At 43.5% G+C, this 72089-nt stretch overlaps 2 long non-coding RNA genes across 3 annotated transcripts; both read left to right on the top strand.

Moving 5' to 3' along the window:
• The first annotated feature begins 38974 nt into the window (after window positions 1–38974).
• LOC142476429 (uncharacterized) lies at window positions 38975–52188 on the top strand. Its single transcript, XR_012791670.1, has 7 exons — window positions 38975–39360; window positions 40805–40908; window positions 42144–42254; window positions 48061–48180; window positions 49201–49296; window positions 50741–50844; window positions 52077–52188. It is a non-coding gene; the product is annotated as an uncharacterized LOC142476429 (long non-coding RNA).
• A 2312-nt stretch (window positions 52189–54500) lies between these two features.
• LOC142476428 (uncharacterized) lies at window positions 54501–69577 on the top strand. 2 transcript variants are annotated; one of them, XR_012791669.1, is made up of 8 exons: window positions 54501–54706; window positions 55734–55829; window positions 57273–57384; window positions 60960–61079; window positions 62066–62163; window positions 63728–63838; window positions 67151–67260; window positions 68632–69577. It is a non-coding gene; the product is annotated as an uncharacterized LOC142476428 (long non-coding RNA). The 2 variants fall into 2 exon arrangements; XR_012791668.1 differs by lacking the exon at window positions 54501–54706 and having other exon boundaries at window positions 55435–55829.
• The last annotated feature ends 2512 nt before the right edge of the window (window positions 69578–72089 follow it).

Raw genomic sequence — 72089 nt, 5'->3', positions numbered from 1 at the left:
GTAATTGATTTGTACAGCACCGACATTGTTTATTGCACTAAATCACGACGGCACGCCGAGATCTACCCCAGCTGCCGCCAGTAACAACCGCGCGCCGCCGCGTTTCCCCCACGCACCCCCCCTCCACTTCGCGCGCAATTTACCTCCCTTCCCGACACCGTACCCGGCTCCTGCTCTGCCCCTCTGCTTCCCCGCACCCCCGCTTACCTTCATTTGATCTCCAGGGGTGTCGGGGAAGCCTGGGGAAGCCGGGGAAGACGGGGAAGCCGGGCGCGCATGTTACTGTGACGTCACAGTGCGCCGCCACGCGCCGCGGCTACCCGCTTCCCAGCCGCATGGAGCCGGCGGCTTTTGCTTCAATAAGCAATGTCGCTACTGTATGTGGCTAGCTAGCAAACAAATTGGTCTTGCAGTATATTACTGCAGATCTGTCAGGTTGGCCAGAATCACTGCGGATATCAGAAAATAATAAAATTTTATTAATTCTACATAGATAATTAAAAACACATATACATGATTAAAAATCCCTTTTTGTGGCTGATATGTAAATAGGATGAGGATTATTTGGATCTATTGCCATATATCATCATATCATGACTCTCAGAGTAATAACAGCAGGTCTGTAATTGATTTGTATGTGGCTAGCTAGCAAACAAATTGGTCTTGCAGTATATTACTGCAGATCTGTCAGGTTGGCCAGAATCACTGCGGATATCAGAAAATAATAAAATTTTATTAATTCTACATAGATAATTAAAAACACATATACATGATTAAAAATCCCTTTTTGTGGTTGATATGTAAATAGGATGAGGATTATTTGGATCTATTGCCATATATCATCATATCATGACTCTCAGAGTAATAACAGCAGGTCTGTAATTGATTTGTATGTGGCTAGCTAGCAAACAAATTGGTCTTGCAGTATATTACTGCAGATCTGTCAGGTTGGCCAGAATCACTGCGGATATCAGAAAATAATAAAATGTTATTAATTCTACATAGATAATTAAAAACACATATACATGATTAAAAATCCCTTTTTGTGGCTGATATGTAAATAGGATGAGGATTATTTGGATCTATTGCCATATATCATCATATCATGACTCTCAGAGTAATAACAGCAGGTCTGTAATTGATTTGTATGTGGCTAGCTAGCAAACAAATTGGTCTTGCAGTATATTACTGCAGATCTGTCAGGTTGGCCAGAATCACTGCGGATATCAGAAAATAATAAAATTTTATTAATTCTACATAGATAATTAAAAACACATATACATTATTAAAAATCCCTTTTTGTGGCTGATATGTAAATAGGATGAGGATTATTTGAATCTATTGCCATATATCATCATATCATGACTCTCAGAGTAATAACAGCAGGTCTGTAATTGATTTGCATGTGGCTAGCTAGCAAACAAATTGGTCTTGCAGTATATTACTGCAGATCTGTCAGGTTGGCCAGAATCACTGCGGATATCAGAAAATAATAACATTTTATTAATTCTACATAGATAATTAAAAACACATATACATTATTAAAAATCCCTTTTTGTGGCTGATATGTAAATAGGATGAGGATTATTTGGATCTCTTGCCATATATCATCATATCATGACTCTCAGAGTAATAACAGCAGGTCTGTAATTGATTTGTATGTGGCTAGCTAGCAAACAAATGTTGGCAAAAATCACAGTTTGAGATCATATCATAACTCACAGAGTAATAACAGCAGGTCTGTAAATGTTTTGTATGTTATTAACTCGCAGATAGATACTTGCAAAATTCACCATTCAAACCACAATCACTGTCTAACATATATACTGGTATTGCTGCTCTGAATAGATAATTTACAGGGCAACTCTTCTGATCAAATCTTTTTTGATCAACTGATAAACATTTACAGTATTTACAATCTTTATCAGAACTCTTATAGAGACAATAAAAAGTGGATATATATACACACACACACACACACACACACACACACACACACACACACACACACACACACACACATTACAGTATGTGGGTGTGTATGTGTGTATATTATCTCTAGGGGTAGTTGCTCTGGGCTATTTCATACACAAGAGCCCCACAAACAGGGGTGGTTGAGCCTTTCAGGTACAGACACATCTCAAATAAACACTGATACCTTATGAATATTTCTCTATTAAACAGAAAGTAATCAGCAGCTTTGTGCTTTTTCAGTAACAGACCCTCTTTAATCACAGAAGATTCCCAGAGATAAAAAAATAAAGCAACTTACTGTATTTGAGACACACACCACTCGGTTAAACACTTTGAATTAAAGCCCAGGCCCATCTGACATCACATGATCAGTGACCAATTAGAGAATTTGTAGCAGACAAAAAAACTACAGTGCCCATGAAGCTTTGCTGCAAACTCATCCTGGAGTTCAAGAGTTTACAATGATTGATGTCTTACAACTGGGAGTGAGACAAATTGTAACAAAAACTAAATGTATCTATTCTGCTTATTGTAATGTCAGTGTGTGTGTCTGAGGTCCAGGGATATGTCATTTAATTGTGTGTGTGTGTGTGTGTGTGTGTGTGTGTGTATGTGTGTGTGTCATCTTAAATCAATCTATTCTTAACAAATAAAAATATTTTACATGTACTAATTCTCTAATTTCTTTTAATTCACTATGAATTGACTGAATTATTTTAGTATTTTTCTCTCCGCTCTTAATTATTGCTTAATTATATATTTTTTCATGTTTGTGGTTCTGAATCCACACATTAGGAAGTATAGACAGTTGCTTTCTTTCTTTCTTGCTTTCTTGCTCTCTTGCACTCTTGCACTCTTGCACTCTTGCACTCTTGCACTCTTGCACTCTTGCACTCTTGCACTCTTGCACTCTTGCACTCTTGCACTCTTGCACTCTTGCACTCTTGTGGAGAGGGAGTGGCTCAGTGAGTAAAAGACACTGAGTGGCACTGAGAGTTTGAAGCCTGGGGCCTGGTTCAATTCCTGGTGTCAGATCCTTGTGACCTTGGGCAAGTCACTTTATCTCCCTGTGCCTCAGGCACCAAAAACATAGATTGTAAGCTCCATGGGGCAGGGACCTATATTATATTATTATAAATTATATTATTATATTATTGAGCATTTCCCATTTTAAATGCAAAATTACTAACTAATATGTTTTTCTCCTTGTGCTATGAAATGCCTTATTTGAATCCAAAACTCATTGTATGAGGATAGACGCCATTGATTTTTCTTTCATTATTGCACATATGAATGTACAGCTGCAGCAGCAGCGGCCTTTATTCGAACACTTCACGCTGTGTATACTTCAGAATACCCATGTAGTGGCACGTGATCTCTTCCAACCTTCCCGCCTTATCACCCACTATCACTGCTTACTGAATAGCAGTAGGCATTAAGTGCTTGATAAGTGGCTTATGAACGCTTACTGCATAGGCGTGTGTGTGTGTCTGTGTCTATCTGAGGTACTGAGATACAGTAGGTCATTTAATTGTGTGTGTGTGCATGTACAAACTAAAAAAAAGTAACAGTGTTATTATAGCAATTACCAGTGTTACAAATATAGAAGTGCAAATAGCTAAAATGTAAGGAATCTACCGTTTTTTTTAAAAAAGTGGGGGACTATTCCATTGTGCATTTCACTTAATGTGACTTATTACCTTGCAATTAGATTTCTAGATATCTCTTGTATTTTCTAGGGTTACTCTTTGGGAGTATGTGTGAGAGCAAGAGACGGGTTGAGTGAAAGAAATAGAGTGGGAGTCAGGGTGAAAAAATGGAGAGAAGGGAAAGTGAGAGAGAAGGGAATGTGAGATAGAAGGGAAAATGAGAGAGAAGGGAGAGGGAGAGAGAAGGGAGAGGGAGAGAGAGCAGAGGTAAAGAGTGGTGTTTAAAGCGGGGGCAGTTTTAGTCGGGGAAGTAAGGCAAGGGTCATATCGAGAGAGATAAAGGGGGAGTGAGTGATAAAGGGAGAGAGAAAGGGGGAGAGAATGAGCTCTTAAAACAGGACTGCTTTAATGTTTTTAAAGCCTAAGAAATCAGATCAACATACACTGAAAATGAAGGATTTTTTAAAACCGATCGAATTGGCAGAACCAGACTGAAACAGCTTCGTACAAAGCCTTTTTAGATACAGATTGGACATGCGAGAAGGGCTTGCAGCATAGCAAACCATGCCAATTCGCATCTACTGTAGAGTGCTCTTTCGAAGTGATTTGTCTCACTTCAGAGTTTCTAGACTAGACCGCAAAATCCTTTACGGTGTACAGGAAAAAAGAGACATAAAATACCAAGTCTATTTCAAAACAATGAATGCAACTTAAAGACTCAACATATCTGGCTGATGAATGCAAGGGTTAAACCTGGGAATACTATATTTTCAGTGTGACATGACCCTATTAAGATGCATTTCTCAAGGTTTACAAGTTACTGTATGGTTATTTTGCTGTTTAAAGTTTTTCTACCTTTTTTTGTTTAATTTCTTGAAATTACCTATGTACTGGTAGGAAGATAAATGTTTGAACAGGGGTTCTCAACTCCAGTACTCAAGCCTGTCCAACAGGTCAGGTTTTCAGGATATCCCACCTTAAGCACATGTGGTTCCATCAGGGGCTCAGTTTTCAACCAAGCCTCTGATTGAGCCAAGATATATGACACATATTACTAATGCAGGAATAAGTCATCAGAAATAGGCCCCTTGTTCAAAACAATATAACCATTTTCTCCTGGGATGTTGGAAGCATTAATATGCCTGATGACGCCATATGCTGGGCACAATGACCGAGATAGCAGCTGAGAGAAAGAGCAGAGAATGTAATAGTGTTTAAAATTGTTTCCCAATAGCTCAGATATAGCGATCAGTGAAAGAACAGTGTCCCATCAGCCGTGGCTGGACTGGATGTCTTGCTCACAAGTGCTATGTAATGTGGAAAAATGTTGCACACCAAAAATCAAAATAAATCTGAGATACTAATACCAGTGGGAGTCCGAGTGAAAAAATGGAGAGAAGGGAGAGTGAGAGAGAAGGGAGCGAGAAGGGAGTGGGAGAGGGAGAAGAGGTAGAGAGAGGTGATTAAAGATTGATTAGTTTGAGTCAGGGGAAGTGAGGCAAGGGTCATATAGAAGGAGATAAAGGGGGAGTGAGTGATAAAGGGAGAGAGAAAAGTTGAGAGATAAAGGGGGAGAGAATGAGCACTAAAAACAGGACTGCTATAACGTCTTGAAAGCCTAAGAAATCAGATCAACATACATAGACCTGAAAATGGAGGATTTTTTAAACCGATCGAATTGGCAGAACCAGACTGAAACAGCTTCTTATCAGCCGTCTACCACTGAGATGTATATTCTTTCAGTGGTAGAGAATGTATCATACCCTCCATTAGCAGTGTCTGATTACAATGGCTGCAGTGAAAGAAGTTAGGGTTAGGGTATCCTGAAAACCTGGCCTGTTTGCGGCTCTCGAGGACTGGAACTGTGCAGGCCTGGCTTACAGCATAGCAAAGTAGGCCAATTCACATAAAGAGAGCTATTTAGAAGTGGTTTGCCTCACTTCAGAGTTACTAGAATAGGCCACAAAATCCTTTGCGGTGTACAGGAAAAAAGAGGCATAACATACCAAGGCTGCCATCTTTTAATATTACAAGGTTACTAGATGCTCTGCAGAATTTTATAAATGCAGTAATTAATTGAAGCCAACTAAAGTGTCACTAATTTTAAATATCTTGGCATTTGGTTTCACTCCCATTTAAAATTTGAGTTGCATATTGATAATCTGACATCCAAAATCATTGCCAAACTGGGTGTACTTTATAGGAACAAATCCTCCCTAGGCCAAGGTGCATGATGGGTTAACTTTTGTATCTTACAGACATGCTTAAATGTAGTTAGTACTGCATTGCTGTGAACAGGACACATAGTGGAAAGTTACCTTAATTAAGAGAAACTCTCCAGAGTTGTATGGGAGTCTCCTGGGCCCTCCCCTAGGTCATGCTTATAGTGCCAGCAACGCGACTGGCGAAGTGACGGGTGACGTCACCTGCGAAAGTTATAATTTAACTTTCGGGGATGTCGCTGGCGACATGGGCATTGATTGGTTCAGAGGCTGTCACATGTGGCGACAGCCTCTGAAAAATCTGATTTCCCCAGCTCCAAATTTTGAGTCGCCAGCGTTACTCCCGTCGCGTCGCACTTACTATAAGCGCTGCCTAACTGGGATGTATACTGAATGCCTGGATGTGTTCTCTGACACATTTGTACAGCAGAGAAATGTGCCAGACTCTCAACTGTGGCAAAGCTGATAGTATACTCAGGACTGCGTGCAGTAAAAATTGATCACATAATAGCAACTATTGGGAGTCCCCTGGTTGTTGATGACATCATGAGCGCTATCCTGAGTGTCATAGAATGCTGAAATATATCCAAAGCTATGTATCCAATAAATTGAGCAGAAAGAGATAGGGGAAACTGTCCAAGCATTGCTGGAGTCAGAGGTAATATGGACCGCAGCCAGTTTGTTCAACTATCTGGGCTGTGGAAATACCAGATGGGTAGTGTAGGGTGGCTGTGCACTGTAGAACCCTAAACACAGTAGTGCCACTGTTGGTCGCTGTCATCGCTGACGTAGTTACTTTGGTGGAACATATGCTGTGAAGTATGTATATACAATTATACCAAGGTACAAAAATAGGAGAATGAGAAAAGGAACATAGAGTAGTACGTCTTTGGCTAAGAGAAGAAGAAACCACTTGATTGTCTCTCTCTCTCTCTCTCTCTTTTTATATATATATAAAAATATAAAAAAGTGTAAAATGGGGGGGTTTGCGAGGTGTGAAATAGGCCTTGCAACACTACCATTTGAGTAAAAGTTGTGCCCTAAAAAAAATGTCATGGTAGGTGTGCTATGGGGTAGGGAGGGGGGCCTGATCCTTGCATTTGTCCTGGGCCCCAAGATTTCTGCTGGCGGCCCTACTGACAAGGGATTCCTCAAATTGGGCCCAGCAGAAGCTACTTCCCAAGCAAGCAATTGCCTTTTTATATTATTTGTTCTGCTTTTTACTATTATCAGTATATATATGTAACATCGCCAAAAGAAGGGTCGTGCGGTCACTGCTGTATTTCATCTCCTGTCTGCACCGCTGATAAGAGGCATAGAGGAATTTGTGAGGGCGGACCCTCGCTCTCGCAGAGGGGAGGGGTTTGATGTCTGTCTGTCTGTGTGTGTGTGTGTGTGTGAGAGGGAGAGAGAGAGTGTGTGTGTAAGAGGGAGAGTGTGTGTGTGTGTGTGTGTGTGTGTGTGTGTGTGTGTGTGTGTGTGTGTGTGTGTGTGTGTGTGTGTGTGTGTGTGTGTGTGTGTGTGTGTCACCCACCCTGTTTCCCTCTGTCTCACTTTCTGTCGCCCTCTGTCTCACTTTCTGTCACCCTCTGTCTCACTTTCTGTCACCCTCTGTTTCCCCCTGTCACCCTCTGTCTCACCCTGTCACCCTCTGTCTCACCCTGTCACCCTGTGTCACACCATGTCACCCATTTTCTCCCTGTCAACCTCTGTATCTCTCGGTATCACCCTGTCATTCTCTGTCTCACCCTGTCACCCTCTGCCTCACCCTGTCACCCTCTGCCTCACCCTATCTCACACACTCTCTGTGTCTCACACACTCTCTGTGTCTCACACACTCTCTGTGTCTCACACACTCTCTGTGTCACACACACACGCACACTCTCTCTGTGTCACACACACACTCTTAACAAGGACTAATTGTAGTATAATGTAATACAATAAATAAACATGTCAAAAACGAATGTTGTTCTTACTAGGAATTTATTCAATTTTTTTTAAAGCGGGCCTGGGGCGGGGCTAGGTGATGAGTAGATTTTTTTGTTCAGCGAGTAGATTTTTGGGTGATTTGTCAACCACAATATATATATATATGTAAGGGGGCCACTCCCGGCTTCCCTGATGTTCCTTTGCCCCTTGCCTTACCCCTGTGGCAGTGGGGGAAGGGGATGGCGACTTTTCCCAGTTGGCGCTGCTATCTGTGCCGGCGCCGTCGGGGGCCCTGATGCTCGAGCATGCGCAGATAGCCACAGCGGCCATGTTGTGTTTGGTGCGAGGTTCGCGCAATACGCAGAGGTTGGCAAGGGTAGTGGTGGCCATTACAAGTGTACAGGAGATCTGGTAGGTTGCGCAGGTGCAGTTATGTGTAGCGGTGGCCACTACAGCTTTGCACAGGTGCAGTAGAGACCGCGCACACAGTCCCCATAGGAAAGAGGTTCTGAGTGGACTACATCCCCCAGCAGCCTCTGGTGAATGCCCTATGTTCCCTGTCACCTGCAACCAACCAGCCACTGAGACTTGCAGATTCTCTGCAGCAGGGAATTTGATACATTGTTTTGTGCAGTCAGGAAGCAGACTGGGAAGCACGTGAGTGAGTGAGACTTAGGGGACAAAGGGGGAAAGAAGGTGGGCAGAGAGCTGCGAGATTCTGCCCTAGGCCAGAAATCCCCAGGCTAGAGTTGAGGCCCTGACTTCCCACTAGTGAGGGTGGGTGGTCACAGGGACAGGCCCTAGTACAGGAACCTGTCACTTTAGAGAGAGAGAGAAGTGAAGGAAGCAGAGACTGTCGCAGCACCATTACAGAGGTTTAGGATCAGACCTCTTCAAGCACAGCAGCAACCAACCGGGTGGGATCGCCCTGGAAGGTAACCCTGACGTATCTTCACCGTCGGATCCTTTGCGAAGTCTGTTTGCAGGTCCTAGCGCTGGAGCGCTCGGCAGGTAACATCCATAAGTGCACCAACTATAAATCAGTACATAGTGGCTGTGCAGTCACACACACACATACCTTATTTTGGGGGTGGGGTTGTGGTGTGGGGAGTTGGACATGGTGTGGGTACACGGTGAGGGGTTGCATCCTGCGAGACACGTGAGTTACTGTGTCTCCTAGAAGAGAGACACTTAATGTATGACATGCATAGTTATGTTACTGTTAGAAAAGTCACTGTTCTTTTATATGCTGTGTGCGTGATATTATATTATTGTCCTGTGAGGAACAACTCCCGCTCTGCTTGGAGCCATCACAGGTGGAGGCGCTGCACCATATAGTATTGTTCAGGAGGATACACCCCAGGCTCTCATTGGCGGAGGCTCAGGCCTCCTGTGAGCCTCACAGGTAAAGCACCACACTGGTAATACATATAGCTCCCCTCACATGCACCCTATCTGCGATTGGGTGGGGGAATATGGGTTACATATATATATTATATATATATAGTACCGACACACTTTATTCGAGTGTGGCCGGTACCGCAAGCCGGGAGATTTCCCGGCTTGCTAGTGGCCGCCCCTCGGCGTGCCGCGCGTCATAGACGCGCGGTCACGCGTCTTCGGGAGCGTGCGCCCCCTGCACGCGCGTCCAGGGGCTCCCCGAGGGAGCCCTGGTGTCCCGCGATCGCGGGACAGCGGCAGGGGGTTCCGGGGGACCCGGCAGCGGTAGGGAGAGCGCCCCGATCGGAGGGCGCTCTTCCGCTGCTTCGGCGCGCGCCCGTCACTCTCGGGCGCGCGCCAGGCTACTGCTGCGGCCAAGAACGGGCAAATGCTCGAATAAACTTGGCCGCAGCAGTATATATATATATATATATATATATATATATACTTATTATTAGGCTATAACTGCAGCACTGATTATTGTGCTACCTAGTTCTTGTTGGTTCTTAATAGATTGCTATGAGGGATATTGTTATATGCACTTATGATATAATACACCTCATTTAGCAATCAGGACGCCACACTCCATATATTTTAGCACCCTCCCCATCAGTTACATATGTTGCTGGTACCATGGTTTTTTACCTCACTACTTCTTATTGGGACTCACACTGGTACTGTCATTTAGCGCATGAATATTTATTTTGTTCTAACAAAATTAACACAGTATAGGAAAATATGCATTTGTCAGAGGGAAAGGCCAATAATCTGGAGTCAGGTCACCCTATATTAAAAATAAACACAGGCCTGTCTGATACTCCCTGATATTATAAAGTAAAGAGGCCACTCTATAATAAATATTTACACAGGCCTTTTTAAGTCTGTCCCTAATAATCTGTAATCAGGAGGTCATTATAAGTGTTAAAACAGTAGTGGTACTGTGATATTAAAGTGACAATCCCATACAAGTTTAATTCAGCCCAAATCCACACAATAATGTTAATAAATGCATTATAAATATCACATGACCATATGTATACTGACTTAGTTCATGGCTGTGTTATTACATCATTACATGTGTAATTAAATCCGTGACATTCTCAGGCTCCCCCCTTCTGTGACAATCATACAGCCGGGCCGTTACATTGCAACACACTAATCCCGCCCCTAGTGACATCACCTGATCAGTAACCAGTCAGAGAAGCTAGCAGGCAAAGAACTACATTTCCCACAATGCACCTCGTGGAGTGTGGCTAGCAGCTACACCTTCTCTCACTAGTTTGTCTCCTGCGAGCTTCCGTACACAGCGTCTTGTTAGAGTGGGGCGTGGACATGTGTAAACTTCAATGGTGGGAAAATGAGACAGTTTTAGCTGCTAGCTGAGCAGTGGTACAGCGCTCTGTAGAAGGCGCTCTCAGTCGGGTGAGTGATTTTTCAATGTGTGTGTTTATTTCATTTCTCATTTTACTTTCACTTTAAGTACTGCATGCTTATTTTTTTCTTTGGGCATTTAGAGATTTAAGTGCTATGTGAGCCGATTCCTCCATTGAAGGAGGAGCTATGAGGCCAACCTATCACAGCTACTGTACCATCTTCAGTTGCTTTCAGTATACTGATTAATCCACGGCACAGAATATGCAACTTCAAATACATCTATCAACTGTCTATATGTTAAGCCCCCGGACAAGCATTTGCTTGTTAGTTATACACTAGTTTCATACAAGCACTTCACACAGGGGGCTTCAACTTAGGTAGTACTTGACCGGCCGGTCTGAGTGTTCTCATTTCCATATATTTCTTGCCTCTACACTTTATTTACATACTTTGTACTTATTACTGCAGTGTAGCATTTTTCCCCACACCTTAAGGTTCAGTTTATAACAGCTTTGTAGGTCACCACTGCTCCTCATTTTAACCATTTATGTGTATGTGATTAATAAACCTTTATTGATACAATTTGTGTATGTTAGAGTGCTATTCAGGGGATTCTTTTTTTCTGTGTTAGTTTTCATATATATATGTGTGTGTGTGTGTGTGTGTGTGTGTGTGTGTGTGTGTGTGTGTGTGTATATATGTATATATTTATGTATATATATTTGTGTGTGTGTGACCTTGGGCAAGTCACTTCATATCCTCTGTGCCTCAGGCACCAATGTCATAGATTGTAAGCTCTATGGGGCAGGGACTTGTGTCTGCAAAATGTCTCTGTATAGCGCTACGTAAAACTAGCAGCGCTTTAAAAGAACATGCTGTTATTATTATTATATATAAATGTGTATGTATTTATTTATATAGCACTATTAATGTATATAGCGTTTCACAGTAGTAATACATGTGAAAATCCTATAAATAACAAATACAAATATCAGGTCATGGGAATAAGTGATTTGGACATAAAAGTAACATTTCGGAAGTGTGGACAACTAATACATCTTGTAGATTGCCTTTACAGTGTGATGTCATTGATTCAGTAGATTGTGTGCAGACCAGGACTGCAGTACAGTGTCACTCACATGGATGACTTGCGTGGTAGAAGCTCAAGAACAAGGATGTCAAACTCCAGTCCTCGAGGGCAGCAAACAGGCCAGGTTTTCAGGATATCCCTACTGAAAACCTGGCCTGTTTGGGACCCTCGAGGACTGGAGTTTGACATGCATGCTCTAGAAGGAGCACAGCTGTGGGTGGGAGGTGGATTTGCTTTGCATCAAATGGTTTGGAGCAAGGTTTATTGTATGTATTATCATAATAACAATGCAATGCTTAACTTTTATTTTAGGAGGGATGACTGCAGAACAGAAGTGAATATTGAAGCCATGTGTTCCTTTTCTTGCAAAAGAGAAAATTTGAAGGACAGTTGAACAGAATGAAAATTACTACACAGAGACAGATAAGCAATGTGTATATTTCTCATTTACCATTTAGTATTTGTCGTTTTATTGACTCCACACAATCCGGCTGCTACGGGTTTCACATTGAACATTTTCATCTCTACTCTACCCCTTCCTGTGATCTGAACCATGCAAGTTTTCATTGATTCAATACATCATGAGTAGAGTGTGGCTACAGTATGAAGTAAAGACCCAAGGACCACATCTACTACCATTCATAACAAGAACATGTGCAGTAGCGCACAGCTGCAGTTCTATGTGATTGTTATGAAAGGTTGAGGTGGTTCAATTCTATGAATCTGGAGTGGGATGGATCCTGTTTGCATCACATGGTTTCATCTAGGCCAGTAGATTATATAACTCTCAGTACAGGTTACACATGGCATCAGTATTAGTGATGTAAAGAGGAGGAAAGCTTCAATGTGGAGAACAAAGCCAAGTAATGTTGAAGTTACTCCTTTTACCATTTACTTGGTCAGTCTGTACTGTCTACTCCCCACACAGCTGCTAAGGGTCTTCCATTTTAAATACTTTCACCTCCTATTCTGCACTGCTTTGCTGCCCATTATTTAGAGATGCGTTCCAGTCATGTTTACCACTCTGAATCTCTCTGCAGTCATTGATTCAGCACATCATGGGTAGAGCATGGCTACAGATACAGAAAGCTTTTATTATTTTACCGGCTGATCATCCATAATATTGCATTAAAACATAGAATATCACTTAATTTCCAAAAGATTCAGTGATGCTGATAATGCAGAATCTCACAACATTTCCCATCATAATGCCATAATGCACCAGAGGAAGAAATAATCCTTGCTATATCTGTACATTGTGTGACGTATTACCTCCATGACCATTGAGAGCAAGTACATCTTCTGTATAGAGCGGCTGTGTTATGATGCAGTTATTGATCATCATTGACATAATCACAAGAATCTTATGCAAAGGGAAATTGTCCGCAGCGAAGTGAGATGTGTGCCTGTTTTAAGTCCTCCAGCTTAACGCCCCTACACCTCCCACTACACAGACATACTTACTTATGCATACACTGACATCTGGCATACCTACACACACCCCAGGGCCACTTCCTTCCCCTGATGTCAGGGAGAGGATTGGCATGCAGAGTGCAGTAAGTCTCCACGTTACTCTGGCCAACAGTCTTGGCCTACCCCCAGCATCTGTCACCCACAACATCTGTTCCCTCCTTGTAAAGTGCTGAACTATCTCACCTGGGTCAGTGCTATAGCTGATCACAGTGCCCGATCATGATGTCACTGTGACAGGCAGCAGTGCAGATTGACCGGTCAATCAATGCAGTGCCGCACCATAGGCACTAAATGAGATTTCCGTGCCCCCTGTCAGGTTACTCCCTGGGCAGTGACCCTGCTCACCCCCTCCCCTAGTTCCACCTCTGACCACAATTATCTCTCTTGGAGAGTGTAGCAAATTGGTGTTGGTGGAATCTCACCTCTGCCATGCATGGTCACAATCTGGGCACAGGACCCAAATAGTGGGCAATGTGGCACTTCTTACAGTAGAGAATAAGTAACTATATTCTTTACTTGTGTATTAAGGACCTTATTTGCATTAAAATTCAGTCCCCATGGGACCAAGACTTTCTGGCTTACTGAACAAAGTGGAATTGTTTCGTAGAGGGTGGAGAATTGTATTTTATCTGAAATTACCCCCTCTGCACAAAATACAAACAATTATACACATACATGTACCTTGTGGAAGTTGTTGCCCTCTATCTTCCTGTGGTCTCTCCCTGTTTCTCACCGTGCCTCCTCCCATTTCCTTGCACCTCTGCGTCTCCGCATATATCCCTATACTCAGAGCCGGCTCCGGTCAGTGACATGGGATGCCCAAATATGAGCATATCCATACATGGGCATCCATGCCACTGACCGGAGCCCACTCTGTTGCGGATATGGAGAGAGACTGGGAGATTTACATCCCCTTATAATTCATATGGTGCATAGTACCGGCACGTATTGTTTTACCGTTACTGTGTACCTTCCTACTTTCACACTGGTACAGTATGTGCTGCAGTGGGACTGAGAGGGATATATTGGTAACACATAGTTATTGTTGGGGGAATTCAATCCATTTTGAAAATAGTAATGCAATGTTTTATACTTTTTTTTTTGCAGTAATGAAGAATGAAAAAGTTCTGTTAAAATTGAATTGGAGGTGAACTGGAATCATCATCAACTCTGCACCAGTGTGAATTGATGTTCTTTAATGTTCTGATAAGGTACATGCAACATCTCTTCCTCAACCCCTACACCACTCTCTGCCTCTTGCCTCTCTCTCTCCACCTCCCTGCTAAGCGTATTAACCCATCTAATGTAATCCACATTCCATGTCTCACTTTACTCTTCACTTCTCACGTGCCCTCTGGAATGTCTGCTCTCTGACTAACAAGGTCTATTTGTACATGACCTCTTCTGCTCTCATCATCCACCACTTCTCATTCCCCTCACCCCTGTCCTACTCGATACCTCAGCTTAATTGAACTCTCTCCTCTGACATCTACCCTTATCTCTAACCTCTCCTCACTTTCTGCTTAAACTAACTATCTTGTTAACTTTTACAATGCTATCATCTCCTCCTCCTCCCTCCTCCCTCCTCCATTATATATTTATATGCCCCTTCTAGGCTCTGACACACTCATCCCTCTAAGGCCATGATTATCATGGGCACATGCTTGGTCATCCACAGTGCGTGCGAGCGATGCAGAGCCGCCTCGGACCTCAGTGCAGGGATTGCTGCATACCCCAGCATCTGTCACCCACAAACAATACACACACTAATACTCCCCACAATACACACTATAATACCTCCTCAATACTAATCTCTCCAATAATATTATAGCTCCAAACACAATATACACAACACCCTTACACAAGATACACAATCTAGTACTCTCCTCTGCACCTCTACACACAATATAATACTCCCACACACACAATATACACACTACCCTCCTACCCCCATAAAATACAACCAATAATACACACACACTTTGTGGATGTTGGGACCAGCTCCCGGCATGCACCAGTGAAAGAGAGAGGCCAGCAGAAGCTCGGAAGAACTCCCTCTCTCCATCCGTGCCTCCCTCCGTTTCCCATCTTCTCCCTGTCTCTCTCCCTCCCTTTCCTTGCATCTCCCTGCGTCTTTACGTATACCCAGTCAGTGACGGCTCTGGTCACGTGATGCCTTAATATGGGCTTATCCATATATGTTCATCCACGTCACTAATGTGATGCCCGCACTGTTGCGGAGCTGGTACTTACGACGCGCACTTATTGTTTTATCAGTACTGCGTACCTGACTCTACCGGCCTACTTTCAACACTAGTACAATAAGTGCTTCACTACGAGTGAGTGGGGAATATTGGCATCACACAGTCACTGTTGAATATGCCATTCAATCCATTTTGAAAATAGTAATGCAATGTGGTTTTGTTTTGTTTGCTTTTTGCAGTAATGAAGAATGGATAAGTTATATTAAAATTAAATTGGAGGGGAACTGGATTCAGCATTTCATCATGAACTCTGCACTTGTGAGAATTTACCTTCTTGAATGCCCTGAGAGGTACACTACCGACACACTTTATTGAAGTGTGGTCGGTACCGCAAGCCGGGAAATCTCCCGGCTTGCTAGTGGCCGCCCCTCGGCGTGCCGCGCGTCATAGACGCGCGGTCACGCGTCATCGGGAGCGTGCGCCCCCTGCACGCGTGTCCAGGGGCTCCCCGAGGGAGCCCTGGTGTCCCGCGATCGCGGGACAGCGGCAGGGGGTTCCGGGGGACCCGGCGGACCCGGCAGCGGTAGGGAGAGCGCCCCGATCGGAGGGCGCTCTTCCGCTGCTCCGGCGTGCGCCCGTCACACTCGGGCGCGCGCCAGGCTACTGCTGCGGCACAGAACGGGCAAATGCTCGAATAAACTGTGCCGCAGCAGTACACGCAACTTTAAGACTATAATCTGCTGTGCAAGCTTTCGTGCTATACCTCTCCCTCAGGTTTTGATTTATACATTTGCTCCCTCAAGTCATGTCCTCTAATATTTGAAAGCTCTCTCCTAGCATTTTCTCTCTACCACAGAACGTCATCCCAATGTAACCTCTCTCTTGTTCTCTCTGCTTGCTGTTTCCTCACTTTTCTGTTAAACTTTTCTAATTTCTCTAACTTCCACACTCCTGCTTTTATCCACATGTTCTCCTCTTTCCTTCCCCTACCTTTGCATGTGTCTACACACTGCACCATTTGTACAGACCTCTATTGCAGCTATTTCTGCACTGCTCAATGAAAAGCACTCATGTACATCCTATTCTCTGCGCCCCCTCTCTCTCTGCGCCCCCTCTCTCTCTGCGCCCCCTCTCTCTCTGCGCCCCCTCTCTCTCTGCGCCCCCTCTCTCTCTGCGCCCCCTCTCTCTCTGCGCCCCCTCTCTCTCTGCGCCCCCTCTCTCTCTGCGCCTATCTGTCTCATTCTCTCTACGTCCCTCTCTCTCTACATAGAGCTATCTCTGTCTCTCTCTACACCTATCTCTGTGTCTCCTTCTATGTTTGCTGATGTGTGGGATATCTCTTATAATCTTGAACCTGCTCATATACACATCGGGTCTCCCTGCCTCTGCCTCCCTGCTAAGAGTGTTAACCTATCTAATGTAATCCACATTCCTTTCCTTACTTTTCTCTTCCCTTCTCCTATGCCCTCTGGAATGTCCGTTCTCTGACTAACAAGGCTCTAGTTGTACATGACCTCTTCTGCTCTCATCATTCACAATCAGTCATTCCCCTCACCCCATCTTACCTGTCCCACTGATTTTCCTCTGCTTAATTAAACTCTCCTCTGACATCTACTCTAACCTCTCTGCTCTCTCTCTATCTTTCTGCTTTAACTGACAATCTTATTAACTCTTACAATGCTATCCTCTATATGCCCCTTCAAGCTCTGACACACACGTCCCTCTAACCCACACCCTTGGCTAAATTCCCAAACATGTTCATCACACTTCCACTCACTGTTCTTAATGCCTATGAAGGAAATCTCACACTTGATGTTTGATTTTTCTACAGTAAAAATGTCTCCAGTCCTGTATAAAGCTGCTCTCTGGGGCCAAACCACACTACTTTTTTTTCCACATTCATCAACACACAAATTTAATTTACGCTGTCTTTTTTCCCCTGTATTTGACTCCCTCCACTAACCTTCTTCTCACACTTGCCATCCTTCCTTCACTTCTCCTCAAGCATTTGACTACTTCAGAGGCAAGGTGGATGCCACCCACAAGGAGATTCCTTCTGTCCCTTCCCCCTTCTCTCCTTCTACCTAATTCTCCTTCTGCATTTGACTCCTTTTCTTCTCTTACAGAGCTGGAAGCTAATCATCTTCTCTTCTCCCTCTACCACATGCCCTCTAGATCGTATCCCCTCACACCTTACTGCATCTCTTAGTCCCCACTCTCACCCACATCTTCAAGTCCTCCCTATTCTCTGGCTCTTTACCCTCTTACTTTAAGCCTGTAGTGGTCACCCTTTTCTCAGAAACAACCTACACCCTATGTGCCTTACTAACTACCGCCCTATATCCCTCCTGCTGTTTGTCTCCTAATTGCTAGAATGTCAACATTCTTAAATCACATGCCCTCCTGGATCCTTTACAACCTGCCTTTCGTACAGCTCGTTCTACAGACTGTGCTTAAAGCAAATTCCCAAGGTCACTTTTCCCTACTAATCCTACTTGATCTATCTGCTGCGTTTGATGCTCTCAATCACTCTCCTCCTTCATATTCTAAACTCTCTCTTGGTATCCGTAACACAGTTCTATCCTGGTTTTCATCATAACTTTCCTGTCACACATTCTCCATCTCTGTTGCTAACATGTCTTCGTCTTCTATTGATCTGTCTGTGGGTATACATCAGGGCTCTGTTCTGAGATCTCTCTTTCTCTCTACATACTATCATTTGGTGACCTCATCAACTCTTTGTGACAATCCTATAAATAACAAATACAAATATCAGGTCATGGGAATAAGTGATTTGGACATAAAAGTAACATTTCGGAAGTGTGGACAACTAATACATCTTGTAGATTGCCTTTACAGTGTGATGTCATTGATTCAGTAGATTGTGTGCAGACCAGGACTGCAGTACAGTGTCACTCACATGGATGACTTGCGTGGTAGAAGCTCAAGAACAAGGATGTCAAACTCCAGTCCTCGAGGGCAGCAAACAGGCCAGGTTTTCAGGATATCCCTACTGAAAACCTGGCCTGTTTGGGACCCTCGAGGACTGGAGTTTGACATGCATGCTCTAGAAGGAGCACAGCTGTGGGTGGGAGGTGGATTTGCTTTGCATCAAATGGTTTGGAGCAAGGTTTATTGTATGTATTATCATAATAACAATGCAATGCTTAACTTTTATTTCAGGAGGGATGACTGCAGAACAGAAGTGAATATTGAAGCCATGTGTTCCTTTTCTTGCAAAAGAGAAAATTTGAAGGACAGTTGAAGAGAAGGAAAATTACTACACAGAGACAGATAAGCAATGTGTATATTTCTCATTTACCATTTAGTATTTGTCGTTTTATTGACTCCACACAATCCGGCTGCTACGGGTTTCACATTGAATATTTTCATCTCTACTCTACCCCTTCCTGTGATCTGAACCATGCAAGTTTTCGTTGATTCAATACATCATGAGTAGAGGGTGGCTACAGTATGAAGTAAAGACCCAAGGACCACATCTACTACCATTCATAACAAGAACATGTGCAGTAGCGCACAGCTGCAGTTCTATGTGATTGTTATGAAAGGTTGAGGTGGTTCAATTCTATGAATCTGGAGTGGGATGGATCCTGTTTGCATCATATGGTTTCATCTAGGCCAGTAGATTATATAACTCTCAGTACAGGTTACACATGGCATCAGTATTAGTGATTTAAAGAGGAGGAAAGCTTCAATGTGGAGAACAAAGCCAAGTAATGTTGAAGTTATTCCTTTTACCATTTACTTGGTCAGTCTGTACTGTCTACTCCCCACACAGCTGCTAAGGATCTTCCATTTTAAATACTTTCACCTCCTATTCTGCACTGCTTTGCTGCCCATTATTCAGAGATGCGTTCCAGTCATGTTTACCACTCTGAATCTCTCTGCAGTCATTGGTTCAGCACATCATGGGTAGAGCATGGCTACAGATACAGCAAGCTATTATTATTTTACCGGCTGATCATCCATAATATTGCATTAAAACATAGAATATCACTTAATTTCCAAAAGATTCAGTGATGCTGATAATGCAGAATCTCACAACATTTCCCATCATAATGCCATAATGCACCAGTGGGAGAAATAATCCTTGCTATATCTGTACATTGTGTGACGTATTACCTCCATGACCATTGAGAGCAAGTACATCTTCTGTATAGAGCGGCTGTGTTATGATGCAGTTATTGATCATCATTGACATAATCACAAGAATCTTATGCAAAGGGAAATTGTCCGCAGCGAAGTGAGATTTCAGCCCCCAAACGTCTGTAATATTAATGCAATGTCTTACTTTTGTTGCAGTGAACACTGAAGAGACGGATCTACTACAACACTGTACAGGATGAGCATACGCTACAAGCAGCAAAATGATCTTGCAGTTGACAGTATGTTGTTCTGGTAATGTGCACAATTATTATTTATGGGCTACACACCACAGTGCTGGACATATTCTGTTAACTTCAACTCTACTCCTAACATGGAGATGTCTTCCTGGTGTTACTGATTCAGTACATCATATGCACAGTGTGGTTATGATATGATGGATTGATTTAATGAACCCACCAACCAATGATGACATCTGCATCATCTTCTGTAAAGTGCAGCTACAGCATGATATTATCAGCATTTGGTGCGGTATAATCAGAGGTATCTATGTGCTTTTGTGCCTGTTTTAAGTCCTCCAGCTTAACGCCCCTACACCTCCCACTACACAGGCATACTTACTTATGCATACACTGACATCTGGCATACCTACACACACCCCAGGGCCACTTCCTTCCCCTGATGTCAGGGAGAGGATGGGCATGCAGAGTGCAGTAAGTCTCCACGTTACTCTGGCCAACAGTCTTGGCCTACCTCCAGCATCTGTCACCCACAACATCTGTTCCCTCCTTGTAAAGTGCTGAACTATCTCACCTGGGTCAGTGCTATAGCTGATCACAGTGCCCGATCAGGATGTCACTGTGACAGGCAGCAGTGCAGATTGACCGGTCAATCAATGCAGTGCCGCAACATATGCACTAAATGAGATTTCCGTGCCCCCAGTCAGGTTACTCCCTGGGCAGTGACCCTGCTCACACCCTCCCCTAGTTCCACCTCTGATCACAATTATCTCTCTTGGAGAGTGTAGCAAATTGGAGTTGGGGGAATCTCACCTCTGCCATGCATGGTCACAATCTGGGCACAGGACCCAAATAGTGGGCAATGTGGCACTTCTTACAGTAGAGAATAAGTAACTTTATTCTTTACTTGTGTATTAAGGACCTTATTTGCATTAAATTCAGTCCACATGGGACCAAGACTTTCTGGCTTACTGAACAAAGTGGAATTGTTTCGTAGAGGGTGGAGAATTGTATTTTATCTGAAATTACCCCCTCTGCACAAAATACAAACAATTATACCCATACAAGTACCTTGTGGAAGTTGTTGCCCTCTATCTTCCTGTGGTCTCTCCCTGTTTCTCACCGTGCCTCCTCCCATTTCCTTGCACCTCTGCGTCTCCGCATATATCCCTATACTCAGAGCCGGCTCCGGTCAGTGACATGGGATGCCCAAATATGAGCATACCCATATATGGGCATCCATGCCACTGACCGGAGCCCGCTCTGTTGCGGATATGGAGAGAGACTGGGAGATTTACATCCCCTTATAATTCATATGGTGCATAGTACCGGCACGTATTGTTTTACCGGTACTGTGTACCTTCCTACTTTCACACTGGTACAGTATATGCTGCAGTGGGACTGAGAGGGATATATTGGTAACACATAGTCATTGTTGGGGGAATTCAATCCATTTTGAAAATAGTAATGAAATGTTTTTTACTTTTCTTTTTTTTCAGTAATGAAGAATGAAACATTTCTGTTAAAATTGAATTGGAGGTGAACTGGATTCATCATCAACTCTGCACCAGTGTGAATTGATGTTCTTTAATGTTCTGATAAGGTACATGCAACATCTCTTCCTCAACCCCTGCACCACTCTCTGCCTCTTGCCTCTCTCTCTCCACCTCCCTGCTAAGCGTATTAACCCATCTAATGTAATCCACATTCCATGTCTCACTTTACTCTTCACTTCTCACGTGCCCTCTGGAATGACTGCTCTCTGACTAACAAGGTCTATTTGTACATGACCTCTTCTGCTCTCATCCACCACCTCTCATTCCCCTCACCCCTGTCCTACTCGATACCTCAGCTTAATTGAACTCTCTCCTCTGACATCTACCCTTATCTCTAACCTCTCCTCACTTTCTGCTTAAACTAACTATCTTGTTAACTTTTACAATGCTATCATCTCCTCCTCCCTCCTCCTCCTTCCTCCTCCCTCCTCCATTATATATATATACCCCTTCTAGGCTCTGACACACTCATCCCTCTAAGGCCATGATTATCATGGGCACATGCTTGGTCGTCCACAGTGCGTGCGAGCGATGCAGAGCCGCCTCGGACCTCAGTGCAGGGATTGCTGCATACCCCCAGCATCTGTCACCCACAAACAATACACACACTAATACTCCCCACAATACACACTATAATACCTCCTCAATACTAATCTCCCCAATAATATTATAGCTCCAAACACAATATACACAACACCCTTACACAAGATACACAATCTAGTACTCTCCTCTGCACCTCTACACACAATATAATACTCCCACACACACAATATACACACTACCCTCCTACCCCCATAAAATACAACCAATAATACACACACACTTTGTGGATGTTGGGACCAGCTCCCGGCATGCACCAGTGAAAGAGAGAGGCCTGCAGAAGCTCGGAAGAACTCCCTCCATCCGTGCCTTCCTCCGTTTCACATCTTCTCCCTGTCTCTCTCCCTCCCTTTCCTTGCATCTCCCTGCGTCTTTACGTATACCCAGTCAGTGACGGCTCTGGTCACGTGATGCCTTAATATGGGCTTATCCATATATGTTCATCCACGTCACTAATGTGATGCCCGCACTGTTGCGGAGCTGGTACTTACGACGGGCACTTATTGTTTTATCAGTACTGCGTACCTGACTCTACCGGCCTACTTTCAACACTAGTACAATATGTGCTTCACTACGAGTGAGTGGGGAATATTGGCATCACACAGTCACTGTTGAATATGCCATTCAATCCATTTTGAAAATAGTAATGCAATGTGGTTTTGTTTTGTTTGCTTTTTGCAGTAATGAAGAATGGAAAAGTTATATTAAAATTAAATTGGAGGGGGACTAGATTCAGCATTTCATCATGAACTCTGCACTTGTGAGAATTTAACTTCTTGAATACCCTGACAGGTACACGCAACATTAAGACTATAATCTGCTGTGCAAGCTTTCGTGCTATACCTCCCCCTCAGGTTTTGATTTATACATTTGCTCCCTCAATTCATGTCCTCTAATATTTGAAAGCTCTCTCCTAGCATTTTCTCTTTACCACAGAACGTCATCCCAATGTAACCTCTCTCTTGTTCTTTCTGCTTGCTGTTTCCTCACTCCTCTGTTAAACTTTTCTAATTTCTCTAACTTCCACACTCCTGCTTTTATCCACATGTTCTCCTCTTTCCTTCCCCTACCTTTGCATGTGTCTACACACTGCACCATTTGTACAGACCTCTATTGCAGCTATTTCTGCACTGCTCAATGAAAAGCACTCTTTAATATCCTATTCTCTGTGCCCCCTCTCTCTGCGCCCCCTCTTTTGGCGCCTCCTCTCTCTGCGCCCCCTCTCTCTGCGCCTATCTGTCTCATTCTCTCTACGTCCCTCTCTCTCTACATAGAGCTATCTCTGTCTCTCTCTACACCTATCTCTGTGTCTCCTTCTATGTTTGCTGATGTGTGGGATATCTCTTATAATCTTGAACCTGCTCATATACACATCGGGCCTCCCTGCCTCTGCCTCCCTGCTAAGAGTGTTAACCTATCTAATGTAATCCACATTCCTTTCCTTACTTTTCTCTTCCCTTCTCCTATGCCATCTGGAATGTCCGTTCTCTGACTAACAAGGCTCTAGTTGTACATGACCTCTTCTGCTCTCATCATTCACAATCAGTCATTCCCCTCACCCCATCTTACCTGTCCCACTGATTTGCCTCTGCTTAATTAAACTCTCCTCTGACATCTACTCTAACCTCTCTGCTCTCTCTCTCTTTCCGCTTAAACTAACAATCTTATTAACTCTTACAATGCTATCCTCCTATCTATATGCCCCCTCTAGGCTCTGACACACTTGTCCCTCTAGCCCACACCCTTGGCTAAATTCCCAAACATGTTCATCACACTTCCACTCGCTGTTCTTAATGCCTATGAAGGAAATCACACAATTGATATTTGATTTTTCTACAGTAAAAATGTCTCCAGTCCTGTATAAAGCTGCTCTCTGGGGCCAAACCACACTACTTTTTTTTCACATTCATCAACACTCAAATTTAATTTACGCTGTCTTTTTTTCCCTGTATTTGACTCCCTCCACTAACCTTCTCCTCACACTTGCCATCCTTCCTTCACTTCTCCTCAAGCATTTGACTACTTCAGAGGCAAGGTGGATGCCACCCACAAGGAGATTCCTTCTGTCCCTTCCCCCTTCTCTCCTTCTACCTAATTCTCCTTCTGCATTTGACTCCTTTTCTTCTCTTACAGAGCTGGAAGCTAATCATCTTCTCTTCTCCCTCTACCACATGCCCTCTAGATCGTATCCCCTCACACCTTACTGCATCTCTTAGTCCCCACTCTCACCCACATCTTCAATTCCTCCCTATTCTCTGGCTCTTTACCCTCTTACTTTAAGCCTGTAGTGGTCACCCTTTTCTCAGAAACAACCTACACCCTATGTGCCTTACTAACTACCGCCCTGTATCCCTCCTGCTGTTTGTCTCCTAATTGCTAGAATGTCAACATTCTTAAATCACATGCCCTCCTGGATCCTTTACAACCTGCCTTTCGTACAGCTCGTTCTACAGACTGTGCTTAAAGCAAATTCCCAAGGTCACTTTTCCCTACTAATCCTACTTGATCTATCTGCTGCGTTTGATGCTCTCAATCACTCTCCTCCTTCATATTCTAAACTCTCTCTTGGTATCCGTAACACAGTTCTATCCTGGTTTTCATCATAACTTTCCTGTCACACATTCTCCATCTCTGTTGCTAACATGTCTTCGTCTTCTATTGATCTGTCTGTGGGTATACATCAGGGCTCTGTTCTGAGATCTCTCTTTCTCTCTACATACTATCATTTGGTGACCTCATCAACTCTTTGTGACAATCCTATAAATAACAAATACAAATATCAGGTCATGGGAATAAGTGATTTGGACATAAAAGTAACATTTCGGAAGTGTGGACAACTAATACATCTTGTAGATTGCCTTTACAGTGTGATGTCATTGATTCAGTAGATTGTGTGCAGACCAGGACTGCAGTACAGTGTCACTCACATGGATGACTTGCGTGGTAGAAGCTCAAGAACAAGGATGTCAAACTCCAGTCCTCGAGGGCAGCAAACAGGCCAGGTTTTCAGGATATCCCTACTGAAAACCTGGCCTGTTTGGGACCCTCGAGGACTGGAGTTTGACATGCATGCTCTAGAAGGAGCACAGCTGTGGGTGGGAGGTGGATTTGCTTTGCATCAAATGGTTTGGAGCAAGGTTTATTGTATGTATTATCATAATAACAATGCAATGCTTAACTTTTATTTCAGGAGGGATGACTGCAGAACAGAAGTGAATATTGAAGCCATGTGTTCCTTTTCTTGCAAAAGAGAAAATTTGAAGGACAGTTGAAGAGAAGGAAAATTACTACACAGAGACAGATAAGCAATGTGTATATTTCTCATTTACCATTTAGTATTTGTCGTTTTATTGACTCCACACAATCCGGCTGCTACGGGTTTCACATTGAATATTTTCATCTCTACTCTACCCCTTCCTGTGATCTGAACCATGCAAGTTTTCGTTGATTCAATACATCATGAGTAGAGGGTGGCTACAATATGAAGTAAAGACCCAAGGACCACATCTACTACCATTCATAACAAGAACATGTGCAGTAGCGCACAGCTGCAGTTCTATGTGATTGTTATGAAAGGTTGAGGTGGTTCAATTCTATGAATCTGGAGTGGGATGGATCCTGTTTGCATCATATGGTTTCATCTAGGCCAGTAGATTATATAACTCTCAGTACAGGTTACACATGGCATCAGTATTAGTGATTTAAAGAGGAGGAAAGCTTCAATGTGGAGAACAAAGCCAAGTAATGTTGAAGTTACTCCTTTTACCATTTACTTGGTCAGTCTGTACTGTCTACTCCCCACACAGCTGCTAAGGATCTTCCATTTTAAATACTTTCACCTCCTATTCTGCACTGCTTTGCTGCCCATTATTCAGAGATGCGTTCCAGTCATGTTTACCACTCTGAATCTCTCTGCAGTCATTGGTTCAGCACATCATGGGTAGAGCATGGCTACAGATACAGCAAGCTATTATTATTTTACCGGCTGATCATCCATAATATTGCATTAAAACATAGAATATCACTTAATTTCCAAAAGATTCAGTGATGCTGATAATGCAGAATCTCACAACATTTCCCATCATAATGCCATAATGCACCAGTGGGAGAAATAATCCTTGCTATATCTGTACATTGTGTGACGTATTACCTCCATGACCATTGAGAGCAAGTACATCTTCTGTATAGAGCGGCTGTGTTATGATGCAGTTATTGATCATCATTGACATAATCACAAGAATCTTATGCAAAGGGAAATTGTCCGCAGCGAAGTGAGATTTCAGCCCCCAAACGTCTGTAATATTAATGCAATGTCTTACTTTTGTTGCAGTGAACACTGAAGAGACGGATCTACTACAACACTGTACAGGATGAGCATACGCTACAAGCAGCAAAATGATCTTGCAGTTGACAGTATGTTGTTCTGGTAATGTGCACAATTATTATTTATGGGCTACACACCACAGTGCTGGACATATTCTGTTAACTTCAACTCTACTCCTAACATGGAGATGTCTTCCTGGTGTTACTGATTCAGTACATCATATGCACAGTGTGGTTATGATATGATGGATTGATTTAATGAACCCACCAACCAATGATGACATCTGCATCATCTTCTGTAAAGTGCAGCTACAGCATGATATTATCAGCATTTGGTGCGGTATAATCAGAGGTATCTATGTGCTTTTGTGCCTGTTTTAAGTCCTCCAGCTTAACGCCCCTACACCTCCCACTACACAGGCATACTTACTTATGCATACACTGACATCTGGCATACCTACACACACCCCAGGGCCACTTCCTTCCCCTGATGTCAGGGAGAGGATGGGCATGCAGAGTGCAGTAAGTCTCCACGTTACTCTGGCCAACAGTCTTGGCCTACCTCCAGCATCTGTCACCCACAACATCTGTTCCCTCCTTGTAAAGTGCTGAACTATCTCACCTGGGTCAGTGCTATAGCTGATCACAGTGCCCGATCAGGATGTCACTGTGACAGGCAGCAGTGCAGATTGACCGGTCAATCAATGCAGTGCCGCAACATATGCACTAAATGAGATTTCCGTGCCCCCAGTCAGGTTACTCCCTGGGCAGTGACCCTGCTCACACCCTCCCCTAGTTCCACCTCTGATCACAATTATCTCTCTTGGAGAGTGTAGCAAATTGGAGTTGGGGGAATCTCACCTCTGCCATGCATGGTCACAATCTGGGCACAGGACCCAAATAGTGGGCAATGTGGCACTTCTTACAGTAGAGAATAAGTAACTTTATTCTTTACTTGTGTATTAAGGACCTTATTTGCATTAAATTCAGTCCACATGGGACCAAGACTTTCTGGCTTACTGAACAAAGTGGAATTGTTTCGTAGAGGGTGGAGAATTGTATTTTATCTGAAATTACCCCCTCTGCACAAAATACAAACAATTATACCCATACAAGTACCTTGTGGAAGTTGTTGCCCTCTATCTTCCTGTGGTCTCTCCCTGTTTCTCACCGTGCCTCCTCCCATTTCCTTGCACCTCTGCGTCTCCGCATATATCCCTATACTCAGAGCCGGCTCCGGTCAGTGACATGGGATGCCCAAATATGAGCATACCCATATATGGGCATCCATGCCACTGACCGGAGCCCGCTCTGTTGCGGATATGGAGAGAGACTGGGAGATTTACATCCCCTTATAATTCATATGGTGCATAGTACCGGCACGTATTGTTTTACCGGTACTGTGTACCTTCCTACTTTCACACTGGTACAGTATATGCTGCAGTGGGACTGAGAGGGATATATTGGTAACACATAGTCATTGTTGGGGGAATTCAATCCATTTTGAAAATAGTAATGAAATGTTTTTTACTTTTCTTTTTTTTCAGTAATGAAGAATGAAACATTTCTGTTAAAATTGAATTGGAGGTGAACTGGATTCATCATCAACTCTGCACCAGTGTGAATTGATGTTCTTTAATGTTCTGATAAGGTACATGCAACATCTCTTCCTCAACCCCTGCACCACTCTCTGCCTCTTGCCTCTCTCTCTCCACCTCCCTGCTAAGCGTATTAACCCATCTAATGTAATCCACATTCCATGTCTCACTTTACTCTTCACTTCTCACGTGCCCTCTGGAATGACTGCTCTCTGACTAACAAGGTCTATTTGTACATGACCTCTTCTGCTCTCATCCACCACCTCTCATTCCCCTCACCCCTGTCCTACTCGATACCTCAGCTTAATTGAACTCTCTCCTCTGACATCTACCCTTATCTCTAACCTCTCCTCACTTTCTGCTTAAACTAACTATCTTGTTAACTTTTACAATGCTATCATCTCCTCCTCCCTCCTCCTCCTTCCTCCTCCCTCCTCCATTATATATATACCCCTTCTAGGCTCTGACACACTCATCCCTCTAAGGCCATGATTATCATGGGCACATGCTTGGTCGTCCACAGTGCGTGCGAGCGATGCAGAGCCGCCTCGGACCTCAGTGCAGGGATTGCTGCATACCCCCAGCATCTGTCACCCACAAACAATACACACACTAATACTCCCCACAATACACACTATAATACCTCCTCAATACTAATCTCCCCAATAATATTATAGCTCCAAACACAATATACACAACACCCTTACACAAGATACACAATCTAGTACTCTCCTCTGCACCTCTACACACAATATAATACTCCCACACACACAATATACACACTACCCTCCTACCCCCATAAAATACAACCAATAATACACACACACTTTGTGGATGTTGGGACCAGCTCCCGGCATGCACCAGTGAAAGAGAGAGGCCCGCAGAAGCTCGGAAGAACTCCCTCCATCCGTGCCTTCCTCCGTTTCACATCTTCTCCCTGTCTCTCTCCCTCCCTTTCCTTGCATCTCCCTGCGTCTTTACGTATACCCAGTCAGTGACGGCTCTGGTCACGTGATGCCTTAATATGGGCTTATCCATATATGTTCATCCACGTCACTAATGTGATGCCCGCACTGTTGCGGAGCTGGTACTTACGACGGGCACTTATTGTTTTATCAGTACTGCGTACCTGACTCTACCGGCCTACTTTCAACACTAGTACAATATGTGCTTCACTACGAGTGAGTGGGGAATATTGGCATCACACAGTCACTGTTGAATATGCCATTCAATCCATTTTGAAAATAGTAATGCAATGTGGTTTTGTTTTGTTTGCTTTTTGCAGTAATGAAGAATGGAAAAGTTATATTAAAATTAAATTGGAGGGGGACTAGATTCAGCATTTCATCATGAACTCTGCACTTGTGAGAATTTAACTTCTTGAATACCCTGACAGGTACACGCAACATTAAGACTATAATCTGCTGTGCAAGCTTTCGTGCTATACCTCCCCCTCAGGTTTTGATTTATACATTTGCTCCCTCAATTCATGTCCTCTAATATTTGAAAGCTCTCTCCTAGCATTTTCTCTTTACCACAGAACGTCATCCCAATGTAACCTCTCTCTTGTTCTTTCTGCTTGCTGTTTCCTCACTCCTCTGTTAAACTTTTCTAATTTCTCTAACTTCCACACTCCTGCTTTTATCCACATGTTCTCCTCTTTCCTTCCCCTACCTTTGCATGTGTCTACACACTGCACCATTTGTACAGACCTCTATTGCAGCTATTTCTGCACTGCTCAATGAAAAGCACTCTTTAATATCCTATTCTCTGTGCCCCCTCTCTCTGCGCCCCCTCTTTTGGCGCCTCCTCTCTCTGCGCCCCCTCTCTCTGCGCCTATCTGTCTCATTCTCTCTACGTCCCTCTCTCTCTACATAGAGCTATCTCTGTCTCTCTCTACACCTATCTCTGTGTCTCCTTCTATGTTTGCTGATGTGTGGGATATCTCTTATAATCTTGAACCTGCTCATATACACATCGGGCCTCCCTGCCTCTGCCTCCCTGCTAAGAGTGTTAACCTATCTAATGTAATCCACATTCCTTTCCTTACTTTTCTCTTCCCTTCTCCTATGCCATCTGGAATGTCCGTTCTCTGACTAACAAGGCTCTAGTTGTACATGACCTCTTCTGCTCTCATCATTCACAATCAGTCATTCCCCTCACCCCATCTTACCTGTCCCACTGATTTGCCTCTGCTTAATTAAACTCTCCTCTGACATCTACTCTAACCTCTCTGCTCTCTCTCTCTTTCCGCTTAAACTAACAATCTTATTAACTCTTACAATGCTATCCTCCTATCTATATGCCCCCTCTAGGCTCTGACACACTTGTCCCTCTAGCCCACACCCTTGGCTAAATTCCCAAACATGTTCATCACACTTCCACTCGCTGTTCTTAATGCCTATGAAGGAAATCACACAATTGATATTTGATTTTTCTACAGTAAAAATGTCTCCAGTCCTGTATAAAGCTGCTCTCTGGGGCCAAACCACACTACTTTTTTTTCACATTCATCAACACTCAAATTTAATTTACGCTGTCTTTTTTTCCCTGTATTTGACTCCCTCCACTAACCTTCTCCTCACACTTGCCATCCTTCCTTCACTTCTCCTCAAGCATTTGACTACTTCAGAGGCAAGGTGGATGCCACCCACAAGGAGATTCCTTCTGTCCCTTCCCCCTTCTCTCCTTCTACCTAATTCTCCTTCTGCATTTGACTCCTTTTCTTCTCTTACAGAGCTGGAAGCTAATCATCTTCTCTTCTCCCTCTACCACATGCCCTCTAGATCGTATCCCCTCACACCTTACTGCATCTCTTAGTCCCCACTCTCACCCACATCTTCAATTCCTCCCTATTCTCTGGCTCTTTACCCTCTTACTTTAAGCCTGTAGTGGTCACCCTTTTCTCAGAAACAACCTACACCCTATGTGCCTTACTAACTACCGCCCTGTATCCCTCCTGCTGTTTGTCTCCTAATTGCTAGAATGTCAACATTCTTAAATCACATGCCCTCCTGGATCCTTTACAACCTGCCTTTCGTACAGCTCGTTCTACAGACTGTGCTTAAAGCAAATTCCCAAGGTCACTTTTCCCTACTAATCCTACTTGATCTATCTGCTGCGTTTGATGCTCTCAATCACTCTCCTCCTTCATATTCTAAACTCTCTCTTGGTATCCGTAACACAGTTCTATCCTGGTTTTCATCATAACTTTCCTGTCACACATTCTCCATCTCTGTTGCTAACATGTCTTCGTCTTCTATTGATCTGTCTGTGGGTATACATCAGGGCTCTGTTCTGAGATCTCTCTTTCTCTCTACATACTATCATTTGGTGACCTCATCAACTCTTTGTGACAATCCTATAAATAACAAATACAAATATCAGGTCATGGGAATAAGTGATTTGGACATAAAAGTAACATTTCGGAAGTGTGGACAACTAATACATCTTGTAGATTGCCTTTACAGTGTGATGTCATTGATTCAGTAGATTGTGTGCAGACCAGGACTGCAGTACAGTGTCACTCACATGGATGACTTGCGTGGTAGAAGCTCAAGAACAAGGATGTCAAACTCCAGTCCTCGAGGGCAGCAAACAGGCCAGGTTTTCAGGATATCCCTACTGAAAACCTGGCCTGTTTGGGACCCTCGAGGACTGGAGTTTGACATGCATGCTCTAGAAGGAGCACAGCTGTGGGTGGGAGGTGGATTTGCTTTGCATCAAATGGTTTGGAGCAAGGTTTATTGTATGTATTATCATAATAACAATGCAATGCTTAACTTTTATTTCAGGAGGGATGACTGCAGAACAGAAGTGAATATTGAAGCCATGTGTTCCTTTTCTTGCAAAAGAGAAAATTTGAAGGACAGTTGAAGAGAAGGAAAATTACTACACAGAGACAGATAAGCAATGTGTATATTTCTCATTTACCATTTAGTATTTGTCGTTTTATTGACTCCACACAATCCGGCTGCTACGGGTTTCACATTGAATATTTTCATCTCTACTCTACCCCTTCCTGTGATCTGAACCATGCAAGTTTTCGTTGATTCAATACATCATGAGTAGAGGGTGGCTACAGTATGAAGTAAAGACCCAAGGACCACATCTACTACCATTCATAACAAGAACATGTGCAGTAGCGCACAGCTGCAGTTCTATGTGATTGTTATGAAAGGTTGAGGTGGTTCAATTCTATGAATCTGGAGTGGGATGGATCCTGTTTGCATCATATGGTTTCATCTAGGCCAGTAGATTATATAACTTTCAGTACAGGTTACACATGGCATCAGTATTAGTGATTTAAAGAGGAGGAAAGCTTCAATGTGGAGAACAAAGCCAAGTAATGTTGAAGTTACTCCTTTTACCATTTACTTGGTCAGTCTGTACTGTCTACTCCCCACACAGCTGCTAAGGATCTTCCATTTTAAATACTTTCACCTCCTATTCTGCACTGCTTTGCTGCCCATTATTCAGAGATGCGTTCCAGTCATGTTTACCACTCTGAATCTCTCTGCAGTCATTGGTTCAGCACATCATGGGTAGAGCATGGCTACAGATACAGCAAGCTATTATTATTTTACCGGCTGATCATCCATAATATTGCATTAAAACATAGAATATCACTTAATTTCCAAAAGATTCAGTGATGCTGATAATGCAGAATCTCACAACATTTCCCATCATAATGCCATAATGCACCAGTGGGAGAAATAATCCTTGCTATATCTGTACATTGTGTGACGTATTACCTCCATGACCATTGAGAGCAAGTACATCTTCTGTATAGAGCGGCTGTGTTATGATGCAGTTATTGATCATCATTGACATAATCACAAGAATCTTATGCAAAGGGAAATTGTCCGCAGCGAAGTGAGATTTCAGCCCCCAAACGTCTGTAATATTAATGCAATGTCTTACTTTTGTTGCAGTGAACACTGAAGAGACGGATCTACTACAACACTGTACAGGATGAGCATACGCTACAAGCAGCAAAATGATCTTGCAGTTGACAGTATGTTGTTCTGGTAATGTGCACAATTATTATTTATGGGCTACACACCACAGTGCTGGACATATTCTGTTAACTTCAACTCTACTCCTAACATGGAGATGTCTTCCTGGTGTTACTGATTCAGTACATCATATGCACAGTGTGGTTATGATATGATGGATTGATTTAATGAACCCACCAACCAATGATGACATCTGCATCATCTTCTGTAAAGTGCAGCTACAGCATGATATTATCAGCATTTGGTGCGGTATAATCAGAGGTATCTATGTGCTTTTGTGCCTGTTTTAAGTCCTCCAGCTTAACGCCCCTACACCTCCCACTACACAGGCATACTTACTTATGCATACACTGACATCTGGCATACCTACACACACCCCAGGGCCACTTCCTTCCCCTGATGTCAGGGAGAGGATGGGCATGCAGAGTGCAGTAAGTCTCCACGTTACTCTGGCCAACAGTCTTGGCCTACCTCCAGCATCTGTCACCCAGAACATCTGTTCCCTCCTTGTAAAGTGCTGAACTATCTCACCTGGGTCAGTGCTATAGCTGATCACAGTGCCCGATCAGGATGTCACTGTGACAGGCAGCAGTGCAGATTGACCGGTCAATCAATGCAGTGCCGCAACATATGCACTAAATGAGATTTCCGTGCCCCCAGTCAGGTTACTCCCTGGGCAGTGACCCTGCTCACACCCTCCCCTAGTTCCACCTCTGATCACAATTATCTCTCTTGGAGAGTGTAGCAAATTGGAGTTGGGGGAATCTCACCTCTGCCATGCATGGTCACAATCTGGGCACAGGACCCAAATAGTGGGCAATGTGGCACTTCTTACAGTAGAGAATAAGTAACTTTATTCTTTACTTGTGTATAAAGGACCTTATTTGCATTAAATTCAGTCCACATGGGACCAAGACTTTCTGGCTTACTGAACAAAGTGGAATTGTTTCGTAGAGGGTGGAGAATTGTATTTTATCTGAAATTACCCCCTCTGCACAAAATACAAACAATTATACCCATACAAGTACCTTGTGGAAGTTGTTGCCCTCTATCTTCCTGTGGTCTCTCCCTGTTTCTCACCGTGCCTCCTCCCATTTCCTTGCACCTCTGCGTCTCCGCATATATCCCTATACTCAGAGCCGGCTCCGGTCAGTGACATGGGATGCCCAAATATGAGCATACCCATATATGGGCATCCATGCCACTGACCGGAGCCCGCTCTGTTGCGGATATGGAGAGAGACTGGGAGATTTACATCCCCTTATAATTCATATGGTGCATAGTACCGGCACGTATTGTTTTACCGGTACTGTGTACCTTCCTACTTTCACACTGGTACAGTATATGCTGCAGTGGGACTGAGAGGGATATATTGGTAACACATAGTCATTGTTGGGGGAATTCAATCCATTTTGAAAATAGTAATAAAATGTTTTTTACTTTTCTTTTTTTTCAGTAATGAAGAATGAAACATTTCTGTTAAAATTGAATTGGAGGTGAACTGGATTCATCATCAACTCTGCACCAGTGTGAATTGATGTTCTTTAATGTTCTGATAAGGTACATGCAACATCTCTTCCTCAACCCCTGCACCACTCTCTGCCTCTTGCCTCTCTCTCTCCACCTCCCTGCTAAGCGTATTAACCCATCTAATGTAATCCACATTCCATGTCTCACTTTACTCTTCACTTCTCACGTGCCCTCTGGAATGACTGCTCTCTGACTAACAAGGTCTATTTGTACATGACCTCTTCTGCTCTCATCCACCACCTCTCATTCCCCTCACCCCTGTCCTACTCGATACCTCAGCTTAATTGAACTCTCTCCTCTGACATCTACCCTTATCTCTAACCTCTCCTCACTTTCTGCTTAAACTAACTATCTTGTTAACTTTTACAATGCTATCATCTCCTCCTCCCTCCTCCTCCTTCCTCCTCCCTCCTCCATTATATATATACCCCTTCTAGGCTCTGACACACTCATCCCTCTAAGGCCATGATTATCATGGGCACATGCTTGGTCGTCCACAGTGCGTGCGAGCGATGCAGAGCCGCCTCGGACCTCAGTGCAGGGATTGCTGCATACCCCCAGCATCTGTCACCCACAAACAATACACACACTAATACTCCCCACAATACACACTATAATACCTCCTCAATACTAATCTCCCCAATAATATTATAGCTCCAAACACAATATACACAACACCCTTACACAAGATACACAATCTAGTACTCTCCTCTGCACCTCTACACACAATATAATACTCCCACACACACAATATACACACTACCCTCCTACCCCCATAAAATACAACCAATAATACACACACACTTTGTGGATGTTGGGACCAGCTCCCGGCATGCACCAGTGAAAGAGAGAGGCCCGCAGAAGCTCGGAAGAACTCCCTCCATCCGTGCCTTCCTCCGTTTCACATCTTCTCCCTGTCTCTCTCCCTCCCTTTCCTTGCATCTCCCTGCGTCTTTACGTATACCCAGTCAGTGACGGCTCTGGTCACGTGATGCCTTAATATGGGCTTATCCATATATGTTCATCCACGTCACTAATGTGATGCCCGCACTGTTGCGGAGCTGGTACTTACGACGGGCACTTATTGTTTTATCAGTACTGCGTACCTGACTCTACCGGCCTACTTTCAACACTAGTACAATATGTGCTTCACTACGAGTGAGTGGGGAATATTGGCATCACACAGTCACTGTTGAATATGCCATTCAATCCATTTTGAAAATAGTAATGCAATGTGGTTTTGTTTTGTTTGCTTTTTGCAGTAATGAAGAATGGAAAAGTTATATTAAAATTAAATTGGAGGGGGACTAGATTCAGCATTTCATCATGAACTCTGCACTTGTGAGAATTTAACTTCTTGAATACCCTGACAGGTACACGCAACATTAAGACTATAATCTGCTGTGCAAGCTTTCGTGCTATACCTCCCCCTCAGGTTTTGATTTATACATTTGCTCCCTCAATTCATGTCCTCTAATATTTGAAAGCTCTCTCCTAGCATTTTCTCTTTACCACAGAACGTCATCCCAATGTAACCTCTCTCTTGTTCTTTCTGCTTGCTGTTTCCTCACTCCTCTGTTAAACTTTTCTAATTTCTCTAACTTCCACACTCCTGCTTTTATCCACATGTTCTCCTCTTTCCTTCCCCTACCTTTGCATGTGTCTACACACTGCACCATTTGTACAGACCTCTATTGCAGCTATTTCTGCACTGCTCAATGAAAAGCACTCTTTAATATCCTATTCTCTGTGCCCCCTCTCTCTGCGCCCCCTCTTTTGGCGCCTCCTCTCTCTGCGCCCCCTCTCTCTGCGCCTATCTGTCTCATTCTCTCTACGTCCCTCTCTCTCTACATAGAGCTATCTCTGTCTCTCTCTACACCTATCTCTGTGTCTCCTTCTATGTTTGCTGATGTGTGGGATATCTCTTATAATCTTGAACCTGCTCATATACACATCGGGCCTCCCTGCCTCTGCCTCCCTGCTAAGAGTGTTAACCTATCTAATGTAATCCACATTCCTTTCCTTACTTTTCTCTTCCCTTCTCCTATGCCATCTGGAATGTCCGTTCTCTGACTAACAAGGCTCTAGTTGTACATGACCTCTTCTGCTCTCATCATTCACAATCAGTCATTCCCCTCACCCCATCTTACCTGTCCCACTGATTTGCCTCTGCTTAATTAAACTCTCCTCTGACATCTACTCTAACCTCTCTGCTCTCTCTCTCTTTCCGCTTAAACTAACAATCTTATTAACTCTTACAATGCTATCCTCCTATCTATATGCCCCCTCTAGGCTCTGACACACTTGTCCCTCTAGCCCACACCCTTGGCTAAATTCCCAAACATGTTCATCACACTTCCACTCGCTGTTCTTAATGCCTATGAAGGAAATCACACAATTGATATTTGATTTTTCTACAGTAAAAATGTCTCCAGTCCTGTATAAAGCTGCTCTCTGGGGCCAAACCACACTACTTTTTTTTCACATTCATCAACACTCAAATTTAATTTACGCTGTCTTTTTTTCCCTGTATTTGACTCCCTCCACTAACCTTCTCCTCACACTTGCCATCCTTCCTTCACTTCTCCTCAAGCATTTGACTACTTCAGAGGCAAGGTGGATGCCACCCACAAGGAGATTCCTTCTGTCCCTTCCCCCTTCTCTCCTTCTACCTAATTCTCCTTCTGCATTTGACTCCTTTTCTTCTCTTACAGAGCTGGAAGCTAATCATCTTCTCTTCTCCCTCTACCACATGCCCTCTAGATCGTATCCCCTCACACCTTACTGCATCTCTTAGTCCCCACTCTCACCCACATCTTCAATTCCTCCCTATTCTCTGGCTCTTTACCCTCTTACTTTAAGCCTGTAGTGGTCACCCTTTTCTCAGAAACAACCTACACCCTATGTGCCTTACTAACTACCGCCCTGTATCCCTCCTGCTGTTTGTCTCCTAATTGCTAGAATGTCAACATTCTTAAATCACATGCCCTCCTGGATCCTTTACAACCTGCCTTTCGTACAGCTCGTTCTACAGACTGTGCTTAAAGCAAATTCCCAAGGTCACTTTTCCCTACTAATCCTACTTGATCTATCTGCTGCGTTTGATGCTCTCAATCACTCTCCTCCTTCATATTCTAAACTCTCTCTTGGTATCCGTAACACAGTTCTATCCTGGTTTTCATCATAACTTTCCTGTCACACATTCTCCATCTCTGTTGCTAACATGTCTTCGTCTTCTATTGATCTGTCTGTGGGTATACATCAGGGCTCTGTTCTGAGATCTCTCTTTCTCTCTACATACTATCATTTGGTGACCTCATCAACTCTTTGTGACAATCCTATAAATAACAAATACAAATATCAGGTAATGGGAATAAGTGATTTGGACATAAAAGTAACATTTCGGAAGTGTGGACAACTAATACATCTTGTAGATTGCCTTTACAGTGTGATGTCATTGATTCAGTAGATTGTGTGCAGACCAGGACTGCAGTACAGTGTCACTCACATGGATGACTTGCGTGGTAGAAGCTCAAGAACAAGGATGTCAAACTCCAGTCCTCGAGGGCAGCAAACAGGCCAGGTTTTCAGGATATCCCTACTGAAAACCTGGCCTGTTTGGGACCCTCGAGGACTGGAGTTTGACATGCATGCTCTAGAAGGAGCACAGCTGTGGGTGGGAGGTGGATTTGCTTTGCATCAAATGGTTTGGAGCAAGGTTTATTGTATGTATTATCATAATAACAATGCAATGCTTAACTTTTATTTCAGGAGGGATGACTGCAGAACAGAAGTGAATATTGAAGCCATGTGTTCCTTTTCTTGCAAAAGAGAAAATTTGAAGGACAGTTGAAGAGAAGGAAAATTACTACACAGAGACAGATAAGCAATGTGTATATTTCTCATTTACCATTTAGTATTTGTCGTTTTATTGACTCCACACAATCCGGCTGCTACGGGTTTCACATTGAATATTTTCATCTCTACTCTACCCCTTCCTGTGATCTGAACCATGCAAGTTTTCGTTGATTCAATACATCATGAGTAGAGGGTGGCTACAATATGAAGTAAAGACCCAAGGACCACATCTACTACCATTCATAACAAGAACATGTGCAGTAGCGCACAGCTGCAGTTCTATGTGATTGTTATGAAAGGTTGAGGTGGTTCAATTCTATGAATCTGGAGTGGGATGGATCCTGTTTGCATCATATGGTTTCATCTAGGCCAGTAGATTATATAACTCTCAGTACAGGTTACACATGGCATCAGTATTAGTGATTTAAAGAGGAGGAAAGCTTCAATGTGGAGAACAAAGCCAAGTAATGTTGAAGTTACTCCTTTTACCATTTACTTGGTCAGTCTGTACTGTCTACTCCCCACACAGCTGCTAAGGATCTTCCATTTTAAATACTTTCACCTCCTATTCTGCACTGCTTTGCTGCCCATTATTCAGAGATGCGTTCCAGTCATGTTTACCACTCTGAATCTCTCTGCAGTCATTGGTTCAGCACATCATGGGTAGAGCATGGCTACAGATACAGCAAGCTATTATTATTTTACCGGCTGATCATCCATAATATTGCATTAAAACATAGAATATCACTTAATTTCCAAAAGATTCAGTGATGCTGATAATGCAGAATCTCACAACATTTCCCATCATAATGCCATAATGCACCAGTGGGAGAAATAATCCTTGCTATATCTGTACATTGTGTGACGTATTACCTCCATGACCATTGAGAGCAAGTACATCTTCTGTATAGAGCGGCTGTGTTATGATGCAGTTATTGATCATCATTGACATAATCACAAGAATCACAAGAATCTTATGCAAAGGGAAATTGTCCGCAGCGAAGTGAGATTTCAGCCCCCAAACGTCTGTAATATTAATGCAATGTCTTACTTTTGTTGCAGTGAACACTGAAGAGACGGATCTACTACAACACTGTACAGGATGAGCATACGCTACAAGCAGCAAAATGATCTTGCAGTTGACAGTATGTTGTTCTGGTAATGTGCACAATTATTATTTATGGGCTACACACCACAGTGCTGGACATATTCTGTTAACTTCAACTCTACTCCTAACATGGAGATGTCTTCCTGGTGTTACTGATTCAGTACATCATATGCACAGTGTGGTTATGATATGATGGATTGATTTAATGAACCCACCAACCAATGATGACATCTGCATCATCTTCTGTAAAGTGCAGCTACAGCATGATATTATCAGCATTTGGTGCGGTATAATCAGAGGTATCTATGTGCTTTTGTGCCTGTTTTAAGTCCTCCAGCTTAACGCCCCTACACCTCCCACTACACAGGCATACTTACTTATGCATACACTGACATCTGGCATACCTACACACACCCCAGGGCCACTTCCTTCCCCTGATGTCAGGGAGAGGATGGGCATGCAGAGTGCAGTAAGTCTCCACGTTACTCTGGCCAACAGTCTTGGCCTACCTCCAGCATCTGTCACCCACAACATCTGTTCCCTCCTTGTAAAGTGCTGAACTATCTCACCTGGGTCAGTGCTATAGCTGATCACAGTGCCCGATCAGGATGTCACTGTGACAGGCAGCAGTGCAGATTGACCGGTCAATCAATGCAGTGCCGCAACATATGCACTAAATGAGATTTCCGTGCCCCCAGTCAGGTTACTCCCTGGGCAGTGACCCTGCTCACACCCTCCCCTAGTTCCACCTCTGATCACAATTATCTCTCTTGGAGAGTGTAGCAAATTGGAGTTGGGGGAATCTCACCTCTGCCATGCATGGTCACAATCTGGGCACAGGACCCAAATAGTGGGCAATGTGGCACTTCTTACAGTAGAGAATAAGTAACTTTATTCTTTACTTGTGTATTAAGGACCTTATTTGCATTAAATTCAGTCCACATGGGACCAAGACTTTCTGGCTTACTGAACAAAGTGGAATTGTTTCGTAGAGGGTGGAGAATTGTATTTTATCTGAAATTACCCCCTCTGCACAAAATACAAACAATTATACCCATACAAGTACCTTGTGGAAGTTGTTGCCCTCTATCTTCCTGTGGTCTCTCCCTGTTTCTCACCGTGCCTCCTCCCATTTCCTTGCACCTCTGCGTCTCCGCATATATCCCTATACTCAGAGCCGGCTCCGGTCAGTGACATGGGATGCCCAAATATGAGCATACCCATATATGGGCATCCATGCCACTGACCGGAGCCCGCTCTGTTGCGGATATGGAGAGAGACTGGGAGATTTACATCCCCTTATAATTCATATGGTGCATAGTACCGGCACGTATTGTTTTACCGGTACTGTGTACCTTCCTACTTTCACACTGGTACAGTATATGCTGCAGTGGGACTGAGAGGGATATATTGGTAACACATAGTCATTGTTGGGGGAATTCAATCCATTTTGAAAATAGTAATGAAATGTTTTTTACTTTTCTTTTTTTTCAGTAATGAAGAATGAAACATTTCTGTTAAAATTGAATTGGAGGTGAACTGGATTCATCATCAACTCTGCACCAGTGTGAATTGATGTTCTTTAATGTTCTGATAAGGTACATGCAACATCTCTTCCTCAACCCCTGCACCACTCTCTGCCTCTTGCCTCTCTCTCTCCACCTCCCTGCTAAGCGTATTAACCCATCTAATGTAATCCACATTCCATGTCTCACTTTACTCTTCACTTCTCACGTGCCCTCTGGAATGACTGCTCTCTGACTAACAAGGTCTATTTGTACATGACCTCTTCTGCTCTCATCATCCACCACCTCTCATTCCCCTCACCCCTGTCCTACTCGATACCTCAGCTTAATTGAACTCTCTCCTCTGACATCTACCCTTATCTCTAACCTCTCCTCACTTTCTGCTTAAACTAACTATCTTGTTAACTTTTACAATGCTATCATCTCCTCCTCCCTCCTCCTCCTTCCTCCTCCCTCCTCCATTATATATATACCCCTTCTAGGCTCTGACACACTCATCCCTCTAAGGCCATGATTATCATGGGCACATGCTTGGTCGTCCACAGTGCGTGCGAGCGATGCAGAGCCGCCTCGGACCTCAGTGCAGGGATTGCTGCATACCCCCAGCATCTGTCACCCACAAACAATACACACACTAATACTCCCCACAATACACACTATAATACCTCCTCAATACTAATCTCCCCAATAATATTATAGCTCCAAACACAATATACACAACACCCTTACACAAGATACACAATCTAGTACTCTCCTCTGCACCTCTACACACAATATAATACTCCCACACACACAATATACACACTACCCTCCTACCCCCATAAAATACAACCAATAATACACACACACTTTGTGGATGTTGGGACCAGCTCCCGGCATGCACCAGTGAAAGAGAGAGGCCCGCAGAAGCTCGGAAGAACTCCCTCCATCCGTGCCTTCCTCCGTTTCACATCTTCTCCCTGTCTCTCTCCCTCCCTTTCCTTGCATCTCCCTGCGTCTTTACGTATACCCAGTCAGTGACGGCTCTGGTCACGTGATGCCTTAATATGGGCTTATCCATATATGTTCATCCACGTCACTAATGTGATGCCCGCACTGTTGCGGAGCTGGTACTTACGACGGGCACTTATTGTTTTATCAGTACTGCGTACCTGACTCTACCGGCCTACTTTCAACACTAGTACAATATGTGCTTCACTACGAGTGAGTGGGGAATATTGGCATCACACAGTCACTGTTGAATATGCCATTCAATCCATTTTGAAAATAGTAATGCAATGTGGTTTTGTTTTGTTTGCTTTTTGCAGTAATGAAGAATGGAAAAGTTATATTAAAATTAAATTGGAGGGGGACTAGATTCAGCATTTCATCATGAACTCTGCACTTGTGAGAATTTAACTTCTTGAATACCCTGACAGGTACACGCAACATTAAGACTATAATCTGCTGTGCAAGCTTTCGTGCTATACCTCCCCCTCAGGTTTTGATTTATACATTTGCTCCCTCAATTCATGTCCTCTAATATTTGAAAGCTCTCTCCTAGCATTTTCTCTTTACCACAGAACGTCATCCCAATGTAACCTCTCTCTTGTTCTTTCTGCTTGCTGTTTCCTCACTCCTCTGTTAAACTTTTCTAATTTCTCTAACTTCCACACTCCTGCTTTTATCCACATGTTCTCCTCTTTCCTTCCCCTACCTTTGCATGTGTCTACACACTGCACCATTTGTACAGACCTCTATTGCAGCTATTTCTGCACTGCTCAATGAAAAGCACTCTTTAATATCCTATTCTCTGTGCCCCCTCTCTCTGCGCCCCCTCTTTTGGCGCCTCCTCTCTCTGCGCCCCCTCTCTCTGCGCCTATCTGTCTCATTCTCTCTACGTCCCTCTCTCTCTACATAGAGCTATCTCTGTCTCTCTCTACACCTATCTCTGTGTCTCCTTCTATGTTTGCTGATGTGTGGGATATCTCTTATAATCTTGAACCTGCTCATATACACATCGGGCCTCCCTGCCTCTGCCTCCCTGCTAAGAGTGTTAACCTATCTAATGTAATCCACATTCCTTTCCTTACTTTTCTCTTCCCTTCTCCTATGCCATCTGGAATGTCCGTTCTCTGACTAACAAGGCTCTAGTTGTACATGACCTCTTCTGCTCTCATCATTCACAATCAGTCATTCCCCTCACCCCATCTTACCTGTCCCACTGATTTGCCTCTGCTTAATTAAACTCTCCTCTGACATCTACTCTAACCTCTCTGCTCTCTCTCTCTTTCCGCTTAAACTAACAATCTTATTAACTCTTACAATGCTATCCTCCTATCTATATGCCCCCTCTAGGCTCTGACACACTTGTCCCTCTAGCCCACACCCTTGGCTAAATTCCCAAACATGTTCATCACACTTCCACTCGCTGTTCTTAATGCCTATGAAGGAAATCACACAATTGATATTTGATTTTTCTACAGTAAAAATGTCTCCAGTCCTGTATAAAGCTGCTCTCTGGGGCCAAACCACACTACTTTTTTTTCACATTCATCAACACTCAAATTTAATTTACGCTGTCTTTTTTTCCCTGTATTTGACTCCCTCCACTAACCTTCTCCTCACACTTGCCATCCTTCCTTCACTTCTCCTCAAGCATTTGACTACTTCAGAGGCAAGGTGGATGCCACCCACAAGGAGATTCCTTCTGTCCCTTCCCCCTTCTCTCCTTCTACCTAATTCTCCTTCTGCATTTGACTCCTTTTCTTCTCTTACAGAGCTGGAAGCTAATCATCTTCTCTTCTCCCTCTACCACATGCCCTCTAGATCGTATCCCCTCACACCTTACTGCATCTCTTAGTCCCCACTCTCACCCACATCTTCAATTCCTCCCTATTCTCTGGCTCTTTACCCTCTTACTTTAAGCCTGTAGTGGTCACCCTTTTCTCAGAAACAACCTACACCCTATGTGCCTTACTAACTACCGCCCTGTATCCCTCCTGCTGTTTGTCTCCTAATTGCTAGAATGTCAACATTCTTAAATCACATGCCCTCCTGGATCCTTTACAACCTGCCTTTCGTACAGCTCGTTCTACAGACTGTGCTTAAAGCAAATTCCCAAGGTCACTTTTCCCTACTAATCCTACTTGATCTATCTGCTGCGTTTGATGCTCTCAATCACTCTCCTCCTTCATATTCTAAACTCTCTCTTGGTATCCGTAACACAGTTCTATCCTGGTTTTCATCATAACTTTCCTGTCACACATTCTCCATCTCTGTTGCTAACATGTCTTCGTCTTCTATTGATCTGTCTGTGGGTATACATCAGGGCTCTGTTCTGAGATCTCTCTTTCTCTCTACATACTATCATTTGGTGACCTCATCAACTCTTTGTGACAATCCTATAAATAACAAATACAAATATCAGGTCATGGGAATAAGTGATTTGGACATAAAAGTAACATTTCGGAAGTGTGGACAACTAATACATCTTATTTATTTATTTATAAAATATTTTACCAGGAAATAATACATTGAGAGTTACCTCTCGTTTTCAAGTATGTCCTGGGCACAGAGTAAAACAAATAATACATGGTTACAAATACAGTTACATAAATGAACAAGGTATACATTTATATACAAGACATTGCATGCACAGTTAAAGAAAATATATATTATGAGCTTATGAAACAGTTACAGACCAGATTAAAGTGTGAGACAGCCTTAGATTTGAAAGAACTTAAGCTGGTGGTGGATATGAGAGTCTCTGGTAGGTTGTTTTAGTTTTGGGGTGCACGGAAGGAGAAGGAGGAACGTCCGGATACTTTGTTGAGTCTTGGGACCATGAATAGTCTTTTGGAGTCTGATCTCAGGTGATAGGTACTGCATGTGGTAGGGGTGAGGAGCTTGTTCAGGTAGCTGGGTAGCTTGCCCAGAAAGTATTTGAGGGTGAGACAGGAAAGGTGAACTTTGCGCCTAGACTCTAGTGATGACCAATCTAGTTCTTTGAGCATTTCGCAGTGATGTGTGTTGTAGTTGCATTGGAGAACAAAACGACAAATTGAATTGTAGAGGGTGTCAAGTTTGCTAAGGTGGGTTTGAGGAGCCGAGCCATATACTATGTCTCCATAGTCAATAATTGGCATTAGCATCTGCTGTGCAATACGCTTTCTGACCAGGAGACTTAGGGAGGATTTGTTCCTGTAAAGTACCCCTAGTTTGGCATAGGTCTTGGTTGTCAGGGTATCAATGTGCATCCCGAATGTTAAGTGGGAGTCAAACCATAAGCCCAGGTATTTAAAACTAGTGACAGGTGTTAGGGTGGTTTTAGCGTTGGTTCTAATCAGGAGCTCAGTCACTGGAAGCTTTACAAATTTAGTCTTGGTCCCAAATACCATTGTTACAGTCTTGTCAGTGTTTAAAAACAGTTTGTTTTGGGAAATCCAGTTTTCGAGTCTCAAAAAGTCAGACTGAAGTATGTGTTGAAGGTCAGAGAGGCTATGGCTGTGTGCATACAGGATTGTGTCATCTGCATACATGTGTATTGAGGCTTCCTTACAAGCTGTGGGAAGATCATTAATGAACACTGAGAAGAGTAGGGGCCCCAGAACAGAGCCTTGCGGGACACCACAGGTGATATCCAGGGGGTTGGAGTTAGAGCCTGAGATGGACACATGTTGGGATCTTCCTGATAGGTAGGACTGAAACCAGTTTAAAGCATGTTTCCCTATTCCAGAGCTCTGGAGTTTGTTAAGCAGGATAGCATGATCAACTGTGTCAAAAGCCTTTGCAAAATCTAGGAATACTGCACCAGTGAGTTGTCCCCGTTCCATTCCACACTGGATTTCATTGCAAACTTTTAGCAGGGTAGTTACGGTGGAGTGTTTGGGACGAAACCCAGACTGGAATTGGCTAGGGAAATTTGTCTTGGTGTAGAACTCGCTTAATTGGGAGTGGACACATTTTTCCATAACTTTGGATAGAATTGGGAGAAGTGAGATTGGCCTGTAGTTTGAGACAGTGTTTTTGTCCCCTCTTTTGAAGATTGGGACAACTCTGGCAGTTTTCCATGTCTTAGGGATATGGCCTGCAGACAGGATAGAGTTGACTATCGACGCAATTGGTTTGGCAATGGCTGGGGCACCAAGTCGTAGGAACCTAGATTGTAGTAAGTCGGGTCCACATTGGCTGCTTAGTTTTAGTTTGAGGAGCGCTTGTGTAATCTCCTCTTCAGATACTGGGCTAAATTGAAAATTGTGGGCAGTGTTGGGAGGGGGTGGGACTATAGGGGTACTCCCAGGATGAGATTCAGGTTTGGGGTTTGTGCTGCGTTTCGCTAATAGGTTAGTGGCACACCCCACAAAGTAATCATTGAATGCATTTGCAATGTCAGTGGGGTTTGTCAGAGTAATATCCCCCTTAGTGATATTACTTGGTTGTTGATGGTTAGGAGGCTGGAATATATTGTTGATAACCTTCCAGAAATTAGCTGGGTTTGATGTATTCTGGAGGAGATTGTCAGAGTAATATTGTGCTTTTGCATGCCTTGTTTGCCTTGTGCACACGTTCCGCAGGCATCTGTAGTGATTGAGATCCTTGGTAGTGCCAGTTACTTTGTAGCTTTTCCACAAGGCATCCCTGAACTGGTAGAGTGCTATAAGGTCAGGTGTAACCCATGGAAGGTGGGCCCCCCGTACCCTTATTTTGCGTAGTGGAGCATGGGTATCGCAGAGTTTTAAGAACTCGGATTGGAAATAGTCGAGCGCAGAATCAGGGTCGGGAATTAAATCGATTCTGTGCCATGGGCAGTTGGTAAGGTCATCCAGAAACTGTTGTGGGTTAAAGTTTTTAAATGTTCTAGTTAGGAGAACTTTGGGGCTTGAATGGGGCGGTTTAATTTTCCTTACACAGTACACTATTGCATGGTCACTGAAAATGTCAGGAAGGATGCCAGAGGATTGGATTCTGCTGGGGTTTGAGGAGAGAATCCAGTCTAGCAAGGAATGGTTATGCGACTTCAGGTTTATTCGTGTGGGTTGGGAAATGAGTTGCGATAGGTTAAGTGACTTGAGTTGTATCTGGATTTTGTGGTTTTTAGGGTCAAGCCAATTGAAGTTGAAATCCCCAAGAACTAGCAGCTCACTCTTCTCATTCAGAGAGGAAATGGAGGCAAGAAATTGGGTGATATCAGTCAAGGATTGTGGAAGGGCTTTAGGGGGGCGGTAGATGCCAGCAAGCAAGATGGGCTTAGAAAAGGGGAGGCAGATTTTGCCAACTAGAGTTTCAAAAGAGGGTGGACTTGGTGGGCAATGTAGCAGTGTAAATTGTAAGGTGTCTGCAATATAAAATAACACCCCTCCTCCTCTCTTTGACCTATCTCTCCTAAAAATGGAGTATCCCTGAATGGCAATATTTGCATCAGGGGTTTTAGAGGATAGCCATGTTTCTGTAAGAATGATGGCTTTGGGTTTATGCATAAGGCACCATGCCCTTAGTTCGTCTAGTTTGGGCAGCAGGCTCCGGATGTTTATATGGGCGACAGATAGCCCTTTTTGGAATTTAAAGGTGGAATTCTCAGGGGCATGGGACAGAGCTGAAATGGGAGGACCTGGGTTAGTTTCAACATCACCTGCTAGAGAGAGTAATAGTATGAGAAGAAATTTGGGTAGTTGTTTACAAGTTGTAAATTTGTGGTGTTTTCCATTAGAGTGAGCAGTGGTTGGTGTGCTGGTTTTTAGAGTTCTCCACCAACATTCAGTAGATAGTGCAAGGCTTTTGAGTAGTCCAGGGTGTATGGTGATGTTAGGTGCGGGCCAGGATGGAGGAGTTTGTAGTGGGTAGAGGGAGTAACATCTCCATGAGGCCAGGAGAAAGAAAAAAGTTAGAAGACATAGCACATCTTGTAGATTGCCTTTACAGTGTGATGTCATTGATTCAGTAGATTGTGTGCAGACCAGGACTGCAGTACAGTGTCACTCACATGGATGACTTGCGTGGTAGAAGCTCAAGAACAAGGATGTCAAACTCCAGTCCTCGAGGGCAGCAAACAGGCCAGGTTTTCAGGATATCCCTACTGAAAACCTGGCCTGTTTGGGACCCTCGAGGACTGGAGTTTGACATGCATGCTCTAGAAGGAGCACAGCTGTGGGTGGGAGGTGGATTTGCTTTGCATCAAATGGTTTGGAGCAAGGTTTATTGTATGTATTATCATAATAACAATGCAATGCTTAACTTTTATTTCAGGAGGGATGACTGCAGAACAGAAGTGAATATTGAAGCCATGTGTTCCTTTTCTTGCAAAAGAGAAAATTTGAAGGACAGTTGAAGAGAAGGAAAATTACTACACAGAGACAGATAAGCAATGTGTATATTTCTCATTTACCATTTAGTATTTGTCGTTTTATTGACTCCACACAATCCGGCTGCTACGGGTTTCACATTGAATATTTTCATCTCTACTCTACCCCTTCCTGTGATCTGAACCATGCAAGTTTTCGTTGATTCAATACATCATGAGTAGAGGGTGGCTACAATATGAAGTAAAGACCCAAGGACCACATCTACTACCATTCATAACAAGAACATGTGCAGTAGCGCACAGCTGCAGTTCTATGTGATTGTTATGAAAGGTTGAGGTGGTTCAATTCTATGAATCTGGAGTGGGATGGATCCTGTTTGCATCATATGGTTTCATCTAGGCCAGTAGATTATATAACTCTCAGTACAGGTTACACATGGCATCAGTATTAGTGATTTAAAGAGGAGGAAAGCTTCAATGTGGAGAACAAAGCCAAGTAATGTTGAAGTTACTCCTTTTACCATTTACTTGGTCAGTCTGTACTGTCTACTCCCCACACAGCTGCTAAGGATCTTCCATTTTAAATACTTTCACCTCCTATTCTGCACTGCTTTGCTGCCCATTATTCAGAGATGCGTTCCAGTCATGTTTAGCACTCTGAATCTCTCTGCAGTCATTGGTTCAGCACATCATGGGTAGAGCATGGCTACAGATACAGCAAGCTATTATTATTTTACCGGCTGATCACCCATAATATTGCATTAAAACATAGAATATCACTTAATTTCCAAAAGATTCAGTGATGCTGATAATGCAGAATCTCACAACATTTCCCATCATAATGCCATAATGCACAAGTGGGAGAAATAATCCTTGCTATATCTGTACATTGTGTGACGTATTACCTCAATGACCAATGAGAGCAAGTACATCTTCTGTATAGAGCGGCTGTGTTATGATGCAGTTATTGATCATCATTGACATAATCACAAGAATCTTATGCAAAGGGAAATTGTCCGCAGCGAAGTGAGATTTCAGCCCCCAAACGTCTGTAATATTAATGCAATGTCTTACTTTTGTTGCAGTGAACACTGAAGAGAGGGATCTACTACAACACTGTACAGGATGAGCATACGCTACAAGCAGCAAAATGATCTTGCAGTTGACAGTATGTTGTTCTGGTAATGTGCACAATTATTATTTATGGGCTACACACCACAGTGCTGGACATATTCTGTTAACTTCAACTCTACTCCTAACATGGAGATGTCTTCCTGGTGTTACTGATTCAGTACATCATATGCACAGTGTGGTTATGATATGATGGATTGATTTAATGAACCCACCAACCAATGATGACATCTGCATCATCTTCTGTAAAGTGCAGCTACAGCATGATATTATCAGCATTTGGTACGGTATAATCAGAGGTATCTATGTGCTTTTGTGCCTGTTTTAAGTCCTCCAGCTTAACGCCCCTACACCTCCCACTACACAGGCATACTTACTTATGCATACACTGACATCTGGCATACCTACACACACCCCAGGGCCACTTCCTTCCCCTGATGTCAGGGAGAGGATGGGCATGCAGAGTGCAGTAAGTCTCCACGTTACTCTGGCCAACAGTCTTGGCCTACCTCCAGCATCTGTCACCCAGAACATCTGTTCCCTCCTTGTAAAGTGCTGAACTATCTCACCTGGGTCAGTGCTATAGCTGATCACAGTGCCCGATCAGGATGTCACTGTGACAGGCAGCAGTGCAGATTGACCGGTCAATCAATGCAGTGCCGCAACATATGCACTAAATGAGATTTCCGTGCCCCCAGTCAGGTTACTCCCTGGGCAGTGACCCTGCTCACACCCTCCCCTAGTTCCACCTCTGATCACAATTATCTCTCTTGGAGAGTGTAGCAAATTGGAGTTGGGGGAATCTCACCTCTGCCATGCATGGTCACAATCTGGGCACAGGACCCAAATAGTGGGCAATGTGGCACTTCTTACAGTAGAGAATAAGTAACTTTATTCTTTACTTGTGTATAAAGGACCTTATTTGCATTAAATTCAGTCCACATGGGACCAAGACTTTCTGGCTTACTGAACAAAGTGGAATTGTTTCGTAGAGGGTGGAGAATTGTATTTTATCTGAAATTACCCCCTCTGCACAAAATACAAACAATTATACCCATACAAGTACCTTGTGGAAGTTGTTGCCCTCTATCTTCCTGTGGTCTCTCCCTGTTTCTCACCGTGCCTCCTCCCATTTCCTTGCACCTCTGCGTCTCCGCATATATCCCTATACTCAGAGCCGGCTCCGGTCAGTGACATGGGATGCCCAAATATGAGCATACCCATATATGGGCATCCATGCCACTGACCGGAGCCCGCTCTGTTGCGGATATGGAGAGAGACTGGGAGATTTACATCCCCTTATAATTCATATGGTGCATAGTACCGGCACGTATTGTTTTACCGGTACTGTGTACCTTCCTACTTTCACACTGGTACAGTATATGCTGCAGTGGGACTGAGAGGGATATATTGGTAACACATAGTCATTGTTGGGGGAATTCAATCCATTTTGAAAATAGTAATGAAATGTTTTTTACTTTTCTTTTTTTTCAGTAATGAAGAATGAAACATTTCTGTTAAAATTGAATTGGAGGTGAACTGGATTCATCATCAACTCTGCACCAGTGTGAATTGATGTTCTTTAATGTTCTGATAAGGTACATGCAACATCTCTTCCTCAACCCCTGCACCACTCTCTGCCTCTTGCCTCTCTCTCTCCACCTCCCTGCTAAGCGTATTAACCCATCTAATATAATCCACATTCCATGTCTCACTTTACTCTTCACTTCTCACGTGCCCTCTGGAATGACTGCTCTCTGACTAACAAGGTCTATTTGTACATGACCTCTTCTGCTCTCATCCACCACCTCTCATTCCCCTCACCCCTGTCCTACTCGATACCTCAGCTTAATTGAACTCTCTCCTCTGACATCTACCCTTATCTCTAACCTCTCCTCACTTTCTGCTTAAACTAACTATCTTGTTAACTTTTACAATGCTATCATCTCCTCCTCCCTCCTCCTCCTTCCTCCTCCCTCCTCCATTATATATATACCCCTTCTAGGCTCTGACACACTCATCCCTCTAAGGCCATGATTATCATGGGCACATGCTTGGTCGTCCACAGTGCGTGCGAGCGATGCAGAGCCGCCTCGGACCTCAGTGCAGGGATTGCTGCATACCCCCAGCATCTGTCACCCACAAACAATACACACACTAATACTCCCCACAATACACACTATAATACCTCCTCAATACTAATCTCCCCAATAATATTATAGCTCCAAACACAATATACACAACACCCTTACACAAGATACACAATCTAGTACTCTCCTCTGCACCTCTACACACAATATAATACTCCCACACACACAATATACACACTACCCTCCTACCCCCATAAAATACAACCAATAATACACACACACTTTGTGGATGTTGGGACCAGCTCCCGGCATGCACCAGTGAAAGAGAGAGGCCCGCAGAAGCTCGGAAGAACTCCCTCCATCCGTGCCTTCCTCCGTTTCACATCTTCTCCCTGTCTCTCTCCCTCCCTTTCCTTGCATCTCCCTGCGTCTTTACGTATACCCAGTCAGTGACGGCTCTGGTCACGTGATGCCTTAATATGGGCTTATCCATATATGTTCATCCACGTCACTAATGTGATGCCCGCACTGTTGCGGAGCTGGTACTTACGACGGGCACTTATTGTTTTATCAGTACTGCGTACCTGACTCTACCGGCCTACTTTCAACACTAGTACAATATGTGCTTCACTACGAGTGAGTGGGGAATATTGGCATCACACAGTCACTGTTGAGTATGCCATTCAATCCATTTTGAAAATAGTAATGCAATGTGGTTTTGTTTTGTTTGCTTTTTGCAGTAATGAAGAATGGAAAAGTTATATTAAAATTAAATTGGAGGGGGACTAGATTCAGCATTTCATCATGAACTCTGCACTTGTGAGAATTTAACTTCTTGAATACCCTGACAGGTACACGCAACATTAAGACTATAATCTGCTGTGCAAGCTTTCGTGCTATACCTCCCCCTCAGGTTTTGATTTATACATTTGCTCCCTCAATTCATGTCCTCTAATATTTGAAAGCTCTCTCCTAGCATTTTCTCTTTACCACAGAACGTCATCCCAATGTAACCTCTCTCTTGTTCTTTCTGCTTGCTGTTTCCTCACTCCTCTGTTAAACTTTTCTAATTTCTCTAACTTCCACACTCCTGCTTTTATCCACATGTTCTCCTCTTTCCTTCCCCTACCTTTGCATGTGTCTACACACTGCACCATTTGTACAGACCTCTATTGCAGCTATTTCTGCACTGCTCAATGAAAAGCACTCTTTAATATCCTATTCTCTGTGCCCCCTCTCTCTGCGCCCCCTCTTTTGGCGCCTCCTCTCTCTGCGCCCCCTCTCTCTGCGCCTATCTGTCTCATTCTCTCTACGTCCCTCTCTCTCTACATAGAGCTATCTCTGTCTCTCTCTACACCTATCTCTGTGTCTCCTTCTATGTTTGCTGATGTGTGGGATATCTCTTATAATCTTGAACCTGCTCATATACACATCGGGCCTCCCTGCCTCTGCCTCCCTGCTAAGAGTGTTAACCTATCTAATGTAATCCACATTCCTTTCCTTACTTTTCTCTTCCCTTCTCCTATGCCATCTGGAATGTCCGTTCTCTGACTAACAAGGCTCTAGTTGTACATGACCTCTTCTGCTCTCATCATTCACAATCAGTCATTCCCCTCACCCCATCTTACCTGTCCCACTGATTTGCCTCTGCTTAATTAAACTCTCCTCTGACATCTACTCTAACCTCTCTGCTCTCTCTCTCTTTCCGCTTAAACTAACAATCTTATTAACTCTTACAATGCTATCCTCCTATCTATATGCCCCCTCTAGGCTCTGACACACTTGTCCCTCTAGCCCACACCCTTGGCTAAATTCCCAAACATGTTCATCACACTTCCACTCGCTGTTCTTAATGCCTATGAAGGAAATCACACAATTGATATTTGATTTTTCTACAGTAAAAATGTCTCCAGTCCTGTATAAAGCTGCTCTCTGGGGCCAAACCACACTACTTTTTTTTCACATTCATCAACACTCAAATTTAATTTACGCTGTCTTTTTTTCCCTGTATTTGACTCCCTCCACTAACCTTCTCCTCACACTTGCCATCCTTCCTTCACTTCTCCTCAAGCATTTGACTACTTCAGAGGCAAGGTGGATGCCACCCACAAGGAGATTCCTTCTGTCCCTTCCCCCTTCTCTCCTTCTACCTAATTCTCCTTCTGCATTTGACTCCTTTTCTTCTCTTACAGAGCTGGAAGCTAATCATCTTCTCTTCTCCCTCTACCACATGCCCTCTAGATCGTATCCCCTCACACCTTACTGCATCTCTTAGTCCCCACTCTCACCCACATCTTCAATTCCTCCCTATTCTCTGGCTCTTTACCCTCTTACTTTAAGCCTGTAGTGGTCACCCTTTTCTCAGAAACAACCTACACCCTATGTGCCTTACTAACTACCGCCCTGTATCCCTCCTGCTGTTTGTCTCCTAATTGCTAGAATGTCAACATTCTTAAATCACATTCCCTCCTGGATCCTTTACAACCTGCCTTTCGTACAGCTCGTTCTACAGACTGTGCTTAAAGCAAATTCCCAAGGTCACTTTTCCCTACTAATCCTACTTGATCTATCTGCTGCGTTTGATGCTCTCAATCACTCTCCTCCTTCATATTCTAAACTCTCTCTTGGTATCCGTAACACAGTTCTATCCTGGTTTTCATCATAACTTTCCTGTCACACATTCTCCATCTCTGTTGCTAACATGTCTTCGTCTTCTATTGATCTGTCTGTGGGTATACATCAGGGCTCTGTTCTGAGATCTCTCTTTCTCTCTACATACTATCATTTGGTGACCTCATCAACTCTTTGTGACAATCCTATAAATAACAAATACAAATATCAGGTCATGGGAATAAGTGATTTGGACATAAAAGTAACATTTCGGAAGTGTGGACAACTAATACATCTTGTAGATTGCCTTTACAGTGTGATGTCATTGATTCAGTAGATTGTGTGCAGACCAGGACTGCAGTACAGTGTCACTCACATGGATGACTTGCGTGGTAGAAGCTCAAGAACAAGGATGTCAAACTCCAGTCCTCGAGGGCAGCAAACAGGCCAGGTTTTCAGGATATCCCTACTGAAAACCTGGCCTGTTTGGGACCCTCGAGGACTGGAGTTTGACATGCATGCTCTAGAAGGAGCACAGCTGTGGGTGGGGGTGGATTTGCTTTGCATCAAATGGTTTGGAGCAAGGTTTATTGTATGTATTATCATAATAACAATGCAATGCTTAACTTTTATTTCAGGAGGGATGACTGCAGAACAGAAGTGAATATTGAAGCCATGTGTTCCTTTTCTTGCAAAAGAGAAAATTTGAAGGACAGTTGAAGAGAAGGAAAATTACTACACAGAGACAGATAAGCAATGTGTATATTTCTCATTTACCATTTAGTATTTGTCGTTTTATTGACTCCACACAATCCGGCTGCTACGGGTTTCACATTGAATATTTTCATCTCTACTCTACCCCTTCCTGTGATCTGAACCATGCAAGTTTTCGTTGATTCAATACATCATGAGTAGAGGGTGGCTACAGTATGAAGTAAAGACCCAAGGACCACATCTACTACCATTCATAACAAGAACATGTGCAGTAGCGCACAGCTGCAGTTCTATGTGATTGTTATGAAAGGTTGAGGTGGTTCAATTCTATGAATCTGGAGTGGGATGGATCCTGTTTGCATCATATGGTTTCATCTAGGCCAGTAGATTATATAACTTTCAGTACAGGTTACACATGGCATCAGTATTAGTGATTTAAAGAGGAGGAAAGCTTCAATGTGGAGAACAAAGCCAAGTAATGTTGAAGTTACTCCTTTTACCATTTACTTGGTCAGTCTGTACTGTCTACTCCCCACACAGCTGCTAAGGATCTTCCATTTTAAATACTTTCACCTCCTATTCTGCACTGCTTTGCTGCCCATTATTCAGAGATGCGTTCCAGTCATGTTTACCACTCTGAATCTCTCTGCAGTCATTGGTTCAGCACATCATGGGTAGAGCATGGCTACAGATACAGCAAGCTATTATTATTTTACCGGCTGATCATCCATAATATTGCATTAAAACATAGAATATCACTTAATTTCCAAAAGATTCAGTGATGCTGATAATGCAGAATCTCACAACATTTCCCATCATAATGCCATAATGCACCAGTGGGAGAAATAATCCTTGCTATATCTGTACATTGTGTGACGTATTACCTCCATGACCATTGAGAGCAAGTACATCTTCTGTATAGAGCGGCTGTGTTATGATGCAGTTATTGATCATCATTGACATAATCACAAGAATCACAAGAATCTTATGCAAAGGGAAATTGTCCGCAGCGAAGTGAGATTTCAGCCCCCAAACGTCTGTAATATTAATGCAATGTCTTACTTTTGTTGCAGTGAACACTGAAGAGACGGATCTACTACAACACTGTACAGGATGAGCATACGCTACAAGCAGCAAAATGATCTTGCAGTTGACAGTATGTTGTTCTGGTAATGTGCACAATTATTATTTATGGGCTACACACCACAGTGCTGGACATATTCTGTTAACTTCAACTCTACTCCTAACATGGAGATGTCTTCCTGGTGTTACTGATTCAGTACATCATATGCACAGTGTGGTTATGATATGATGGATTGATTTAATGAACCCACCAACCAATGATGACATCTGCATCATCTTCTGTAAAGTGCAGCTACAGCATGATATTATCAGCATTTGGTGCGGTATAATCAGAGGTATCTATGTGCTTTTGTGCCTGTTTTAAGTCCTCCAGCTTAACGCCCCTACACCTCCCACTACACAGGCATACTTACTTATGCATACACTGACATCTGGCATACCTACACACACCCCAGGGCCACTTCCTTCCCCTGATGTCAGGGAGAGGATGGGCATGCAGAGTGCAGTAAGTCTCCACGTTACTCTGGCCAACAGTCTTGGCCTACCTCCAGCATCTGTCACCCACAACATCTGTTCCCTCCTTGTAAAGTGCTGAACTATCTCACCTGGGTCAGTGCTATAGCTGATCACAGTGCCCGATCAGGATGTCACTGTGACAGGCAGCAGTGCAGATTGACCGGTCAATCAATGCAGTGCCGCAACATATGCACTAAATGAGATTTCCGTGCCCCCAGTCAGGTTACTCCCTGGGCAGTGACCCTGCTCACACCCTCCCCTAGTTCCACCTCTGATCACAATTATCTCTCTTGGAGAGTGTAGCAAATTGGAGTTGGGGGAATCTCACCTCTGCCATGCATGGTCACAATCTGGGCACAGGACCCAAATAGTGGGCAATGTGGCACTTCTTACAGTAGAGAATAAGTAACTTTATTCTTTACTTGTGTATTAAGGACCTTATTTGCATTAAATTCAGTCCACATGGGACCAAGACTTTCTGGCTTACTGAACAAAGTGGAATTGTTTCGTAGAGGGTGGAGAATTGTATTTTATCTGAAATTACCCCCTCTGCACAAAATACAAACAATTATACCCATACAAGTACCTTGTGGAAGTTGTTGCCCTCTATCTTCCTGTGGTCTCTCCCTGTTTCTCACCGTGCCTCCTCCCATTTCCTTGCACCTCTGCGTCTCCGCATATATCCCTATACTCAGAGCCGGCTCCGGTCAGTGACATGGGATGCCCAAATATGAGCATACCCATATATGGGCATCCATGCCACTGACCGGAGCCCGCTCTGTTGCGGATATGGAGAGAGACTGGGAGATTTACATCCCCTTATAATTCATATGGTGCATAGTACCGGCACGTATTGTTTTACCGGTACTGTGTACCTTCTTACTTTCACACTGGTACAGTATGTGCTGCAGTGGGACTGAGAGGGATATATTGGTAACACATAGTCATTGGTGGGGGAATTCAATCCATTTTGAAAATAGTAATGCATTGTTTTTTACTTTTTTTTTTTGCAGTAATGAAGAATGAAAAAGTTCTGTTAAAATTGAATTGGACGTGAACTGGATTCAGCATTTCATCATCAACTCTGCACCAGTGTGAATTGACGTTCTTTAATGTTCTGACAAGGTACATGCAACATCTCTTCCTCTACCCCTACACCACCCTCTGCCTCTTGCCTCTCTCTCCACCTCCCTGCTAAGCGTATTAACCCATCTAATGTAATCCACATTCCTTGTCTCACTTTACTCTTCCCTTCTCACGTGCCCTCTGGAATGTCCACCACTTCTCATTCCCCTCACCCCTGTCCTACTCGATACCTCAGCTTAATTGAACTCTCTCCTCTGACATCTACCCTTATCTCTAACCTCTCCTCACTTTCTGCTTAAACTAACTATCTTGTTAACTCTTACAATGCTATCATCTCCTCCTCCCTCCTCCTCCATCATCTATATGCCCCTTCTAGGCTCTGACACACTCATCCCTCTAAGGCCGTGATTATCATGGGCACACGCTTGGTCGTCCACAGTGCGTGCGAGCGATGCAGGGCCTCCCCGTCGCCTCGGACCTCAGTGCAGGGATTGCTGGAGCGACAGGCATGCACTAACTTTGCCTTCTGTTGCGTGCTTACTATAGACGCAGCCTAACCCATGCATTGGTTTAATTCACAAGCACGCTCTCATCACACTTCATCACATCACACTGCTGCTCTTAACACCTATGGAGGAAATCTCACAGTCTGATTTTCTACACTAAACCTTTGTCCTGTTCTGTAAAACTCTGCTCCTTTTTTTAAGGTCAAACACTACTTTTTCCTCACTCATCAACACTCCAATTTCATTCACACTGTCTTCTATGTATTTGAGTCCCACCACTGACTTTCTCCTCCCACTTAACATCCATCCTTTATTTCTCCTCAAGCCTTTGCTCACTTGAGGCAAGGTGGATGCCATCCACAAGTAGATTCGTTCTCTCCCTTCCCCCTCTCTCTTTTTCTATCTAGATCTCATTGCACTCTTGACTCCTTTTCTCCTGTCACAAAGCTGGAACCTGATCTTCTCTTCTCCCTCTACCACATGCCCTCTCAATCCTATATTCTCACTCTCACCCACATCTTCAATTCCTCCATATCCTTTGGCTCTTTCAACTCTTCCTTTTAAGCATGCAGTGGTCACCCCTATTCTCAAAAATAACCTTGACCTTGTGTGAATTTCTAACTATCGCCCTGTATCCGTCCTACCATTTGCCTCCTAATTGCTAGAACGTCTTGTGATCTCCCGTTTGATCAACATTCTTAAATCACATGCTCCTCTGGGCCCTTCACAATCTGCCTTTCCCAATGTAACCAATTATGTACATAAAGAAAATTCCCAAGGTCCATTTTACTTACTAATCCTGCTTGATCTCTCTTCTGCTTTTGATACTGTCAATCACTCTTCTCATTCATATTCTAAACTCTTTCTTCGTATCCGCAGCAAACTTATATCCTGGTTTTCATCATACTTCTCCATCACACATTCTCCATCTCTGTTGCTAACGTGTCTTTGTCTCCTGTTGTTTTGTCTGTTGGTATACCTCAGGACTCTGTTCTGGGACCTCTCTCACTACATACTATCACTAGTTGACCTTATCAACTATTTTGGCCCTTGATATCATCTCTATGCAGATGATACACACACCTATCCACCCTACCGTCACTCCTGCAATTTAGTTCCTAGTTTCGGGTCGCCTCCTGGCTATATCCTCCATGGATGACACTCTTCTGCCTTAAACCTAATGTCTAAAACTGAGCTCCTCATATTTCCCCCTAAATCTGGCCTAATATCACCTTTCTCCATCGCAGTAAACAGTACTACCATCATCCTGTCATGAAAGCACATTGCCTAGGAGTAACATTTGACTCTTCCCTTTCCATCTTCATTCACGACACTGGCTAAAGTTTGTCGATTCTTTCTCTGTAATATTTCCAAGATTTGCCCTTTTCTCTGTCAATCTACTGCTAAAACGCCAATGCATGCCCTTATCGTATGGGTTAACATACTGCTAACAGGGCTCCCTGCTTCACAACTTTCTCATTTGCAATCTATCCAAAACTCTGCTGCTTGAATAATTTCCCTTTCTCCCACAACAGTATCTGCTCATCTCCTCCTCCTCCTTAAATCCCTCTCCTTGCTTCCCATCAAGTTTCAGATCACCTACAAAGTTCTCCTCCTTACCTTTTTGTTAAGGTTCTCTATTAGTGGTGTACCGAGTACCCGGCGTTACCCGACACATTTCCAGCTACCCGGACATTACTCGAAACCGGCCACTGAGAAGTGGACTTGGCCGGGTAATACCCGGCGTCGGGTAATGTCAGGGCAGCTGGAAATAATCTTTTATACTTACCTTTCCTAAGACATCTAGGATCAGCAGCAGCAGTCCTCTGATGTTGGCAGCATCAGAGGTGTCTTCACCTGGCGGGGGGAGCTGCAGGAATCACTTCCACAGCACCGAAGCAGGTAAGCTGTGTCTGTGAGCCTGCAGCTCCCCCGCCGGCTGAAGACACCACAGATGCTGCCACCGTCACAGGACTGCTGCTGATCCTAGATGTCACCGCCACCCGGAAGGTAAGTGCCAAACCGTGTACCCGACCGGGTAGAACCTTTCATTTTGGCCGGGTACCCGTTACCCATTTTTTTATAGTTGAGGACCCAGTCCAACACTATTCTCTATTCATCTGCTCCTTCCTACATATCATCTTTGGTCTCGTTATGCCCTTCCTCGTCTCCTAAGCTCTACTAATAACTGTCTCCATTATACTTCTTACACCTCTACTGCGCACTCGCTCTCTTGCCTGAAACCCTTTCCCATCAATTTACCTGTGAAACTCACACACACTCAGTATATGCCAACATACCCTCTTCCACCCACATTTAAGATCAACCTTAAAATTCACAACTTAAATGAAGCATTTCAATAGCTTTTACTCGTTGCTACTGTCACTCATTCAGTCACTAACTATTGTTCCCAAGAAGTGCTTTATACTACAAGTACCCACCATTAAGGACAAGCATTGTCATCTACTGCACTTGTTCCCCCACCTGTTGTCTCTCTGTAAGTCTCCTTACATTTCTCTTAGATTGTAAACTACCCAGGACAGGGATTTACTTTCCTATTGTCTGTTTTTGTTTGTTGAACTTATTGTATAATAATTTCCTGTACTTTTTGGTCTCTCTTGTAAAGCGCTGAGTACACAATGGGTGGTATATAAATAGAGATATTTGCAGAGTCTAGAGACAAGGCACACGTGTATAGGTAGCTACAGTTTATCCGGGACCGTATGCATCCTTGAAGTGCCTGTCCCAGTTATTTTCTATTGATTGCAATGTAGGAGTGTCTGTCCTGTCTTATTTTTTTTATTATTATTATTATTATTATTATTATTATATATACAAAGATATATACAAAGATTGTTTCCTGTCGTTAGCATGACATTGTGTGACACAGTGTGATGTCATTGATTCAGTAGATTGTGTGCAGACCGGGACTGCAGTACAGTTTCACTGACATGAATAACTTGTGTGGTAGAAGCTCTAGAAGGAGCACAGCTGTGGGAGGGAGGTGGATTTGCTTTGTATCACATGGTTTGGAGCAAGGTTCATTGTATGTATCGTCAATAATAATTATAATAATAATAATGCAATGCTTAACTTTTTTATTTCAAGAGGAAAGACTGCAGAACAGAAGTGAATATTGAAGCCATGTGTTCATTTTCTTGCAAAATAGAAAATTGAAGGACAGTTGAAGAGGAGGAAAATGACTACACAGAGACAGATAAGCAATGTGTATATTTCTCATTTAGTATTTGTCGTTTTATTGACTCCAAAAAATCCGGCTGCTAAGGGTTTCGCATTGGACATATTCACCTCTACTCCACCCCTTCCTGTGATCTGTACCATGCAGATTTTTGTTGATTCAATACATCATGAATAGAGTGTGGCTACAGTATGAAGTACTGACCCAAGGACCACATCTACTACCATTCATAACAAGAACATGTGCAGTAGCGCACTGCTGCAGTTCTATGTTATTGCTATGAAAGGTTGAGGTGGTGCAATCATATGAATCTTGAGTGGGAGGGATCCTGTTTGCATCATTTAATTTGATCTAGGCCAGTAGAGTATATAACTCTCAGTACAGGTTACATATGGCATCAGTATTAGTGATTTAAAGAACAGAAAAACAGGAGTGGAGAACAAAACCAAGTAATGTTGAAGTTACTACTTTTTACTATTTACTTGGTCAGTCTGTACTGTCTACTCCCCACACAGCTGCTAAGGGTTTCCATTTGAGATACATTCACCTTCTACTCTGCACTACTGTGCTACCCTCTATTCAGAGATGAGTTCAAGTCATGTTTACCACTCTAAATCGCTCTGCAGTCATTGATTCAGCACATCATGGGTAGAGCATGGCTATAGATACAGCAAGCTTTATTTTACCCTAATATTGCATTAAAAAATAGAATATCACTCAGTTTCCTACAGATTTACTGATGCTGATAATGCAGAATCTCACCCTCCCATCATAATACACCAGAGGAAGAAATAATCCTTGCTATATATGTACATTGTGTGACATATTGCCTCCATGACCATTGATGGCAAATACATATTCTGTATAGAGCAGCTGTGTTATGATGTAGTTGTTATTGATCATCATTGAGATATAATCACAAGAATCTTATGCAAAGGGAAACTGTCATTAGCATAGTGGGATTTCAGCCCCCAAACTTCTGTAATATTAATGCAATGTCTTACTTTTATTGCAGTGAACACCGAAGAGACGGATCTACTACAACACTGCACAGGACAAGAGTATACACTACAAGCAGCAAAATGATCATGCAGTTGACAATATGTTGTTCTGGTAATGTGCACAATTATTATTTATGGGCTCCACACCACAGTGCTGGACATATTTTGTTAACTTCAACACTACCCCTACCATGGAGATGTCTTCCTGTGATTGGTGTTACTGATTCAGTACATCATATGCACAGTGTGGCTATTATATGATGGATTGATTTAATGAACCCACCAAACACTGATGACATCTGTATCATCTTCTGTAAAGTGCATCTACAGCAGGATATTATCAGCATTTGGGGTGATATAATCAGAGGCATCTATGTGCTTTTGTGCTGGGTAAAGTCCTCCAGCTGAACCGCCCCCCGCCCCCCACCCCCCTACACCTCCTGCCACACAGGCAAACTTACTTACACACACAGCACACTTACTTATGCACACTGACACTTGGCATACCTACACACACACACCCCACAGCCACTGGCATGCATGCAGAGTCCTGGGCATGCAGGATGGGCATGCAGAGTACAGAATATCTCCACCTTGCTCTGGCCCGTACTCTTGGCCTACCCCCAGCATCTGTCACCCACAACCTCTGTTCCCTCCCTGTAAATTGCTGCACTAACACACCTTGGTCAGCGCTGCAACCGATCACAGCACCGGATCATGTCACTGTGATAGGAAGCAGTGCTAATTGACCGGTCAATCAATGCCACGTGGCAACATACGCACCAAAAGAGATTTCCATGCCCCCTGACAGGCTACTCCCTGGGCAGTGACCCTGCTCATCTTCCACCTCTGATCACAATATTCTCTCTTGGAGAGTGTAGCAAATTGGAGTTGGGGGAATTTCACCTCTGCAGTGCATGTAGAGTCCTGTATGCAGAGTACAGAAAGTCTCCACCTTAGTCTGGCCCGTACTCTTGGCCTACCCACAGCATCTGTCACCCACAAATAATACATACACTAATACTCCCCACAATACACACTTTAATACCTCCTCAATAATAATCTCCCCAATAATATTATAGTCTTAAACACAATATACACAATACCCCCTAACACAAGATACCCAATCTAACACTCTCCTCTGCACCTCAACATAATATACACACTATAATACCCTACACACAATATAATACTCCCACACACACACACAATATACACACTATCCTCCTACCACCATAAAACACAACCAATAATACACACACACTTTGTGGATGTTGGGACCAGCTCCTTGCATGCACCAGTGAAAGAGAGAGGCCTGCCATCCGTGCCTCCCTCCGTTTCCCATCTTCTCCCTGTCTCCCTCCCTTTCTTTGCATCTCCCTGCATCTTTGCGTATACCCAGTCAGTGACGGCTCCGGTCACGTGATGCCTTAATATGGGCTTATCCATATATCTGTTGCAGAGATGGAGAGAGACCTGGAGATTTTACATTTCCTTATAATTCATATTGGTACTTAGTACGGGCACTTATTGTTTTATCAGTACTGGGTACCTGACCGTACTGGCCTACGAGTGAGAAGGCAATATTGGCATCACACAGTTACTGTTGAATATGTCATTCAATCCATTTTGAAAATAGTAATGCAATGTGGTTTTGTTTTGTTTGCTTTTTGCAGTAATGAAGAATGAAAAAGTTATATTAAAATTAAATTGGAGGGGAACTGGATTCAGCATTTCTTCATGAACTCTGCACTTGTGAGCATTGACCTTCTTGAGTGCCCTGACAGGTACACGCAACTTTAAGACTATAATCTTCATCAACTGCTGTGCAAGCTTTCGTGCTATACCTCCCCCTCCGGTTTTGATTTATACATTTGCTCTCTCAATTCATGTCCTCTAATATCTGGAGGCTCTCTCCTAGCATTTCTCTCTACCACAGCACGTCATCCCAATGTAACCTCTCTCTTGTTCTTTCTGTTTACTGTTTCCTCACTCCTCTGTAAAACTTTTCTAATTTCTCTAACTTCCACACTCCTGCTTTTATCCACATGTTCTATACACTTTCCTTCCCCTACCTTTGCATGTGTCTACACAAAGCACCATTTGTACAGACCTCTATTGCAGCTATTTCTGCACTGCTCAATGAAATGCACTCCTGCACATCCTATTCTCTTCCACCTTCCCTCATTCTCTACGCCCCCCTCTCAAAGCCCCCTCTCTCTATGTCTCCTCTCTCTACGCCTATCTGTCTCATTCTCTTGACGCCCTTCTCTCTCTACATATCCCTATCTCTGTCTCTCTCTACACCTATCTCTGTGTCTCCTTCTATGCTCGCTGATGTTGGGGGATATCTCTTATAATCTTGGACCGGCTCATATACACATCAGGCCTCCCTACTAAGAGTGTTAACCTATCTAATGTAATCCACATTCCTTTCCTTACTTTTCTCTTCCCTTCTCCTGTGCCCTCTGGAATGTCCACTCTTACTAACAAGGCTCTAGTTGTACATAACCTCTTCTGCTCTCATCAGTCACAATCAGTCATTCCCCTCACCGCATCTTACCTGTCCCACTGATTTGCCTCTGCTTAATTAAACTCTCCTCTGACATCTACTCTAACCTCTCTTCTCTCTTCTCTCTCTTTCTTTCTGCTTAAACTAACAATCTTATTAACTCTTACAATGCTATCCTCCTATCTATATGCCCCCTATAGGCTCTGACACACTCATCCCTCTAACCCACACCTTTGGCTAAATTCCCAAACACACTCATCACACTTCCACTCGCTGTTCTTAATACCTACGGAGGAAATCTCACACTTTGTTTGATTTTTCTACAGTAAAAATGTCTCCTGTCCTGTATAAAGCTGCTCTCTAGGGCTAAATACACTACTTTTTTCCACACTCATCAACACTCAAATTTAATTTACGCTGTTTTTTTTCTCTGTATTTGACTCCCTCCACTGACCTTCTCCTCCCACTTGCCATCCTTCCTTCACTTCTCCTCAAGCATTTGACTACTTCAGAGGCAAGGTGGATGCCACCCAAAAGGAGATTCCTTCTGTCCCTTCCCCCTTCTCTCCTTCTACCCAAATCTCCTTCTGCACTTGACTCCTTTTCTTCTCTTACAGAGCTGGAAGCTAATCATCTTCTATTCTCCCTCTACCACATGCCCTCTAGATCGTATCCCCTCACACCTTACTGCATCTCTTAGTCCCCACTCTCACCCACATCTTCAATTTCTCCCTATTCTCTGGATTTTTGCCCTCTTACTTTAAGCCTGTAGCGGTCACCCTTTTGTCAGAAACAAACTACACCCTATGTGCCTTACTAACTACCGCTCTGTATCCCTCATGCTGTTTGCCTTCTAATTGCTAGTGTCAACATTCTTAAATCACATGCCCTCCTGGATCCTTTACAACCTGCCTTTCGTACAGCACGTTCTACAGACTGTGCTTAAAGCTAATTCCCAAGGTTTTTCCCTACTAATCCTACTTGATCTATCGGCTGCGTTTGATGCTCTCAATCACTCTCCTCCTTCATATTCTAAACTCTCTCTTGGTATCAGTAACAAAGTTTTATCCTGGTTTTCATCATAACTTTCCTGTCACACATTCTCCATCTCTGTTGCTAACATGTCTTCGTCTTCTATTGATCTGTCTGTGGGTATACATCAGGGCTCTGTTCTGAGATCTCTCTTTCTCTCTACATACTATCATTTGGTGACTTCATCAATGCTTTTGGCCTTAGATATAATCTCTATGCGGATGATACACACACAAATCTATCCACCCCTGTTCTCACTCCTGCAATCCAGTCCCTACTCTTGGGTTGTCTCCTGGCTATATGCTCATGGATGGCACTCCACTGCCTTAAACTTAATGTCTAACACTGGGCTCATATTATCCCCTTTCTCCATCACAGTAAACAGTACTACCATCTATCTTGTCATCAAACATGTTGCATAGGAGTAACATTTGGCTCTTCAATTCCATCTCCATTCACATGCACGGCTATGGGTAAAATGTGTTGCCTCTTTCTCTGTAATATTGCCAAGATCTTCCCTTTCCCCTCTCAACCTACTGCTAAAACTCCAATGTATACTGTTATCCTATAGGTTATTTTAACATACTACTAACAGGCCTCCATGCTTCACAACTTTCTCCTATGCAAAACTCTGCTGCTTGAATTATCTCACTTTCTCCCACAACAGTCTCTGCTCATCTCCTTAAATCCCTGTCCTGGCATCCCATCAAGTTTTTGTATCACCTACAAAGTTCTCCTCCTTACCTTTTTGTTAAGGCTCTCCATTAATCTGCTCCTTCTTGCATATCATCTTTGATCTCTCGTTATGCCCTTGCTTGTCTCTTGCACTATAACCATAACTGTCTCCTGTAAACTTCTTTCACCTCTACTGTTCTCTCACTTGCCTGAAACCATTTTCCATCACTGCACCGTACATGTGAAACTTCCTCACACTCAGTATATGCCAACATAACCTCTTCCACCCACATGTAAGACCAATCTTAAAATTCACGACTTAAATCAAGCATTTAAAAAACTTTGACTCGTGGCTACTGTCCCACACCCACAGTCACTGCTAACAACTATTGTTCCCAAGATGTGCTTTCTACTAATTGTACCCACCATTAAGGACAAGCATTGTCATCTACTGCACTTCTTCCCCCAACTGCTGCCTCTCTTTAAGTCTTCTAACATTTCTATTAGATTGTAAAGTTCCCAGGGCAAGGATTTACTTTCCTATAATCTGTTTTTATTTGTCGCACTTATTTTTTAATTATTTTTCCCCTCTCCCCTAATGATATACATATAGGTTTTCCTGTCATTTGCATGACAGAGTTATTATGGTTAACTATTGCATCATGTAGACTGCCTTTTCAGTGTGATGTAATTGATTCAGTACTTTGTGTGCAGACTGTGACTGCAGTACAGTGTCACGAACATTAATGACTTGTGTGGTAGAAGCTCTAGAAGGAACACAGCTATGGGAGGGAGGTGGATTTACTTTGGATCACATGGTTTGGCGCAAGGTTCATTATATGTATGATCATAACCATGCAATGCTTAACTTTTATTTCAGGAGGGAAGAACAGTGAATATTGAAGCCATGTGTTTCTTTTCTGTCAGAAGAGAAATTTTGAAAGACAGTTGAAGAGGAGGAAAATGACTACACAGAGACAGATAAGCAATGTGTATATTTCTCATTTAGTATTTGTCGTTTTGTTGACTCCACACAATCCAGCTGCTAAGGGTTTCGCATTGGACATATTCCCCTCTACTCTACCCTTCCTGTGATCTGTACCATGCAGGTTTTTGTTGATTCAATACATCATGAGTAGAGTGTGGCTGCTGTATGAAGTATTGACCCAAGGACCACATCTACTACCATTCATAACAAGAACATGTGCAGTAGCGCACTGCTGTAGTTCTATGTGTTTTATTAAAGGTTGAAGTGGTGCAATCATATGAATCTGGAGTGGGATGAATCCTGTTTGCATCATATGGTTTCATCTAGGCCAGTAGAGTATATCTCTCAGTACAGGTTACACATGGCATCAGTAGTAGTGATTTAAAGAACAGAAAAAACAAGAGAAACTTCAATGTTGATAACAAAGCCAAGTAATGTTGAAGATACTCCTTTAACTATTTATTTGATCAGTCTGTACTGTCTACTCCCCACACAGCTACTAAGTCTTCCATTTGAGATACATTCACCTCCTACTCTGCACTGCTGTTCTGTCCTCTATTCAGAGATGAGTTCCAGTCATGTTTACCACTCTGAATCACTCTGCAGTCATTGATTCAGCACATCATGGGTAGAGCATGGCTACAGATACAGTAAGCTTTATTTTACCGGCTGATCATCCATAATATTGCATTAAAACATAGAATATTACTCAGTTTCCAAAAGATTCAGTGATGCTAATAATGCAGAATCTTACAACACATCCCATCATAATGCACCAGAGGAAGAAATAATCCTTGCTACACTACCGACACGTTTTATTGAAGCACGGCTAGCACCGCAAGCCGGGGGATGCCCCGGCGTGCTAGCCGCACTCCCTCAGCGTGCCGCGCATCACCGATGCACGGTCACGCGTCATCGGGTGCCTGCGCCCCCTGCACGCGCGTCCAGGGCTCCCCGAGGGAGCACTGGTGTCCCGCGATGTGGGGGACAGCGGCAGGGGGTTCCGGGGGACCCGACGGACCCGGCAGCGGAAGGGAGAAAGCCCCGATCGGAGGGCGCTCCTCCGCTGCTTCGGCGTGCGCCCAGCACCCTCCGGCGCGCGCCAGGTTACTGCTGCGGCCAAGAACGGGCAAATGCTCGAATAAACTCGGCCGCAGCAGTATATCTGTACATTGTGTGACGTTTGGCCTCCATGACCATTGATAGCAAATACATATTTTGTATTGAGCGGCTGTGTTATGATGTAGTTGTTATTGATCATCATTGAGATATAATCACAAGAATCTTATGCAAAGGGAAAATGTCTGCAGCATAGTGGGATTTCAGCTCCCAAACTTCTGTAATATTAATGCAATGTCTTACTTTTATTGCAGTGAACACTGAAGAGACGGATCTACGACAACACTGCACAGGACAAAGAGCAAACACTACAAGCAGCAAAATGATCTTGCAGTTGCAAGTATGTTCTGTAATGTGCACAATTATTATTTATGGGCTACACACCACAGTGCTGGACATATTCTGTTAACTTCTACCCCTACCATGGAGATGTCTTCCTGTGATTGATTCAGTACATCATATGCACAGTGTGGCTATGATATGATGGATGGATTTAATGAACCCACCACCCACTGACATCTGCATCATCTTCTGTAAAGTGCAGCAGGATATTATCAGCATTTGGGGTGGTATAATCTGGGGCATCTATGTGCTTTTGTGCCTGGATAAGTTCCTCCAGCTGAACCACCCCCCTATACCTGCCACACAGGCATACTTACAGAGCACACTTACTTATGCACACTGACACTTGGAATACCCACACACACACACACACACAGACACTGTCATGCATGCAGTGTCCTGTATGCAGAGTACAGAAAGTCTCCACCTTACTCTGGCCCGTACTCATGGCCTATCCCCAGCATCTGTCATCCACAACCTCTGTTCCCTCCCTGTAAAGTGCTGCACTAACACACCTGGGTCAGCGCTGCAGCTGATCACAGTGCCGGATCATGATGTCAATGGGATAGGCAGCAGAGCTGATTGACAAGTCAATCAATGCAGCTCCGCAATATATGCACCAAAAGAGATTTCTGTACCCCCTGTCAGGCTACTCCCTGGGCAGCGACCCTTCTCACCCCTCTCATTCCACCTCTGATCACAATAATCTCTCTTGGAGTGTGTAGCAAATTGGAGTTGGGGGAATCTCACCTCTGTAGTGCATGGTCACAATCTGGGCACTGTACCCAAATATTGGGCAATGTGGCACGTCTTACAGTAGAGAATAGAATAAGTAACTATATTCTTTACTTGTGTATTAAGGAACTTATTTGCAATAAAAATTCAGTCCACCTGGGACCAAGACTTTCTGGTTTTCTGAACAAAGTGGAATTGTTTTCCTATAATTTTATATTCTCTGAAATGTAACATCACAATAAAGTACTCCTATTTTTTTCCTTTGTGCTTTTTTATGGACTATTCCTTTATGTATTTCACTTAATGGGACTAATTACCTTACGATTAGATTTCACTTGTATTTTCTTGGGTTACTCTTTGGAATTTCTCTCTGTGTTCATTTATACTATCTTATTTAGAGCAGTCTTTGCCATTGGACCCCATTTCTTGCCAGAGAGATCTGTAACACAGAGTATTGAAGAGAGTACAGAACAGTGGTGAAGTAGATTTTTATGCTTCTAGGCAGCCTCCCTTCTCACCATGTATTCTGCCCCCGACGGTCTCTTGCACTGCTCCCTCCTACACTCACTCTTCCCTCCCCTCCCTGCTATCACTCAATGACCCCCTCTCATTCAATCCTGCTCCCTTACTCCCCCCTCACTCATTCTTCCTTCTGCACACACAATCCTCCCGAATATCACTCCCAAACAACACACACACTAATTCTCCCCACAATACACACTATAATACCTCCTTGTGACGATAGCTTCCACAGGCTTATTAATATTACACAAAAATAATTGGGTTTGAACTGAACGAGGCTTAAGATATAATAAATTGTATTTATTCCTTAGAATATAGGTGAACACAACAGATAATACAGTAACGAACAAGAAGTACACTTACTTAAGGGTTGGGGAATGAGAAGTATGATGTAGCATTTCTTTCAGCAGTGAGGAAATCATTCAGGTGATATCAGGTAACCATATCAGCAAACGAAGACAAAGGATATATGGGTGGACAGCAGTTTATAAACCATTCTCCTTCTATTCTTAACCTTAAGCACAGGGGATTACCTCCAGCCAATTACCTCCAGCCACTCACTAACGTGGGAAAGCATTCTGACCCATGCCCCCCTGCTAGTTGGCACATGCGCAGTAGAACTCTGGGGGTCTCATTTCTGAAGCCCCACATTTACGTCAGGAATGCCAGACAGTCTACCATTTGGAGTTCTGGCAGGAAAACCTTTGTTGAAAGGTGTTAACTGGAACACTTAAGACCTGCCCTGGTTTGGGCTTCGGATAAACAGTGAGGGTGATAAAACTCTTTGAACAGCACTTAAATCCTAGACATAGCGGCGTCCCCAGGGCCATCTGCTACCTTATGGCCCAAAAGAATCTCTTCTGGGTCTTTGTCCATACCTTAAGATACACTATTAAGCATAAAACATAAACGTATTAAAATATCCGGTTCCGTTAGGTTTAGCAGGTCCAAACTTCCCAGTTCGCATTGCCAGAACTGGGACACCATATGGTCCAAAAAGCGACTTGCTACGACCTAAGAAACCGGAGTTACACCAATGCACATTAAATCATTTTAATACAAAAATCTCCATTGAAAAAGAAATCTCAGCTTTTCACTAAATCCCCATTGAAAACAACGGGCAGCTCCGCCATAGACTTTCAATGGTAAATCGCCGCCATTGAAGTCAATGGGGGTTTTCTGCCATTGAAGTTTATGGGAAAAGTCCCGAACTTCAAGGGGGTCCATACTCCGTCGGGTTGGTCCAAGCGGGTCAAGGATGGTTCTGCAGCGATGCCGGAGCAGTGGCTACAGATACCCCAAACCCTGATCTGCTGAACCCTCCGGAACCGGAGATATGGATTCCTAAAATTCAGCATTTCTCACTTAGTCATTTTTCTGAGCCGTTTCTGCCGCCGCCGGCAAAGCCTATGGCGCGACCCGCTCTATCTGGTTCGACCCTTATCGGGGGTCCAGGATTCGGGGACCCGGTGGTGGTCGAGTGGGGGGACGCTTAGGAACTAGGGGCAAAAAGAATTTTATCCCTAGGTGCCCTAAAACAGTTTATTTCCCCGCTAATTGACGTTGAACTTGACCCAGTGATTTTAGCTCTTTTGAAGGACATTGTATCCGCTTTGCGGTTTGCGGTCTGGACGGCAGCCAACTAGGTTACCTCGAGGCATCTCCATTGAAGTCAATGAGCCCATTGACTTTCAATGGGAAACCGCCGCTCTCCCTCTCGGACGCCACCTGCTGGTCACTACAGGAAACAGGACGAAAACAGCACAAATTCCTATTGAAATGCATTGAGCCCTAATGGCGGCCAATGGGGACCTGCAAAATGGTGCCCGAAAAGGCGGGAAACTTACACAAAGAGCTATAATCATTAAAGAATTATTAACCCTTGTGCTCCCGGATGGATTCTAGTGTGTGTGTGATGCAAACACTGAGTAACCAGACATTACAATGGAACAGGGGAAAATACATTTACATGTCATAACAAGGGTTACATCACATTTCTGGACCTCAGCCCAGTTAACCCCTTGTCTCCCTGGTGCGGTCAGGGGTGGCCAAATGGGGTGCAACCCCTTTAATACCGGGCCACCCCCTCTCTCCCTCTACACCTCCCCTTCTT

The sequence above is a fragment of the Ascaphus truei genome, unplaced genomic scaffold (assembly GCF_040206685.1).
Source record: "Ascaphus truei isolate aAscTru1 unplaced genomic scaffold, aAscTru1.hap1 HAP1_SCAFFOLD_1596, whole genome shotgun sequence".
Taxonomy (NCBI): Eukaryota; Metazoa; Chordata; class Amphibia; order Anura; family Ascaphidae; genus Ascaphus; species Ascaphus truei.
This window is presented reverse-complemented; position numbering and strand designations above follow the sequence as displayed.